The 72,089-nt window shown below is 41.5% G+C and overlaps 1 long non-coding RNA gene and 7 other non-coding genes across 8 annotated transcripts; 5 read left to right on the top strand and 3 right to left on the bottom strand.

Moving 5' to 3' along the window:
* Positions 1-12,833: 12,833 nt before the first annotated feature.
* On the top strand, positions 12,834-12,915 carry trnal-aag (transfer RNA leucine (anticodon AAG)). The gene has a single exon. It is a non-coding gene; the product is annotated as a tRNA-Leu (tRNA).
* Positions 12,916-18,647: 5,732 nt separating this feature from the next.
* On the bottom strand, positions 18,648-18,760 carry trnal-caa (transfer RNA leucine (anticodon CAA)). Its single transcript has 2 exons — positions 18,723-18,760; positions 18,648-18,693 (listed from the first exon to the last, which is right to left on the bottom strand). It is a non-coding gene; the product is annotated as a tRNA-Leu (tRNA).
* An 8,716-nt stretch (positions 18,761-27,476) lies between these two features.
* trnat-cgu (transfer RNA threonine (anticodon CGU)) lies at positions 27,477-27,548 on the bottom strand. Its single transcript has one exon. It is a non-coding gene; the product is annotated as a tRNA-Thr (tRNA).
* A 2,419-nt stretch (positions 27,549-29,967) lies between these two features.
* Positions 29,968-30,040, bottom strand: trnak-uuu (transfer RNA lysine (anticodon UUU)). Its single transcript has one exon. It is a non-coding gene; the product is annotated as a tRNA-Lys (tRNA).
* Positions 30,041-32,950: 2,910 nt separating this feature from the next.
* Positions 32,951-33,023, top strand: trnak-uuu (transfer RNA lysine (anticodon UUU)). Its single transcript has one exon. It is a non-coding gene; the product is annotated as a tRNA-Lys (tRNA).
* Positions 33,024-34,658: 1,635 nt separating this feature from the next.
* trnaa-ugc (transfer RNA alanine (anticodon UGC)) lies at positions 34,659-34,730 on the top strand. The gene has a single exon. It is a non-coding gene; the product is annotated as a tRNA-Ala (tRNA).
* Positions 34,731-36,019: 1,289 nt separating this feature from the next.
* On the top strand, positions 36,020-36,092 carry trnak-uuu (transfer RNA lysine (anticodon UUU)). Its single transcript has one exon. It is a non-coding gene; the product is annotated as a tRNA-Lys (tRNA).
* Positions 36,093-59,731: 23,639 nt separating this feature from the next.
* Positions 59,732-61,385, top strand: LOC138243123 (uncharacterized). The gene is made up of 6 exons (XR_011191987.1): positions 59,732-60,242; positions 60,514-60,540; positions 60,673-60,777; positions 60,885-60,956; positions 61,092-61,160; positions 61,328-61,385. It is a non-coding gene; the product is annotated as an uncharacterized lncRNA (long non-coding RNA).
* The last annotated feature ends 10,704 nt before the right edge of the window (positions 61,386-72,089 follow it).

The following is a 72,089-nucleotide window of genomic DNA, read 5'->3' as shown; positions in this document are numbered from 1 at the left end:
TCTATACAGCAATCACATATTTGGGTACCGTTTCATAAAACTTTCATGCTTAAAATGTTTAGGGAGAAATGGAAAACTGGTGTGTATTTTTTCTTTAAACTATCAAGACCAGCCATACACAGTACAGTTTATGTACATACAGTAATGTTTATGTTCCTAAATTAATATCGTTTATGACCTTCAGATGCATTATGCTCCTCTTCTTTTTATGCTCAGCTACTAAAATTTCCCTTTAGTGGTAAAATTCCATATAAATATTCAAAACTAAGCGGATTGAAACGTGCACAGTAAAGACATAAAATGATTAAATCTTTTCACTACCAACCAATGCACCACGAGTGCCCCTGTCGGTCATTTTGGCTAGCCAATCACTTACCGCGGTGCCCTACGTTGCCCTGCGGGTTGGTTACTGAACCGCGGGTTTTTAACGCTCATTTTGAATGGCTGCATCTGTATTTCACTTCAGCCTTTCACTCTTGCTTCCTTCCAATGAGGACGAAGCTGCGGGAGAAAGGGCGCTATAGACGATCGCTGTGGAGAGCTGCTGCTGTGCTTTGACATCTGAGCTCTGTGGAAAACGATCTCAATACAATTCTGAAAAACGCAACACCAGAACGCCAGCCGAACAAGTCTTGAAGTGGAAATCTAATAAGTAAATTGATTCTTAAAATGTAGAAAGCTTTGCAAAAAATATATTGGTGCTTTAAGATAATATATTTCAAGGATGTAAATGCTGTGCTACAGTACGTACAGAATTTTAGAAAACAGTGCATCAACAAAGTACACTGTTTAGGTTACTTTAGAAGACAAGGTACCAAAACAATATATGCTGTCTGGGTCGTTAGAATTAGCTGAAAGTAACTGATTAGCTTTGAATAACAAAATATAGTGCTTCTTCTCTCGCTTTTTGATGTAATCTGTTTTCTCTTAGGGAAAGGGGAACTTTTAGAAGGGACAAAGCGCTGAGCTTTTTTACAGCGCAACATCTTTTAAAAACCCTGTACTGCTTGTAACAAATTGAGTCTCTGGTTGCACTTTGCGAAGTGGCAGAAGGGCTTGCAATATTGAAATAAAGACCTTACTCAGGTGAGAACTCTCTCTTGTGACTTCCTTGATAGTTCCATGACAATTTGAGGGCTCGTCCGGGATCAGAAACCTGAACGCGAACGGCTGCTAAAACTCCATCCGGACCCTGACAATTTTAGCAAAATTGGACGAACCTCGGAGGATAAATTGTTTATCCTTCCAGAGACGCGTCTGGAGAATTGGCAGCTGTCTGACGCCATTAAATGATCCTTAAAAATTAATAGTTTGAGAAGCGAGCCACAGGGGTGTTCTCACGCGGGTTTGATGAGTCTGGGACTCATATAAAGAACTTATCTTAACACAGACGTGTGGTTTTTGCTCTGCGGAGTAGTTGATGTGATAAGGTTCTAAGTAAGGCACCGATCAGTAAAAATGGGAAATTAAAATTCAAAGATGAAAATGGGACCGAGCAGTCCAGCAAAAGTACATGTACGACAAATTCAGAGAAACAATTATAGCCTGGGTTAGAGTAAAAAAAAAAATGTTTTATGTTCATGAACTTTAAAGCTACGGTAATAGGTGTAAGGGAACTTGCACATAATTTATATATGATAATTAGGGGCCCATAACTATGAAGGATCTTTGTAAGCGAATCAGAATGGACAGAGGAAAGTTGAATTAGGAAAAAGAAGTTTCCTGAAGAAGGGGAAACTTAGAAGAGAAGGAGAAGAAAGGAAAGAAAGTGAATTGGAAAACTTATGTAATGGAAAGAGGAATCACAGAAATAATGGGAAGCTTCAAAAAAGACTAGTCTTGAAACTAAAGAACAGCAAGCTGCAGCTAAAGTCATGGCCATGCCTTCTAAAAAGAAAAAGTCTCCACCGAAACTAGAAAGCGGTCCGGAGCCAAAGCCTTTTCACTTGTTCGTGAAATGCTAATGTGCACTTTTACAGGTCCAGAAGGAACTCCAGCATATGTACATTGACATTGGTCTCCTAGTGAATTATTTGCATTAATTAAGTCTTTTCCTAAATTGCCTGATGACCGTAAAGAATTTCGAAGAAAGGCAAGCCTTGTTCTTGATTGTCTTAAGCCTAATTACAGTGACATAACCTTGTTGCTAGATTATATTGTTCCTAAAGGTTTACAACGTCGTCTAAAAAGGAGGAGGCAGATTGGCGGATACGTGACCCAAATGATGAAGAAGTATCCATCTAAATTAAACCACACGGACATGGAGAGGAAAAGTTAGGCGGCCGCTTCTAAAAAGAGGTAAGGACTCCTCTTTTCTAAAAAGTCCCTTGTCCTCTCCATGTTGCTGTGGTGCTGAAGCAAGTACAACAGAAAAATGAGTTAATGGTGTATGTGTTTTTAGATGCCTGTATTGTGAAGGTGGGGTAGAAAAAAAGAGATAGCTGAAGGAATAGCGTCTCGCCCTGCCCGTGCGAAACAATCCAGGTGTTGCATCCTGGTACACGACTGCAGTACGGCTGAAGGTAGTAACTAGAACTGTACTCGCAGAAGAGCCGAAAATGGTAACTCGATTCAACTGTGTGTTTAAAGCCAGGATTTGGAACCTGGTCCGTGTTCCCGAATTGTGATAGTTTGTCAGTTTGTCTCGACTGGGGGGTTCCGCGGGGCGCGTGGGAGACATGTAAATGGTTTGGTGTGAAGAAAAAAAAAAGTTTGATTAATCCAAAGTGAAACTTAAAAGAAATATGTCAGACGGAATTTAGGCTGAACAGGAATGTAGAAAAGTGTATGAACATTTGGATAAAAATAAACAATATTTAGAGGAATATTTGAGAATTCAACAGAATATCATAGATGAGACGCAAAAATCTCTGATGGAAAAGCTAAAAGCAATGGCTGAACGAAACGAAGTTATATATGCAGAAAAAGAAACAGCAAAAGAAGAAATAGAACGCCTTAAGAGAGAATCTAGGAGAAGGGTGGGAATTAGTGATGATGTTGCCAAGAATGTACAACTATGCTTTCCTGATATTACGGACAGCGGAGACAGATTTGATTTAATAACTCGCGAAGCATGCATGCAGAAGTGCGAGCGCTGCAAATGGGAGGTAAAAAGACTCCCAAAGAGGAGAAAAGGGTGCCGCCAGTTTGTCCAAATTATTGTGCGACTTTAATGTTATACCGAGATATAAAACCCCAAAGACAAAACTACTAATAAGCTAATAGTGCAGTTACTAAAAAAAAGGTGTTTTGGGGAGAAATTGTAAGAAAGAGGCTTGATTTCACAATTAAAGAACATGTCAGAAGCTGAAACGAGAGCCGTGCGTGAACTAACAGTTTTAATCTAGTAAACCCCTCTGTAGCCTTCCTGAATTTATCTCAGGATTTAAATAAAAGTGAAATAATCTTACAGTGTGCAGTAACTGGGGGACACAGGAGCACAGCTGTCCTGTTTTTAGACTAAAACAGCATAAAGATGTGATATAAAGTTTTCTAACGGGTAACAGGAGGCTACAGGAGAAGGGGTGCAAGGGTTGTGTTTAAAGCAAATATAAGCTGTCACAGTCTGCTTGGGAAAAGATGTACAGTTTCAACTACTGATGTGGGTGGGGGACACCCCAGACCTATTTTAGGCCCAGACCGCAGCATTTTATAAGGAATTACTGCATGAAATAGCATTTATGTAAACTAACTCAATAGAGTTATGTGATATTGTGATTGTTTTACCTAATTACGGAATCCATAAGGCCGGGCTACTCCAAGTATTGGATCTAAAGAGGAAAAAAAGGAGTATAAAACCAACTACATGATAAAGCCAGGGTGAATGCCTTCTCAGAACGAGCTTGTCCAGTGACGTATTGGTTTAAGGGGGGTAGTGCAGTCTAAAGACAAAATTGCCTTGACCCCTGCAGCACAAACTGTTTTTTATGTTTTGAAACAAGCTTTCTTGCAGACACTGGCCCTGGACTGTATTCCCTCAGACTGATCATCTGCATGTAATCTGTCTGTAAGTGAAAGAAATGGGTTGTGAGCCGTTGTGCTGGTGCAGGAGCATGGAGATAGGCATCGTCTGGTGGGTTATTATTATTCAGGACCCCTTGATGCGGTGGCCAAGGGGCCGTGTTTATGTGTTGTGCAGGCTACCTGCCTGGCTGTATAAACTGTGAATAATCTGGTGTAGAACTAGCAGACCGAATGAAAATATTTAATTGAAACTTGTAAATATGCTAAATGGAAAATTGTAGCAATTTATATAGACTGTATATATACATTTGGTGTATGCCACAATTTTGGATGGCAGTGAAGGAATAGGGATTTCCCCAACATGGAAGGGACTCCAATCAAGAATGCTGGGTTTGTCTCTGAACTGTTAGAAGCTTTGCAGCTACTGACTGAAGTAGCTGTGGTAAAGTATAAATCACATAATAAAGAAATGTTTCCAGTAACTCGAGGGAACAACTTTGCAGATGTAGCTGTCAGGTGCACAGTCCTGGTAGAACAGGAGTCTGAGACCCCTGTGAGACCTCTGTTGGTGAAAAGGGGACAGCTACAGGATATTCAGGCTGAGGCCTCTAAAGCAGAGAAAAGGACATGGTTAGAAAAGAGTGTGGTGCTGCCAGCACACTGGACGCTCTGCATGCCCTCACAGCCTAATGCCCTTTGTAGCTCGACTAATGCACTGTGTCGGACACCTGGGTGTGAGTCAAATGGTGTGCTGGTTACCCAAACCTGGGTGGGGACCGTGTTTGAAGCAGTAGCCACTTATGTGGCATCTCAATGTGATGCTTATCAAAGGAACTCAACTACAGTTCAGGTGCAGGTGCTACAGCTCAAAAGGCCTGCTCCTGAGAAACCTTTCATGCAGTACCAAATGTTTACAACCTTGGCTCTTATAATCTGTTTTCCCAGTGGGTTGCTGTCACTGCCTCTGTGTCTACCAAACACTTGATGATGGAGATAAGCCCTTGGTGGGCACTGCCCTACCGCATGTATTATGATCAAGGGACAGGCTGTGGCTGGATTATTCGGGGTGAGATGGACTGAGATCACCCTCAGTCTGCTAGAACAGTGGAATGAAGGAACAGAAAAGATTGACTAGACATCAGACTGAAGGAACACCATGGGATGCGGGCTGGATCAAACAGAACTGTGTAATAGAGCCTGTTTGATATCATCACAGGCCAATCAACGAAACTTCCTAGAGGGATGAATTTGGCTAATGGATTGTTGAATTTGCTAATTCTCTATTGTAGTTTTGTAGGTTGTTAAAAGCATGGGGCTGGTGAATAGGTGCTGGACGCTTGGAGACCTCCAGTAGAGGGAAGACACGACCTGATACCTGGCGAGTGGGTGTGGTGAGGAAGATATACCCTGCCAGATGTTGCAACCCTGCTGGGAAGGACCATATCAAGTGCAACTGACTACCGACTCTGCCATCTGAGTGACAGAATGAGATCGCTGGATCTACGCATTGCGCTGACACCGAACCACTGCACCAGAGACTGAGTGAACATTAATTATTATATTGTCACTGTTTCTGTGTTTGTTGAGCTTCCTGAGGGGGGGCGACAGTGTACCTGTTAAGTGTAAGGAGCTTTACTTTGATAAAATGGGGATATGGAATCAATACTTTATCAGTCAGCCACAAATAATAACCAGAGCTCATGTTGGGATTGTATTGCTATAAAAGATGCTCATGGGAGTAATCCCCTTTGATAGAGGTGATTATTTAGGTTTACTGGCATGGGTAAATAGCCCTGCTTTTAGTCTGAGTGTAACTCAGATGTATTAGAATGGAAATAACTGTATGCTCCTTGCTATAATCACAGTTTTAGGCCATTCTCTATTAGTGTGATAGACAGCTGTTTAGGTGAGCAAAGACTAAACAGTACTTGTATTCTAGACAATTATTAGCAAATTAATGACTTAGCAAAGCACATCTATGATGAAGAAAAATATATATCATAATTATAATCCAGATGATTGGGGCATTGGTGCATGGCTACAGTCTGTGCTAGGAACCTGGAGAGGGTCTCTGGTTTAATACATATTTGTGTGTCTGGTATTATTCATTATGATCATACTGTTAATATCCTGCTTGAAAAACATGTGGACTAAAGCTGCTGCTTCTGTGCTAATTGTACGCCCTGAAGGGATCATGAAGGTCAAAAAATGATTTCATGGGAAAGGTTCTCTTATCTAGTGGCAGAACCTGATGGGTAGAACAATATAGTTTTAAGGGGGGTTACCCTTGGGAGTGATTCCCCTAGATGCAAATTATTATTATGGTTCATAATAATATTGTTCATAATAAGATGTTTTGCAGGAACGGACCAAAGAGAAATTTTACAACTTCAGCTGGAATTGTTCTGCAAAACGGCACAGCTGAGGCAGTGGAACAATGTGTAGATTTTTCTAAGAGTTATTACCCAGCTGTTGACCAATCTTGTAAAAAAAAACCCTAAGAAAAATGCTGGGCTCCAGCGCACAGGGATTTACCTGTGCTGTAAGAACTAAAGCGTGAATAAGGAGACTGGATTCTGGTGAAAGACAGGAAAAAGAAGTGGTGTTCGCTCAGGTGGAGGGGAACGTACCAAGGCTGCTGATCACTGCGACTACTGTGAAAGTCACGGAAAGGGTGCCCTGAATTCATGCTTCCCACTGTAAAAAGGTCACAAACGAACTGAGCAAGGCACAGGAGTGATGTCTCCACAGGGATAGATGGGGATCACATGCTTGGGACTGATGTGCCCAGCCCTTTTCCTTTTTATGTGGAAGCCTGTCACCACCCAGAAAGAGGAAGAATCTAAACGCGAAGCCTCTTTGTATACAAACTGGCTGAATGAAACTGATAATGAGGGGGATATGAGTAATTTGTGGTATAAACTTATAAATCATACTGTAAAATTAAAGAAATGTAATGCATCTTGTTATGTATGTGCTTTAATGCCTCATTCTACAGCCTCACCCATTTCTCTCCTGGTTAGAATCACTGTTTGGGCCAGGGGGAATGTTTTTCTTTAAGTTACTAACACCGATTATAGTAGCTGTGATACTTGTCTTCCTGTTTTTGTGTTGCTGTACGACATATATTTTTCCAATGCTTTGAAATATGGTAATGAATATGTTTGCGCATCAGTATGTTCTGATAAGAACGCAAGAATCCGAAGTATGGGAGCCTCCTGGGAGTCCATATTGTAACACCCTCGCCTGGTGGTGAGGAGGAAGCGCCCCTAGGCGCTCGTAGTACAGCTGGGCATGCTGGGAGTGGTAGCCGGGGAGAGTCTGAGGGTCAGCACGATGACCAGCGGCTGACCCTACCTGTGTAAATAATGGCCTAGTAATTCTAGTGCCCTGTGTAGTCCTGTAAAAGTATAGTGTGTTGTTAGGTAATTACCACCCTAAATATGTGTACGTGTTCCATCAGTCTCGTCATGTGTGTGTAGATCCTGTGTTTGGTTTTGTGTGGTTGTAAACGAATAAAGTTAATGCTTGTTTGTTAATCGCGTCTCCACTCGTCCTTGTTCTGAAAAGAACCTGCAAACGCTACATTGGTGTCAGAAGCGGGCAGAATGGACAACTCGTGGCAGACACTACCCGATTCTGTTAAGCACCGGCTGACGCTGGAAGAAACAGAACCCATTGGCAGCGCACATAGGGAGCCTGAGCAACTCCTGGGTGCGATAGGTGGCCACAGCCCTTACCAGGGCTATTCAATAGTGGTTCTGCCGGTAGAATTGGGGCAACTGGCCGCTACTCCTGGTCAGCGGGCACCCCAGAGGATACTCTCCCTGCCGGAGCCGATCAGAGATTCCCACACCCATCAGCGCGGGTGCGACCAGGTCGCTACAATGGGGAAGCGCCCTGGGAAATCTACGAGGTGCAGTTCCAGCTCGCGGCCCGGACGAATGGCTGGAGCCGGGCGGAGATGGAAGGAGTGGCCTGCCAGGTGCTCCTGGACGTCCCGGAGGAGGACAGAGGCGAATACACGGCGCTGGCGGCGGCTCTCCAGCTGCGTTTCGGTGTAGAGGAGGCACCGGACTTGATGCGGGAGAGGCTGGCCCTGCGGCGGCGCCGACCAGGAGAGCGACTGGGCCCTGTTGCCGCTGATGTCGCGTTCCTCGCCCGCCGAGGATACCCAACTTTCCCCCGGGAGGCGCAGTGGGAGATGGCTTTCCAGGCTTTTCTCAAGGCCCTCTCACCCGAGGAGCTGTGGCGCCACGTGCAGCTGGCCGGGCCAACATCGCTGGAGCAGGCCTTGGCCCTTGCTACACGGGCTGAGGCCGTGTTCGGGTTGACTGGAAGTGCCAGCAGACGCAGTGCACCCTGCCGGATGACCGAGACGGCGACGGAGGAATCCAGCGAGGGGGAAGAGGAGCCAGCCCGGGCAGCGACCCCCGCAGAACAGCCCCGCACGCTGATTTGCAACCGCTGCGGGAAGAGAGGACACCGAGCCCGGTTCTGCCGGGCACCCGAACCTCGCACTCCCCGATCGGCGTAGGGAAACGGGAATGGGGCGACTCAGCGTGGGGAAGGCCGCCCCTCGAACACCTCAACCCCCGCTCCGGAGAGCGCTGTTAAGACCAGCGCCCCTCACGCCACCGTGGGGCGAGTCGGCTGTAGCCGGGGCCTGTACCTCCACTGCAAAATCGAGGACCAACCCTGCCTGGCCCTACTCGACACCGGTTCATCAGTAACCCTACTCCGGCCGGGCGTCCTCCCCGACACCGAGGGCACCAACCCCCCAGGATGGGAGGCCTCCAACCTGCGGCTAAGGACCGTGACGGGACAGCTCGCTGCAGTCCGGGGGAAACAGGTGCTTGCCTTCCGTCTAGGTGCAGCGATGGTGCGCCACCCCTGCTACCTCGCACCCATCCAGGAGGACTGCATTCTGGGGCTGGATGCACTGCAGCGAGTGGGGGCCAGTTTGGACTTGAGCCGGCAGGAGTTGGTGTGGCAGGGGGAGCGACTTCACCTGGTGGAGGGCAGGCCCGGCGAAGGCCGAGGGACGCGGGCTTGCCGGAGCCGGGAGAAAAAGAGGCAGTGGCGGCGGCAGCAATCGCCGGGGCAGACCAGGCCTGTGAGCCGGGGAGCGAGCGTGCTGGATCCTGCTCCCGAGTCAGCCGGGGGGCCAGACAAGGCGGCAGCGGCGGGAGCCGAGCGTTGCGTGGAAGCGAGGCGCGCCGTTGAGGATCTCTACCAGCGGAGCTGCGAGGGGCTCGATCAGGACCAGCGGCAGCGGCTCCAGGCGCTACTCGCCCAGAACGAGGATCTCTTTGCGGCGATAGATGAGGACTGCACCCGCACTGCCCTGGTCCAACACGAGATCAACACCGGCGACACTCGGCCCATCTGCATCCCACCGGGACGCATGGTTCACGCCAAGTGGACCGCTGCCGAGGAAAAGATCCAGGAGATGGCCGCAGCGGGGGTGATTGAGCCCTCCGCGAGCCCGTGGTCGGCGCCAGCTGTACTGGTCAAAAAAAAAGACGGCTCGTGGAGGTTCTGCGTCAACTACCGCAAGCTGAACGAGGTCACCCGAAAAGATTCCTACCCCCTGCCGAGGATAGATGACGCCCTAGACTACATCACCGGGTCGACCTGGTTCAGCTCCCTGGACCTCCGCTGCGGCTACTGGCAGGTACCGCTCGCTCATGATGCTCGACCAAAGACGGCCTTTTCCATCGGCCAGGGCCTCTGGCAGTTTACTGTCATGCCCTTTGGCCTGTGCAATGCCCCGGCAACTTTCGAGAGGCTGATGGAGAGGGTGCTGGCATCGGTCCCGCGGAACCAGTGTGTGCTGTACCTGGACGATCTGCTGGTTCATGCCCTGGGCTTCGACCAGGCCTTGACAAACCTCCAGGCGGTGCTGGCCTGCATCCGCCGTGCTGGCCTGAGGCTCAACCCCCGCAAGTGCGAGCTCCTGCTGCAGGAGGTGAGCTTCCTGGGACATGTTGTTGGACCGCGAGGGGTGGCTACGGACCCAGGTAAGGTCGCCGCAGTGAGGGGCTGGCCGACTCCACGCACCGTCGCGGAGCTCCGCAGCTTTCTGGGGTTGGCCTCGTACTACCCGGAGGTTCGTCCGGGACTTTGCCAGCATCGCTGCCCCGCTGCACCGCCTCACCGACAAGGGCCGCCGTTTTGACTGGGACTCGGGCTGTGAGACTGCCTTCGGCCGGTTAAGTGAAGCTCTGGTGGGGGCCCCCGTGCTGGCCTACCCCGACCCGCGGTTGCCGTATGTTCTCGACACCGACGCGAGTGACTCGGGGGTGGGTGCGGTGTTGGCGCAGGAGGGGCCGGATGGGGAGCGCGTAGTGGCCTACTATAGTCTCTGACTAGGCCTGAGCGGAACTACTGCGTGACCCGTCGCGAGCTGCTGGCGGTGATGGCGGCGGTCCACCACTTCAGGCCGTACCTGTTCGGGACCCGGTTCCGGTTGAGGACCGACCATGCGTCCCTCACCTGGCTGCTCCACTTTAAGGAGCCAGAGGGGCAGATGGCGCGATGGATAGAGATCCTGCAGGAGTACGACTTCACTGTCGTGCACCGTGCGGTGTCTCGCCATCTCAATGCCGACGCTCCCTCGCGGCGCCCCTGCGAGGCCGCGGACTGCCATCACTGCGCCCGGCGGGAGCAGCGTGAGGAGGCTGTCCGCACCGTGGCGGGGGTGAGCACCGCGGCCACGGCCCGGGAGGGGCCACTGGGGGTGGGTCTGCCAGACCTGGCGCAGCGTCAGGCAGCTGATCCTGACGTGGGGCCGGTACTCCGCTGGAGGGCAGCAGGAGTGCGGCCTACGTGAGAGGAGCTCGCCCCACACCCGAAGTCCGTCAAGGCCCTCTGCGCCCTGTGGGAGGCCTTGGAGGTAAAGGACGGGGTGCTGCGCCGGGGGTGGCGGGTACCCTCCAGTGGCGAGGTACGGTGGCAGCTGGTGGTGCCTCGGTCGCTCCGCGGCGCGGTGCTCCGAGCGGTGCACGGCCAGCCGGGTGTGGGGCACTTCGGCGGTAAAAAAACCCTGCAGGGGTCTTTGCCACCGGGACGTGGAGCGGTACTGCCGAACGTGTGCGGTGTGCATGGCGCAGAAGGGTCCCCCCGAGCGCTCTCGGGCCCCCCTCCAACAACACCAGGTGGGGGCTCCTATGGAGCGGGTGGGAGTGGACGTTTTGGGCCCGTTTCCGCGCACCGAGGCCAGAAACCACTATATCCTGGTAGCAATGGACTATTTCACGAAGTGGCCGGAGGCCTATGCCATCCCGGACCAGAGTGCCCCCACGGTGGCCGATGCACTACTGAAGGGGATGTTTGCCAGGCTGGGGGTGCCGGAGGAGTTACTCAGTGACCAGGGGCGTAACTTCAAGTCCCAGGTCTTCGCCAGAGTGTGCCAGCGCCTGGGGATCTCTAAGACTCAGACCACCCCGCTGCATCCCCAGAGCGACGGGTCTGTGGAGCGGTTTAATCGGATTCTCGCCACCCAGCGGGCCTCCCTGGTGTCCTGGCACCAACAGGACTGGGACCGCCACCTCCCCCTCGAGCTCTGGGCTTATCGGACCACAGTCCAGGAATCTACCCGGTGTACCCTGGCCTCACTCATGCTGGGCCGGGAAATGCGAACCCTGGTGGACCTGGTCTTCGGCCCGCCTCCCGGAGACGAGTCGGCACCACCAGCTGGACCGGACTACGAGTAGGACCTGCAGCAGCGGATGCGGCGGGTGCACAGCTTTACTCGGACCCATCTGACTCAGGCGGGAGTCCGGCAGAACTACGACCTGCGCTGCAGGGGGCCTGCCTTCCAGCCCTGGGACTTGGTTTGGGTGTACAGCCCGCACCGCCGCAAAGGCCTCAGCCCTAAGCTGGCGCCTTTGTGGGAGGGGGCCGCTGAGGTCCTCGGGGTGGTAGGCAAGGTCTGCCACCGGGGGAGAGTGATGGTTCTGCACCGAGACCGCCTGGCCCCCTACTGGGACCGGGAGGAGGAGCCCCGCGGGGAGGCTCCAGAGGGGCCGCCGGCCACCACCGCTTCGTAACAGCCGCTCACGCAGAGATCCACAGCTTTTAGCAGAGTATGAGTATAGCCTGAGTGGGGTGTTCGATGTCGGCGGGACGCCAGACGCTTCAGGTGGGGACAGTGTAACCCCCCTGGCCCGGTGGTGAGGAGGAAGCGCACCCAGGCACTCATGGTACCACGGAGCAGGCTGGGAGTTGTAGCCGGGGAGAGTTTGAGGGTCAGCTCGATGACCAGCAGCTAACCCTGCATATGTAAATAGTGTTATAGTAGATTTAATGTCCTGTGTAGCCTTATAAGTGTATAGCCTGTTGTTAAGTAATTACCACCCTAACGATGTGAACGTGTTCCATCAGTCTCCTCATGTGTCTGTATGTCCTGTGTTTGGTTTTGTGTGGTTTCGATAAAAGAATAAAGCTGTCTTTTGGTTTACTATCACGTCGCCACTTGACCTTTTCCTGAGGAAACCTGAAAACAGTACAATATTATAGCATGAACCCCTGACGATTTTCTTGATACGTTATATGTGCTCTTGTTTGTATTGTATGTAGTTTTGTTGTTCAAATAAAACGTAAAAGACACAACTTTCCGGATGCGTCTGCTGTAAAAATAAAATGACATCAAGGGTGCTGAACGCAGAGGTCTGAAACCTGCTCCACAGAAGATCTTTATCCAGAGGTGTTAAGGAAGTCGAGATCTCGCCATGAGAGGGGAAGCATCTCAGAAAAAGCAGGTGCAGTCGGTTCCACGGTCATAACGCCACTAAGTCGGGCGACAAGAGCAAAACCCACCCGGCTTCCTCCGGGCAAGTAATGAGACAAAGAAACAGTACACAGTGGGTAGCGTGGCCGAGTGGTCTAAGGCGCTGGATTAAGGCTCCAGTCTCTTTGGGGGCGTGGGTTCGAATCCCACCGCTGCTAGGTGCTTCTGTCGAGACCCCCTTTCAGCTGGCTTCAGACAAAAGGGAGGGAACTGCTTTTTGGCAGTCTCTCGAGAAACTAAGCAAAGTGTTTAAAGATACTTTCTCAGCTTGACATCAAGGCACAAAACAAAAACCTTCTTGCGTTCTCTCAACCCAAAAGCACTTTGCCACTTTTTGCGTTATGCAGGGAACGACGTCTGCCCAGATCACTTTTGTGTCAATGCAAATCGTAGTGTGCCCTCCGTTTTAATGTTGGCTGTGCTGGCGTGCTGCTTCTGTCTGTGAAACTTGAATGTTCTGCTTCTTCACACCGAATCGTCGCGGGGGTTGAGCTTGTTAAATCTTTGCGCATAGCGCTCCTTTGGAAGTACTTTGTCCAAGTTCAAAAGCGATCGTGGGATTTACTTCATGCGTTCAAAAAGCATGCCTCGCACGACAGATTTAAATGGGGAATGGAGCCTGCTTCTTGCTGATTTTCCTTTGGTTGCAGTTACAAAGTTGAAAAGTCATCTGTAGAGTGTTTTTTTCCATTCCCATGGCAGTCTTTTAAAGCTGGTAGTAATGGCGGCAAAGGTAATTTTTTATCCTCTTTAAAAGAATAAGGACGGGCTGGGGTGAGCTCCATTTACCACTCTTTCAGCTAACCGCCGAACTCGCGAACTGATTACACTGCAGAGCCACAGGCGCCTCGCTTTTCTCCATTCTATGAGTCAGGGTGAAAAAAAACTTTGCTGGTATTAGCTGGCCTGCTGGGAGCACCTCTTCTTCACTGATTTGTGTTTCATCTTTCGCAAGCTGTATAGATTTATTTCAAAACAAGTTGTTCCAGAAAGGAAACGAACACTTGCATTCACCTGAATTAAAAGGCATGGGATTTGCCCATAAGGATAAATTATGTACAGTAAGACAGGAAGAATGGCACCGCTGGGAATCGGACCCAGGATATCCTGTTTACTAGACAGGCGCTTTAGCCAACTCAGTCACGGCACCGGCAAAGTGTTGTCCTTTGACAGCCACTTGGACACGTCTCAACTGCTCTGAGACATCTGCGTTCGGTGTGCACCGAGCCTGCTCGCCTTGCAAGTTGCCTCATTTACATGCCATAGCTCCACCACTAAGAGAAAGGATGAGAAATGGCTTTTATCTGGCATTTTATCTGGATGCGTCTGCTGTAAAAATAAAATGACATCAAGGGTGCTGTATGCAGAGGTCTGAAACCTGCTCCACAGAAGATCTTTATCCAGAGGTGTTAAAGAAGTCGAGATCTCGCCATGAGAGGGGAAGCATCTCAGAAAAAGCAGGTGCAGTCGGTTCCACTGTCATAACGCCACTAATTCGGGCGACAAGAGCAAAACCCACCCGGCTTCCTCCGGGCAAGTAATGAGACAAAGAGACAGCACACAGCGGGTAGCGTGGCCGAGCGGTCTAAGGTGCTGGATTAAGGCTCCAGTCTCTTTTGGGGTGTGGGCTTGAATCCCACTGATGCTAAGAGTTTTTGTGTTACAACCACCAAATGGAGCAATGTGTTAAAAGCTACTTTATCAGCTTAACATCAAAGCAGGGAGAAAAAAGTGTTTCTTCTTCTCAACACAAATTATCGTTTCCACCTTCAGCAGGGAAGTTTGTCTACCAAGATCACTTTTGAGTCAGTGCAAATCACAGTGCGCCCTCAATTTTAATGTCGGTTGTGCTCCTTTTTTCTGTGAAACGTTAATGTTCTGCATTTTCAAGTCGAGTCATCCTCAGGGGTAGAGCTGATTATGTCTTTCCGCATAGCGCTCCATCAGAAATAACTTGTCTAAGTTCAAAAGAGATTGTGGGTTTCACTTCAAGCAATCACAAAGCATACCTCACATGTCAGATCTAAATGGGGAATTTGTTGGTTACGAAGCTGAACGTTTTTCCATGTTCTGCTAAAGTATCAACTGGCTTGCCTTTATAAGCAGTCTTGGAAAGATAAGCTGTGCTTCATCTCAGGAAAAATCATCAGTACTGTCATTTTATTCTGTGTGTATGGCCGTTATTTAAAGTATATAAAAATCACGAGTTCATAGACTTATCCAAATATCAACGGCACCTTGTAAACCTGTCATAAGAATTCCTTCAATCCAATAGTTTCACTCCAGGGAAAAGGCAGGGAAACATAGGGAGTTCTTATTTAAAGACAACATCCGTATTGGATTGCATGTAAGCAGGCACCACTCAAAATTCCTAATATGATTTTGAATTCAGTTTTGCAGTGCTTTAGTGCTTTACTACTTTCAGAGAGTCCTTTATTGACCTTGCTGAAGCAGAGAAGCGACATAATCACAATTGTGACCAGTTTTTCTGCATTTCTGGTTAATAATGATTATTATTTTGAATTTTGATTAGTATTTTTCGTAGCATTCCTCCTCAGCTTTTAAGATATTTGGTGAGCAAGAACCACTGAGAATGAGCCTGAATTAATCAAGAACACATATGGTACTATTAGATAGAATCTCTATTAGATAGAATCTCTATTCTATCTAATTGCATCTCTGACATAAAAATTTGGATGACTCAAAACTTCCTTCATCTTAACTGTGACAGACTGAAGTCATGCTTATTGGTACCCCCCATCAACTTCGTAAAGCCAGTCCTGTAACCCTGTCTGTAGATGGCTCTGTACTAGAGCTTCAATCAAAATTGAAAAACCTTGGGGTTATATTCGATTCTGGCTTAACATTCGACCCACATGTACAGCATACTGTCAAAACATCTTTTTTTCACCTTAGAAATATCGCAAGACTACGCCCTATGCTATCATTAACTGTGGCTGAATAGCTGATCAACATATTTGTATTCTCCCGAATTGACTACTGCAATGCTCTGCTCCCTGGTGTATCTAAATCTACTCTGAACAAGCTGCAGTATGTCCAAAATTCAGCAGCCAGAATCCTGACCAGGTCTAGTACAAGTGTTCACATTACTCCTATCCTGGAGTCCTTGCACTGGCTTCCGGTCAAATTCCGCGTAGACTTTAAAATCCTCATGCTCACCTACAAGGCTTTACATGGCTTGGCACCTCAATACCTGTCTGAACTTTTATCGCCCTACTCCCCACCTCGCAACCTCCGCTCTTCAAATTCTGCCCTCCTTACTGTCCCCCAAGCCCGTCTACATTGTATGGGCGACAGGGCCTTCTCCTGCTATGCCCCCAAGCTCTGGAACTCTTTGCCCAAGGATATTAGAGAGTCACCTTCTCTAAACTCCTTCAAATCCAGACTCAAAACCTTCTTCTTCAGAAAAGCCTTTACTTAACTGGTTCCATTCTTCACCCCTCTGCTCTTCTTAATACCATCTTCCACGGTCTCCTCTATTTTTATTGTTGTATTGTTGTAATTATAATTGTGTCCTCTTGTGAAATTGTCTTATTTATTGTTGTAGTCTTCTTATTTATTGTTATTGTCATCCTGTAAAGCGCTTTGAGAAGCCACCTTTAAAGGCGCTATATAAAATAAAGTTTATTATTATTATTATTATATTACTGCTGTCCTGTGTACAACTGCTTCGTCCTAATTGAGCTTTTCAGTGTTGAAGAAGACGTTTCCAATTTCGATTGCTTGTTTCAGAGGATGTGCTACAAGATCACAGATTCTATTGAAAAGATTTGGAGATGCATTGGCTGGGATTCAAACCTGGCTCAATTGCATGAAGGCACCTATACTCAGCAACGAGAGGAAAGGAGATGGGGCCAGAGGTAGTGTGGCTGAATGGTCTAATATGCTGGATTTTAGGCTCCACTCTCTCAGGGGTGTGGGTTTAAATCCCACTACTGCCCAATGTTTTAAGACCTTACTTCCTGTGATTTGTAATATGGTCAGTAAAAGCACTTTATGTAAGTATTTCTTTTGTCAGCGCTACAAGTCACTTACTGCTCCACAGGTCCGGGGTTCAATCCCTGGCATCTTCAGGTGTTTTATATTACTGTACTCACATCGCAATCTTCTGTTGAGTGAGAACTCTTTGATCGTGTTCATAGAGAGCCTTCTGAATCTCTTCCGGGATTTCCTGAGAGATCATTCAGCGAGCGAGTCCTCCCTCTGGACTCGGCACTGAGCTGAAAGCTGCATGAATTCCTCACTGTGTGTCCTGTACTGTTACAGGTGGTCCAGCGTAAATGTGCAGCACAGTGACATGAACACCTTGAACTTTTTCTGTATGTGAAGGAAAATGCAAAAGAATATGAAAAGTATTGATTGTATAAAATATCCATGGTATAACTCGAGAAAAAACTGAAGCCCAAAACAACGACTTTTGATGATTACAAGAAATTCAAGAAACACAACCGTCCGCAGATGGATTTGGACCCTGAACTCTTAAGTTAAAAGAACAAAAGCGAAGTAAACTCTCTTCATTGTCTTATAGTTTGTGAAATAAAACAATTTCTTACTTTCTTAATAATTTCTTACGATTTATATAATTTTAACAGAATCGCAATTACAAACATTTGGGGTTAAACTGTTATTCACATACTCTAACGAAGAGAAACGTTATTGTCTTCCAGTGTGTGAGCCCATTTCTCAAAAAATAAAAAAATAAGTTATATAAATTGAATTTTTCTATTTTTTAGGCTTGCATAGTCTTATTCATATTTCAGTTAAACCTTTTCTTCTGTAGTAATTTCATTTAATATTAAAATTAGTCCTGATTTACAATTTTTGGACATGGTTCATCTTAAAGAATTTTGTAATAAGTTTCAGTTTAGGAAAATCGTGCCCAGAAGCTACCAAAACTGGTAATGTTCACATAATGTGTAATGCAAAAGCAGCAGTTGGGGTGGGAAACAAAAGGCATTTCTTGGTATGAATCCTAAAACTTCATAGATGGCGTTCTAGGACTTCTCGCTTCAGATGAAGCTGTCAATACATCATAGATTTCTACTCAATCAATATCAGCAGTGTTATCACTACCGAATGCTAAATATAGATCCTGGCAATACTTCATGAGTTGTTCGTTAGAAAATTGTTTATATTTTTTTAACATATTTTCAATACCAGACAAAAAGTCGAAAGTTTCAATTTCATGCAACTGATGAAATCTCTCTTCGATGGAAGTTATAAGTACAGTACATCCAAAATACTGCGGAATCAATCAAATTTACATGTTTCTTGTGGATCCAGAAGATCATTTTGAGACTCAAAACATGCCTGTCTTTTCTTTTTTCGAGGACGAAGGAGTAGCAGCAGGAGTAGCAGTTATGGCAAGAACGTGTTTAGAGTTCAGGACTTCTCATTTCTAATGCAGAGCCATCGACTCGGAAAGCACCGCCCGCGATAAAAGAAATTGCAGAATTGGTCTGTTCATGCTGCCTACACGCTTTGAATTGCTGGCATTTTCTGCAAGCGTTCCTTTTTGAGGGTTCATGAAATTCCTCACATTTGAGCCAACACTAAAATATTTCATTCGGGGTCGCCTAATTCATAGTGCAAACCGAATCTACAGGGGAATGCTGTGGCACATGAAGCCGTTTGTTATTCTGTTGTGAGGTGTGAGGGGCGGAATGCAAATCGAGTTGGTGAATAGAAAATGAAACAGGAGTCACTTCTTGAGCTACGAATTCCAAAAAGTATGAAAACCTGTGCATTTTAACAGTGCAGAATACTCACAAATTGCACTGAGTTGCTTGCTTTCTTCTGCTGCTTTTATATTTCAGTCATTCACTGTCAGCTAGCACTGGAACAATTCAAGAGAGGTAAAAACAGACGCTGTCAGGAGTGGGATTTGAACCCACGCCTCCATTTGGAGACCAGAACACCCAAGCCAGCTGGAAAGACACATGTCTTTGAGTCTGGAGCCTTAGACCACTCGGCCACCCTGACAAGCGAAAGCAAGTGGTGTGCTGAATGCACCAGTAGTTGACTAAACTGAGGTTCTTCCCTGAAATTATTTGCTTGCGAAGACCCAAGTTGCCTTGAATGGATCTTGGAAATCAAATATACGGATGGATTGTTATTCGGTTGTGAGTTTTGAGGGGCGTATTATAAATTGAGTTGGTGAAAAGGCGCTTTTTGTTAGTCTGTCGGGAGGCTGCACAAGGTGTTTAGAGGGAGAACTTCTAAAAGGCAGGCTCTCTATGTTTAACATCAAGAAAGATTTTTTTTTTTCTCAATGGAAATGCTCTTTGGCGCTACGTTAAGTAGGGAACAACGTCTGCCGAGACCACTTTTGAGCCAGTGCAAATGGTAATGTGCCGCCAAGTACATTTAATATTGGCTATGGTAGCGAGCTGCTTTTGTTTGTGAAGCTTTTACTTCTTTATGCTGAATCATCGGCAGGAGTAGCTTATTAAATCTTTGCTCATTGCGCTCCATCAGAAATACCTTGTCCATGTTCAAAAGAGATCAGGGGATTAACTTCATGCTTTCACATGGCATACCTTACACGAAAGATTTAAATGGGGAATTGACTGTGCTTCTTGATGTTGTTCCTGTGGTTGCCTTGGTTACAATGGTGAACGTTCTTCCACGTTCTGCTAGAGTATCCACTGGGTGGGCTTTATCAATTGGCTCGGATAGGCCATCAGTGCTCCGTCTCCAGAAAAATAATCAGCACTGTCTTTTTTCTGTGCGCATGACCGTCTTTTAAAACATATAAAATCAAGAGTTCATTGATTTCTCCAAATAACAACAATACATTTTAACCCTTCAATCCAATAGTTTTACTCCAAGTAAAAAGCAGCGCAATATATAGAGAGATGATATTCAAAGATTTCAACGTTCTTATTGGATTGCCTGTATGCAGATATCGCTCAGAATTGCTAATATGATTTTAATTCAGTTTTTCTCTACTACTTTCAGAGTCTTTTATTGACCTTGCTGAAGCAGAGAAGTGACAATCACAAATGCGACCAGTTGTGCAGCTGTTTCTGGTTAATAATAATTAATGCAAAATAAAAAACAGCTCCTTGCATTAAGAGCAAGAGCAACCAACGCGCTCGCTTGTTGAGTTGGGTATTTTCCGAGCTACTCTTCCTTAGCTGTGTAGAGGTTTGATGGGTTTACTGAGACAATTATTAATTGTAGCAGTAATCACGAGGTGGTTCGTTGTGGCTTTTAGAAAATCAATCGTCAGAACAACTAACAACGCACACACACGGGTTCAATACACGAGATACAGTGATTAATATAAATTTTGCTCCAAAAATATACCAGTCTGCCTGGATACAAGCGGCAGACCTTACTGTGAGGGTTATCAATATACAAGGTATATAATCTCGAAGAGATGCAAACACAAAGAGATACACAACAGAGAATATATGTCAATATATATCGTTCAGTTACCAAATCGCTAATTAGTGTTATTACCCACTGTTACTCTAAACTCGGAAGTAAATGCAATACTCATGAATTAAATTGATAACAACTTGTGTTGAGGTACAATTGAATTCTCGAGACGCAATGTAGAACATGGAGTTTACTTATCCACTGTGTATAGATTTGGAATTTCCCGGCACGAACACCAAACCAGCTGACAGGCTCTGTTGCAGCCTCGGTTCCAGCGGTTGTCCAATGGGCGTTGTCCCAGCGTCCTCTGGCTACCGGCCAACCAGTCGAGGTGCAGCTCGGAGTTGGACGGACGGAGGAATCTAACCGCGGCGTGCAGGGCAGTTGTTGCTCCGAGGGGATCTACCAGCAGTCCGGCTGGCTAGTAGAAAGTATCTATGCACAGAGTGTGACCGCAAGTCCTCAGAAGTCACTCTTTTGCCCGGGAAGAAGCTGGTTCGTTCCCGGTCCAGCGCTGCTTCTGAATAAGCTATTCAGGTTGTCGACGAGGGTCCAACTGTGGGCTGCCGTTGATCAAGCGGAGCGTTCACGTTGGTAGAATTCTGAGTACGTACAGGATCCTCGGCCCCGCGCTTAGAACAAAGTCCAAGTCCCTTTGCAGACAACAGCCTTTGTCACGTGATTGTCTCTGAGGATGCGCGAAAATGGCCAAGGAGAGCCCTGATCTGAGCTTGCGCTCCCTTTTTGACCAAGACACAGATGTGTTCTGATTGGTTGAGAGTTTGGCGGGCATTGGAGACCAACATGGTATTACCTGACCCTGCCAGTCCCTGATTGGTTGATCAAGGTGAGATACGAGTCACATACTCCTGACACTTAGGAATGCAGTCCAGATGTCCATTTGGCACTCCCTAGACAGATAGGCGCCAATGGATGACCATTGATCATGATAGCCAGGCTTATCTAAGTGCATCCCCGTTTGGGAGCTGTCCCTTATCAAAAGAAAACATCTTAAATCAGCCTGCATGAATACTTTCTCTGTGGCTGAACCACAGAGATGGAGAGTGAGATGGGGCCTCATTAAGGAAAGCACAGCAACGCTTAATTCTGTCTTATTACCAAGCATTGCTGCTACAACTGCTTAAATTCAAACTAAACAGGACTATGGGAATGAGATTTGATTTCGAACTGGGTTTTAAATAAATAGGACCGCTGCACTACATTGTGCTTTATGTAAGACAAAAGGTGGGCTTCCTGTGTTTTCGATAACTCAGTTGTAAGAGCGGAGGAATATAGTGGAAACAGCTGGGAACTCTTTGTTCTCTGGTTTGAATTTGGCTGGAAGAAAGGTGTTTTTTATGTTCTTTAATCAAAAAGTGAAAATTTGTCGTTCACTTAGTTGTCTTATTTTCTAGGCTTGTAGACTCCTCACTCTTCCTAAAAGAAAGTGCTGCAGATAAAGATACAGTAGTTGTCGGAAGTTTGTTCAGTGGTAGAGCACATACAGGCTGTATGTGGTTGTTTTCAATCGCTGGCGTCTCCACTCTGGATTTCTTCCTGGGCGCAATATCTTTCCTTACTTGTGTGTGAATTTCAGCGCGACACATAAACCCTTTGTCTGTTTTATACAGATTATATTTTAAATCAGTTAAAACAAAAAAGTACCAATTACATACACGTAGAAAACACATGTATCTAATTTGAAAATTTGGGCAATGTATTACTAGTAGTGGAGCTGAGCTCACAGAAGAGCAGTTGAATTTGTTAAACCACGTATTATTTTTAAATGACGCTACTAAGCACTGGCACGGTGTTTGTGCAGTCCTACCCAAGCTTTCTATCGACTGGATGAGTCTCCTGTTCCATCTCCAATTCTTTCCGCACATTTCGCCTGTTTCACCACCATTATCATTAGACTATAGCCACTAATACGAGAATACTGTTCTGAAAGACTGTCTTAAATAATAATGTTGAAAAGGGTAATGATAAGAGTTTTTTTCATTAAGGTAACCATACATTTGCCTGTATAGTACAACTTATTATCTGTATCCGCAAATCCCCAATATTAATGCTGTCTCCTGAGAAACACAAGTGTAGAGTCAAATAATATTACAACAAATCTATTCAATTAACACCCCTATGTGACAGAACACATTTAAGACTTACACCCCTTTTAAATATGTATTTCCTTCACTTCAGTTCTCTCCCCGGGATACCTGAAAATTGATTATAGTATAATAAAGTCTGTGCATGCATTACCTGTAATACAGCTACTAATAAAGATAACATTAAAGTTGATTATTAAGATATTACACTTTTATTAATAAAATATGTATTGATAAAATTCCTTGTGAATAATTGTAGTGTCTGGAAAGCAATTGTTCATTACTTAATGACGATATTATTTCCACTACATTCAGGACAGTCCCAATGTAATCTTTTGTTCCACTTCGTCTGCTTAGTCTCCTACTTTAGAAACATCTAATGGGGAGCAGCTGTTATTTTAGGTTTGTTGCAATTGAGAACAGGTTTGCTACAGAGCTGCTGACAGATTTCAGCAGCCAGTTTGTTGCAACTGACCCATTGTAGCTACCAATCAGAAAAAAAAAACAAACGCAACAACTTCAAAAGAGAAAGAACATTAAAAACAAATCTGGGGAACAACATAAACACAGAATCTAATGCGAGAGCTTTATCAAATCTTCAGTGCTCCTCTCGTCTCAGTAGACCTCTCTCATATATTTGTGTACAGGTCAACTGGAGGTACATAGCTGATAGTAATTTAAGTAGGGAGCTGCATCACAGCATGCGTGGGCTGCAAATGGAAAAGTATAGGTTTATTCCATGCTGAAAATGGAAGTAAACACAACGTTTCAGCTGTGGAGCCTTCTTTGATTGTGAATCGAAATAAATCTTTACTTGTTCGTTTGATGTTAATTTATCTCCATCAAATACCTAACAGTATCTAAACTCGACAGTTGCTCTCAGTAGCTAAAGACACTGCTCCAGGTGAAGCACAAACTCACAGCCTCGGTATAACTCCGCTGTGCACTGTTGTATAAGTACCGCGTGCTGACCAATTGCACCACTGGAGCTGTGCAAGGTGTGAAGAAACATAGGGTGAAAACGGTTTCGGTTGTGGATCCATCTATACATGGGGAACACTAAAATAGCAAGGAAAATACAAGAAAAGAAACTGAAAGAATTGTGCTAACAGCAAAGGGGAACTGAGGGAGGTGGTCAGACAAGTAAATCAGCCTGGCAGATTATTTGTATTGACATTTTTTGAGTCAATCAGCAAACAGATTTCTCTTCATGTGCCTTAAACTGTGCAGTTTGTATCTTCGCTGTAGATAGGTTTCTTCAGAAGTCCAGTAAACTGACAATAATGGAGAACTAGCTGACGCACCCCGTCGTGAAGACCCTCTGTAAGGTGATTACACGTTTCAATTTCAAGTCGCCTCCTTTACACTCAATTGCAGCCCCGAAACTGAGAGAAAGCATGAGAAATGGCTTCAATTTCAATGTGAAAGTGCAGTACAGGCTCGATGGCTTCACATCTCCCATCAATCAAATAAAATTGCAGTAAAGCGATCTAAATATGACTCTTAAGTACTTGGAAAGATGATTATTTTGAGCGTGCCTCCAAGGGTCTGCTACGAGGCTTAAATTGGCTTCTTATTCGCCAGCTTCTTATGCGTGTTTTTCGTTCCACCTTAAATGGTGCTGCTGTGATGTTATGTCGCCTTTCGCCTGTAGATGGCTCTCTTCGATCAGTACTAATCCGGCTGGAATACTGTAGACATCTTCACTGAACGGGAATATCCAAATAAATAGCGACTGTCCAATTTATATTTTTGTATGGAATATATTTCAGAAAATCGCAAACCAATTTTAAAAACTCACCACAACAGGGACTTACACTGGGAAAAGGTAACTGCACTTTCTGCTTATTGCTACGGCCTTCCCCCCGATTATGAAAATGTCTCACAGTTCTGACGTGTGAAAGACAATGTAACAGACTATCAAAATCCTGAAGTACAAGAAATTTTAATGCACCAGTTTTTTAAATATGACCCTCTGATCCTGGCATGTCAGTATACATTTCGAAAAAGTATGGCACCAATCGCACGAATTGCAATGGCACAAATTGTTGAGAATATCACTGACCTTGCCGATATTTGCAGGGGATACGAATGTTTTGCACATGTTGAACTACAACACGTAAAAATTGAGCTTCTTAGTCAATATCATCGGGAATGTCCAATAATGACGAACATCAGTAGCTTCAAGGAAACTTTGACTCGCACATGGAGTTTTATCTTCAAATGGAGGGTGGGAGAATTTATTTGTACTCTCGTTGCTCATTAGCTAAACTATTTTAAAAATATGACACAGATTTGTTCGAGAAACTTGTAATCGCCTTAAAGAGAGTCTTCTTGAAGATGTGCACCAGCTAGCTCTCCACTATCAATTGACAGGACTTTAGGAGAAACTGTTCTCATACAACCAACATACAAATTACACATCTTAAGGAACATGAAGAGAAATCCGTGTACTAAATAACATAAAATTGTCGCTGCAAATTATCACCAAGCTGTTTCATGTGTCTGACCACCTCTTTCCTACTTTGCAGCGAGCACAAATCTTTCTGTTTCTTCATCGCAATTTTACTGTCTTTTTCCCCCATGTGGAGATGGATCCACAGCTGAAACTTTAGGTCAGTTCCTGTTACTCTGTCCGATTGAAAGAGCTGTATTAAAGGCACTCCCATCTCTGCAGGAAAGTTATTGCTGCTCTCAACACAATATACTGCAGCCAAATATAGCAATACTGTCACTGCCTGTGGGCCACGTGTTCCTGCTGGCAGTCTATTATGTCATGTTCATCCACAACCAGAAACATTACTTCATCCCTATTTTACTGTCCCCCATGTGGAGATGGATCCACAGCCGAAACTTTAGGTCAGTTCCTGTTACTCTGTCCGATTGAAAGAGTTGTATTAAAGGCACTCCCATCTCTGCAGGAAAGTTAATGCTGCTCTCAACACAATAGACTGCAGCCAAATATAGCGATACTGTCACTGCCTGTGGGCCACGTCTTCCTGCTGTCAGTCTATAATGTCATGTTCATCCACACCCAGAAACATTACTGCTGGAGCACAAGAGTTATATAGGCGCAGTCCATAGAGCAAGATCTCTTAATCTCAGAACTGTGGGTTCAGCCCCCACATTGGGTCCCTCTGTGTCAATTTGATCCCCCCAATCCTCCTAGCATGACCTGATGGCATAACAGTGATACCCAGTACCCAGCGTAATTCAGCTTTCTTTCCACTTGATTCAGATTTTGATCTGAAATCATCAGCCGAACAAGAGTTTGTCTAAAACGAGGGAGATCTGCTCACAAGCAAGTATTAAACACTTCAGCATTTTCTGTTCGAATACCACACTTTGTCAAAACACTGCCGTTTCTTAAGCTATAAGTAACGGTTTTTGAGCACGCATTGTATTGTTAATGCTTATATTAAAAAAGCATAGTGGAATTCACATAGTGGAATTTGGACTGAACAAAGTAGTCCAGCCCTTTTACAACATTACATACCCACTGATTAAAGCTTAAAACTACAGCAGCAGGAGTAACAATAATGGCAACAACATGTTTGGAGCTCGGCATTTCATTTATTCTGCGGAAACGTATCGGAATGAACTGCCCGAGATAAAAGAGTAATTGCGGCTTCAGATCGTTTTTACAGAGCATTGCGTTGTTCTGTTTATGCTGACTACACGCATTACATTTGTCATTTACTGCAAGCGTTGCTTTTCCAGGTTTTTCTGAAATTCCTCGCATTTGAGCCAGCACTAAAATATTTCATTCCCGTCGCTGAATACATCGTGGAAACGGTATTTGGAACGGAATGCTGTCACTCATGAAACCTCTTTGTTATTCGGTTCTGAAGTTTGAAAATGAAAATAAAACGGGGGTCACTTCATAGGCTTGAAAGAAGTCCAAGCAGCATAAAAACCCGCAAATTCTCACAAAGGCTGCACCTTTCTTCTGCTGCTGTTATAAATCAGCCTTAAACATTTGAATACATACCTTACTGCTGCTAATCACATTCACGTGTTTACGAAGCTTTTTTCTGTCCGTTATGTTTTTGCTAAGCAGTTTCTCCGTTTTCCTCGTACTGTGATTGTCAGCGAGCACAACAAGACTGAAACAGTGTAAAGGCAGGTAAAAAAGACAGGGTAAAACGCCTGATTGTCGGGAGTGGGATTTGAACCCGTGCCTCTATTTGGAGAGTGAAACACAAAACTTAAAAGACACGAAACTGTGAATTTACTGTTTTAAACCGCTCGACTATCCTGAAGAAATAGGTGCTGCCTGCACCAGTCGCATCCGATTTTCCGTAATTTTAGGACGATTGATACGACTGGACTAACAATTTGTGGCGTTTAGTCTGACATGGAAAACGGTACCGGAGCATTCGGGTCCGGACTACTAGACTCAGAAACAGTTTTTACCCCCGCACTATCAAACTATTAAACTCCCAGCCTCTCTCACTCTCTCCTCACCTCTCACCTATGATCTGAACCTCACAGTGCCTTCTTTCTTACCAAAAACCCAAACACACATTGAAAATCTGCCTCTACCATACATGTCAAAAGCTCACTCCCCATCATTTCTATCCCTTTATTTCATTCTTTTGATGCGTGTTTTTGCACATAACCTGTTACCTTTTTGTTGTTTTGCACGCTGCCTGTTGTTTTTTTTGACATCGGCTGTTGTCTCTGTCTTTCTTTTGTTATACAATTGTATTGTTGTTGTGTTTTTTTCTTTGTACTACTTATGTCCGAGAGCTAGCTAAATAGCATTTCGTTATACCATATACCTGTGTATGAGTATAATGACAATAAACTTGAACTTTAAACTTGAACTTGAACTTGACATAGTCTTGCAGGCAGTATATTATTTTATCGTTTACTCGTTTAAAAAAACATGGTCTTCTTGTTCCTAAGTCAGATTTTTAGTGCTTTCGAACGTTACTTCCAACCTGACTGACAGCTCACCCGATCTGTTTGTGATCAGACCATGGAGTCGGGGGCTGTACCAAGCGCACGTTCCTTCCCAATGCTGAGGCGATCATTCGGAAGATGGGTGTGAAGAGAAACAAGCTTTGTCGACTAAAAAAACAAGGCAGGATATGCAAGAATACTAATCACTGGCGACAGTTATGTTCTCTTACTATTGAGATGCCTACATTGCGAGTTTTTTTAAGACTTTGAAACTAAAGGAAAGCGATGACAAGTGAAACTGGCACGGGTGGGGCTTGAACCCACGCTCTTCGGTTTACGAGACCGACGCCTTACCACTTGGCCACCGCGCCTTCAAATAAGCATGGGAATAAGGTTGTTCAAATTATTTTTTTCTGAATCTGGTTTACATCGCCAAATGTAAACCGGAGGCAGCAACAGCAATAAAAGGGATACTTGTCCTTAAACTCGGACGTGATGTTCTGCAGACATGTGCACAATGTCCTGTTTTCTTGCAGTATAGACATTTTGCTGTTCACGCTCCGCATTCATCTGCTTTGTGCATTGTTAGTCCGCACCTGTAACATGTAATGTCAGCCGTCCCCTGTTCTTCTATTTCTCTAGCATGACTGCGTCCTGCTGCTCGGCTTTTGTTTGTAAAGTTTGAGCGAGCGCCCCGTTCAGTGTCACTTTGTCACTGTGGTCAGAAAGCATTCTTGATTCTGCTTGAGCTGCTTCATGAATTCTAGCGACTGTAAGAGCTCTTTCTAAAGTCAGCCCTTCCTCCTGCAGCAATTTATAGTCTCTTATGTGCACATTTTTCCACAAGTTGATCTCTTAACATGTCAGTTTCCAATACTCCAAAGTCACACGATTTAGCCAGTTCTCTTAGTTCAGTCACAAAAGCATCAACAGATTCGTCCTGAGACTAAGTTCTCTGGCTAAATTTATGCCGTTCCTAAACCACATTTCTCCGCGGTGTAAAGGAAGCGTCTAAAGCAGCTACAGTCTTTTTCTCCAGGGAGGTTGGCGAAAATCCGCTGCATGGGAGCCCCGATACAGTGCAGTAATGTAGCACGTCTCACGGCATCCTGAGCTTCTGTAGATCCACTGGCTATTTAAAAAAAATCTGTACGACTCCATCCATATCTTGTATTCCGTATACAAATCCGGGGCTCCGAGGTTCAGTAGAAGCGGTGGAAAAAGCTGGGCATAAGCAAAGCTTCTCGGCGCGGCTACCATATCTTCCATGGCGCAAGCTAAACGAAAAGTCCGAAAATTCAGAAGTTCGTTTCTACCAGCAAGAGAACTAAAATCTGCACTGCACTCGCTTTGAGTCCGTCAAGCACTCATCTCTCGTCGCCTTCAATGTTGTGTATCTTAATAAAGAGACGTTTTTATATTATTTTAACAACTACACAGATCACGTCCTTACACCATATATTCCTGCCTTCTACTCTCTCGTTCTGTTGTCTCGCGATGTCTACTCACTATACTACATTTAGCATGACTTCTTGTTGCAGTTGAGCTCAAAGCTGGAGATGATCTCCATATTCTACCGCACTATCTAGTCCGAAACGTCGTACACAGTACATACTTTTTTAAGTGAAGTCAGGTTGTTAAAAAATTAAACCAGCGCCCTGTCACAGAAACGTACCCCAGTCTCCCGCGCAACAAGCGGGGGTACTCAGCACTATACTAACGAGGAGCGCTTGTCTGCAGCTGAGCGTCAGTTCTGTTTACTGTCAGCAGTCATTGCCTCATTTCCAAAGACTTTTTCACCTGCTCTCAGCTTTTAAAGACAGTCATAAACGCTCAAGAAGTAATTCATGTCAGTTGGAAGTCTGTTTCTGTTGTCTCAGCTCTTGATAAAGAAAAGCCGTGCGTGGGAGACTCCCTCTCTGAAGAAGTTTGCCGTCACCCTGCGAGGGAGAAGAGCCATCAATCACCGAGGCAACCACTGAGACAGTTAACATTAAACACGTGAAATGCGAGATGTTGTGATTTTTTCCCCGCTTAAGGCTTCTATTGTTTCTACTCTAACGAGAAAGACCTCTTTATTAGAAGTGAGATTTTAACAAACGTCTCCAGGCTTAACTGCGACCTGAACGCAACGCCTTAGACCACCAGCCATCTTGCCTGTGGTACTTAGAGCAGCGCTCAATAAAAATGATCAGAAACCGAAAGCGCTTCTTATGCGGATCAGTATATTCCGATTCCACTGGTTCTGCAGAAGAAATAAGAAAAGCCGAACTCAAAGCACTGTGTTTCCATTACGGGTACTCTGCAGCTGCTTTAAGATCTACTCACACCGTGTTGCCAATAAGGCTACCTAGTTAAAAAAAAACGTATCGTCATCTTTTTGAACGTGATTATTAGACACCCGTTAAATCTCCACCGAGGTTTCTTGAGAGATCTTCAGCGAGCGAGTATTAAAAAACGACGTCGCTTCCAACCTCTGCTGTCACTGTAAACTCGGACGTGATGTTCTGCAGAGTTGCAGTGTGCCTTTCCTCTTGTCGTATTCAAGAGTACTCACTGTGTGAGCTCCTCACTGCGTGTTCTGTACTCTACTGTGATTTAATTTAGATGATTAGGTGGAGTAGAGTGACAAGATCTACTTGAACATTTTCGGTTTGTGAAATGAAACACTAAATACACTACTGTAAATACAAGTAATGGACATTTAAAATAACCACAGTACAGCTAGAAGAGTGAAAGATAAAAGACTATTTAGAATGACATTCACAATAGACTTAGGAACAGCACAACCACCCGTACAGGGACTTGAACCCTGGGCCCTCAGATTAAAAGTCTGATGCTCCACCGACTGAGCTATCCGGGCTCTGAAAGAAAGCTAACACTGTCGGGATCCTCGCAAGTCACGTGTCTCTTGTGCCGAAGAGCAGTCATACCTGACCCGTCTGGAATGACCACTGACAGACTTTATCCAGAAGCGACGGCACCACTCCCAGTAGAGTGAGAAATACAGCATGACATGGGTAGTTAAGGTGCTCCCATAATCCATCTTTCCTCACATTACTGATTTTTTTCACATTCAGATTTTTTTTCACATTTAATAAAATCTTTTAATCAACAACATTAAAAAGAAAACAAATGGAACATTTTTTGGAACAATAATTAAAACAATCTTTCAATGCCTTGGTTGTATACGTGTGCACACCCTTTATAAAGGGAGTTGCAACAGTGCTGAAATTTAAAGAGCATTTCTGTAGAGAAAACAGCCTTGATGTTAAGCTTAGGGAGCCTGAAATTCTATTTCTTAACACCTTGCACAGCCTCCCGAGAGACTAACAAATATTTTTTGGAGAAATTGGCTCACACACCGGAAGACACTAACGTTTATTTACGTTAGAGTAAGTGAATAACAGTTTAACCGAAAAAGTTTGTAATTGTGATTTTGTTAAAATTCAATAAATCGTCTATCAACAGTTAGAATTTATTAAGAAATTGTTTTATTTCATAAACTATAAGACAATTAAGAGAGTTTATAGGTCATATCCGTCGCTTATGTTCTTTTAACTCTATCGTTCAGGATCCAAACCCAGGTGCGGACGGTTGTGTTTCTTGAATCTGTTGTAATCATCAAAAGTCGATGTGTAGTCCTTCAGTACTTTCTCGAGTTGTGCCATGGATATTTTATACGTTCAATACTTGTCATGCTCTTTTGCATTTTCCTTAACAAACGGAAAAAGCTTAAAGTGTGTTTATGGCAGTGTTTCACATCTACAGATGTGAGAGCACTCGTAACAGTACAGGACACGCAGTGAGGAGTTCGTGAACCTTTCAGTTTAGTGCGGAGTTCAGAAGGAGGATTCGCTCGCTGAACGATCTCTCAAGAAATCCCGGGGGTGATTCAACAGGTGTTTTCTGCAACAGCCACGGCAAGTGTGAAGCAATCTCTGGATTTCCTGAATTTGAACTAATTATTAGTTCAAATAATTTAGGATTTAACAGAACTAAATGAGGTACATTTAAAACAGCAGCGCAATTCTGCAGCACGTCGAGTGTGCCTGCATTTAGTTGTGTAAACCTGGCTCTCTCTGAACACAAGCAATGAGTTCTCACTCAAAAGAAGATTGCGATGTGAGTACTGTAATATAAAACACCTGCAGATGCCAGGGACTGAAGCAGGGACCTCATACAGAGAAAGCATGCGCGCTACCACTGAGATACATCCCCGATGGAAACGGTAATGGAACAGACTTGTCCAGATGCTCACTGATCACAATCCACCACTCACGAAGAATGCCTGCAGTTTCCCACTTTCACGTTTCCTCTACTACAGAGTAAATTCATGGGAATGAAGAAATAAGGAAGGAAAAATAATCGCATTGAAGCTTCAAGAGACTGGACACAAATTAATCTATTATTTTTGTATCCAGTCACACGTGCGACGGTGGTTAATTCCCAGACGGGGGAGTGCTTTTTTTCTACCTTCTTACTCGACTGTCTTTCAATTTTGTTTTATTTTAAAGCTTTTTGCATCTTTTAAGTGGTCTTGATTAAACTATGCATAGAAAAACAGCACTACTGATGATTTTCATGGACCGATGCACACTTGTTCTGTACAACTCGAGTGATAAAGCCCTGTCTGCAAATATTGTAGAAGAAAATAAAAGGGTGAAACAACGCCCCAACCACAGGTTGGTAACAGGAAGGATCGTGTTCTTATTTGATAAGTCCTTTTGAGATGTCTTGTCAATGCACACAGGCGTTAGAGCTGAATAATTTACTTTTAGTGGTGTTTTTAAACAAAGATGGAACATGTTATTTCTATACCAGGAAGAAAGGAGCAGATTTTAACTTTAAGAGGCAAAAACGACACCTTATCAAAGCTAAAATTAATTAAAATGACATCACAACAAAAGAGTGGAGCCTTGAGTGAATAAGATTAGTTTTCATTGGACGTCTGTGTCTCCATAACTTTGTAGGTGAGAGAGAGGGTTGTGACAATTTGCAGGTGCTTCTCGGAAGTGCGTTGGTGGTACAGGCGCCATCCAAATAATTGAGTCGGGTTTGAATCCCAGCCAGTACAAACCCAAATCTTTTCAAGATAATTTGTGGTCCGCTAACACATCTTTTGAAACACTACAACAGGTAACTCCCCGTGTGAAACATCATGAACATCTGTTAAAGCCTGAGTTTTACATACTCTAACGTAAATAAACGTTAGTGTCTTCCGGTGTGTGAGCCAATTTCTCCAAAAAAATATTTGTTAGTCTGCCGGGAGGCTGTGCAAGGTGTTATAAAATAGAATTTCTAAAAGACAGGCTCCCTAAGCTTAACATCAAGGCAGAAAAAATGCTGTTTTCTCTACAGAAATGCTCTTTACATTTCAGCACTGTTGCAACTCCCTTTATAAAGGGTGTGCACACGTATACAACCAAGGCATTGAAAGTTTTTTTTTTTAATTATTGTTCAAAAAAATGTTCCATTTGTTTTCTTTTTAATGTTGTTGATTAAAAGATTTTATTAAATGTGAAAAAAATCTGAATGTGAAAAAAGGTCAAAATGCTATTGAAAAAAATCAGTAATGTGAGGAAAGATGGATTGTGGGAGCCCCTTAACTACCCATGTCATGCTGTATTTCTCACTCATTCTACTGGGAGTGGTGCCGTCGCTTCTGGATAAAGTCTGTCAGTGGTTATTCCAGACGGGTCAGGTATGACTGCTCTTCGGCACAAGAGACACGTGACTCGCGAGGATCCAGACAGTGTCGCCTTTCTTCAGAGCCCGGATAGCTCAGTCGGTAGAGCATCAGACTTTTAATCTGAGGGCCCAGGGTTCAAGTCCCTGTTCGGGCGGGTGTGCTGTTCTTAAGTCTGTTGTGAAAGTCATTCTAAATAGTCTTTTATCTTTCACTCTTCTAGCTGTACTGTGGTTATTTTAAATGTCCATTACTTGTATTTACAGTAGTGCATTTAGTGTTTCATTTCACAAACCGAAAATATTCAAGTAGATCTTGTCACTCTACTCCACGTGGTTTTATGAGGCGTGGAAACGACCGCAACTTCATTTCTGAGATGCTTTCTCTCACGTGGTGAAATCTCGACCTCTTTGGCATCTCTGGCTATAGTTCTTCTGTAGAGCACCTCTGCTTATAGTGCCCTTGAAGTCATTTTATTTTTACAGGAAGACGCATTCCCTAACAATCTCTCCTGTTTTAGAAATGCTTCATAAGGCGTGTTTGATTCAAGGGACAAACAGTATACTAATTGTACAATGCAGATCTATGCAGCATTCGTACTGGATTTGACTGGGATTCTGAAATACTTCTTGAAAAGGTATTCAGATTTTTTTGAACCTATAATAAAAACACAGACCTGAAACTCCCTAGCTTCCAATCTCTGATGTTGCTGTCCTTAAAATCGGACGTGATGTTCTGCAGACGTGCAGTGTGCCTTTACTCTCGTAGTTTTCAAAACGACCTCCGTTGTTGGGCGCAGTTAAAGTGGAACTGGCCTGACTGCACAGGAAAGTATGGAATGATAAAATGTTTCTATGGCTCAAAATGTCCCTTTAGACCCTCGGCATGTCTCTGCTAGGAACGGGCAGGTAGAGAGGTTTAACAGATGCTCATGATGTTTCACACGGGGTGTTACCTGTTGTAGTGTTTCAAAAGATGTGTTAGCGGACCACAGATTATCTTGAAAAGATTTGGGTTTGCACTGGCTGGGATTCAAACCTGACTCAATTATTTGGAAGGCGCCTGTACCACCAACGCACTTCCGAGAAGCACCTGCAAATTATCACACTCCTCTCTCTCACCTACAAAGTTATGGAGACACAGACGTCCAATGAAAGCTCAAGGCTCCACTCAAGGCTTTATTCACTCAAGGCTCCACTCTTTTGTTGTGATGTCATTTTAATAATATTAGCTTTGACAAGGTGTCATTTTTGCCTCTTAAAGTTAAAGTCTGCTCCTTTCTTCCTGGTATAGAAAGAAGTAAAAGTAAATTATTCAACTCTACCGCCTGTGTGCATTGACAAGACATCTCAAAAGGACATATTAAATAAGAACACGATCCTTCCTGTTACCATTCCTGTGGTTGGGGCGTTGTTTCACCCTTTTACGTTAAATCATCAGTACTGCTGTTTTTCTATGCATAGTTTAATCAAGAGCACTTAAAAGATGCAAATAGCTTTCAAATAAAATAGAACTGAAAGACAGTCGAGTAAGGAGGTAGAAAAAAAGCACTCCCCCGTCTGGGAATCAACCACCGTCGCCCATGTAACTGGATACAAAAATAACAGATTAATTTGTGCCCAGTCTCTTTAAGCTTCGATGCGATTATTTTTCCTTCCTTATTTCTTCATTCCTATGAATTTACTCTGTAGTAGAAGAAACGTGAAAGTGGGAAACTGCAGGCATTTTTCGTGAGTGGTGTGATCAGTGAGCATTTGCACATCTCTAAGTCTGTTCCATAGCCTTTTACATCGGGGATGTAGCTCAGTGGTAGAGCGCATGCTTTGCATGTATGAAGTCCCGGGTTCAATCCCTGGCATCTCCAGGTGCATTATATTACACTACTCACATCGCAGTCTTCTGTTGAGTGAGAACTCTTTGCTCGTGTTCAGAGAGAGCCAGGTTTTCACAATTAAATGCAGTTTACACAATTAAACTCGACGTGCTGCAGGGTTGCGCTGCTGTTCTAAATGTACCTCATTTAGTTCTGTTAAATCCTAAATTTCAGGAAATCCAGAGATTGCTTCACACTTGTCGTGGCTGTTGCAGAAAACACCTGTTGAATCTCACCCGGGATTTCCTGAGAGATTATTCAGCGAGCGAATCCTCCTTCTGAACTCCGCACTAAACTGAAAGCTTCACGAACTCCTCACTGCGTGTCCTGTACTGCTCTCGTGTAGATGTGAAGCACAGCCATAAACACACTTTAAACTTTTTCCGTTTGTTAATGAAAATGCAAAAGAGCATGACAAGTATTAATCGTATAAAATATCCATGGCACAACTCGAGAAAGTACTGAAGGACTACACATCGACTTTTGATGATTACAAGAGATTCAAGAAACACAATCGTCCGCAGCTGGGTTTGGATCCTGAACTCCAGAGTTAAAAGAACATAAGCGACGGATATGACCTATAAACTCTCTGAATTGTCTTATAGTTTATGAAATAAAACAATTTCTTAATAAATTCTAACTGTTGATAGACGATTTATTGAATTTTAACAAAATCACAATTACAAACTTTTTCGGTTAAAGTGTTATTCACATACTCTCACGTAAATAAACGTTAGTGTCTTCCGGTGTGTGAGCCAATTTCTCCAAAAAATATTTGTTAGTCTGTCGGGAGGCTGTGCAAGGTGTTAAGAAATAGAATTTCGAAAAGACAGGCTCCCTAAGCTAAACATCAAGGCTGTTTTCTCTACAGAAATGCTCTTTAAATTTCAGCACTGTTGCAACTCCCTTTATAAAGGATGTGCACACATATACAATCAAGGCATTGAAATATTTTTTTTAATCATTGTTCCAAAAAACATTCCATTTGTTTTCTTTTTAATGTTGTTGATTAAAAGATTTTATTAAATGAGAAAAACATCTGAATGTGAAAAAAGGTCAAAATGCTATTGAAAAAAAAGTAATGTGAGGAAAGATGGATTGTGGGAGCCCCTTAACTACCCATGTCATGCTGTATTTCTCACTCATTCTACTGGGAGTGGTGCCGTCGCTTCTGGATAAAGTCTGTCAGTGGTCATTCCAGACGGGTCAGGTATGACTGCTCTTCGGCACAAGAGACACGTGACTTGCGAGGATCCCGACAGTGTCGATCTTCTTTCAGAGCCCGGATAGCTCAGTCGGTAGAGCATCAGACTTTTAATCTGAGGGCCCAGGGTTCAAGTCCCTGTTCGGGCGGTTGTGCTGTTCTTTAGTCTATTGTGAATGTCATTCTAAATAGTCTTTTATCTTTCACTCTTCTAGCTGTACTGTGGTATTTTAAATGTCCATTACTTGTATTTACAGTAGTGTATTTAGTGTTTCATTTCACAAACCGAAAATGTTCAAGTAGATCTTGTCACTCTACTCCACGTAATCATCTAAATTAAATCACAGTAGAGTACAGCTCACACAGTGAGTACTCTTGAATACGACAAGAGGAAAGGCACACTGCACATCATCACGTCCGAGTTTACAGTGACAGCAGAGGTTGGAAGCGAAGTAGTTTTTTTATTACTCGCTCGCTGAACGATCTCTCAAGAAACCTCGGTTGAGATTTAATGGGTGTCTAATAATCACGTTCAAAAAGGTGACGATAAGTTTTTTTTTTTAACTAGGTAGCCTTAATGGCAACACGGTGTGAGTAGATCTCAAAGCAGCTGCAGACAGAGTACCCGTAATGGCAACACATTTCTGCTTTGAGTTCGGCTTTTCTTATTTCTTCTGCAGAACCAGTGGTATCGGAATATACTGATCCGCATAAGAAGCGCTTTCGGGTTCTGATCATTTTAGAGCGCTGCTCTAAATTTTACATTTGCTCGGGCTAGTTTTCCCCATGGAAAAAAAAGACATATCCCTAATTACATGATTTCACTTTTTTTCTTATCAACGAGTAGAAAGAAATAAAATATATACTTCATTATAAGTACCACAGGCAAGATGGCTGGTGGTCTAAGGCGTTGCGTTCAGATCGCAGTTAACCCTGGAGACGTTTGTTAAAATCTCACTTCTATTAAAGAGGTCTTTCTCGTTAGAGTAGAAACGATAGAAGCCTTAAGCGGGAAAAAAATCACAACATCTCGCATTTCACGTGTTTAATGTTAACCGTCTCAGTAGTTGCCTCGGTGATTGATGGCTCTTCTCCCTCGCAGGGTGACGGCAAACTTCTTCAGAGAGGGAGTCCCCTACGCACGGCTTTTCTTTATCAAGAGCTGAGACAACAGAAACAGACTTCAAACTGACATGAATTACTTTTTGAGCGTTTATGACCGTCTTTAAAAGCTGAGAGCAGGTGAAAAAGTCTTTGGAAATGAGGAAATGATTGCTGACAGTAAACAGAGCTGACGCTCAGCTGCAGACAAGCGCTCCTCGTTAGTATAGTGTTGAGTACCCCCGCTTGTTGCGCGGGAGACCGGGGTTTGTTTCTGTGACAGGGCGCTGGTTTAATTTTTTAACAACCTGACTTCACTTAAAAAGTGTGTACTATGTACTACGTTTCGGGCTAGTTACTGCGGTAGAATATGGGCGTGATCTGTGTAGTTAACAACATAGTTAAAATAATATAAAAACGTCTCTTTATTAAAATACACAACATTTATAGCGACGAGAGATGAGTGGTTGACGGACTCAAAGCGAGCAGAACACTGCAGATTTTAGTTCTCTTGCTGGTAGAAACGAACTTCTGAATTTTAGGACTTTTCGTTTTGCTTGCGCCATGGAAGATATGGCAGCCGCGCCGAGAAGCTTTGCTTATGCCCAGCTTTTTCCACCGCTTCTTCTGAACCTCGCAGCTCCGGATTTGTATACGGAATACAAGATATGGATGGAGTCGTACAGAGTTTATTAAATAGCCAGTGGATAGACAGAAGCTCAGGATGCCGTGAGACGGGCTACATTACTGCACTGTATCGGGGCTTCCGTGCAGCGGATTTTCGCCAACCTCCCTGGAGAAAAAGACTGTAGCTGCCTTAAACGCTTCCTTTACACCGCGGAGAAATGTGGTTTTGGAACGGCATAAATTTAGGCAGAGAACTTAGTCTCAGGACGAATCTGTTGATGCTTTTGTGAGCCGAGCAAAAAAAAAAAAAGCCGAGCAGTAGGACGCAGTCATGCTAGAGAAATAGAAAAACAGGGGACTGCTGACATTACATGTTACAGGTGCGGACTAACAACGCACAAAGCAGATGAATGCGGAGCGTGAACAGGAAAATGTCTATACTGCAAGAAAACAGGACATTGTGCACACGTCTGCAGAACATCACGTCCGAGTTTAAGGACAAGTATCCCTTTTATTGTTGTTGCTGCCTCCAGTTTACATTTGGCCAAGTGGTAAGGCGTCGGTCTCGTAAACCGAAGAGCGTGGGTTCAAGCCCCACCCGTGCCTGTTTCATTTGTCACCGCTTTCCTTCAGTTTCAAAGTCTTAAAAAAACTCGCAATGTAGGGATCTCAATAGTAAGAGAACATAACTGTCGCCATTGATTAGTATTCTTGCATATCCTGCCTTGTTTTTTAGTCGACAAAGCTTATCTCTCTACACACCCATCTTCCGAATGATCGCCTTAGCATTGGGAAGGAACGTGCGCTTGGTACAGCCCCCGACTCCATGGTCTAATCACAAACAGATCGGGTGAGCTGTCAGTCCAGGTTGGAAGTAACGTTCGAAAGCACTAAAAATCTGACTTAGGAACGAGAAGACCATGCTTTTTTATACGAGTAAACGATAAAATAATATACTGCCTGCAAGACTATGTCAAGTTCAAGTTCAAGTTTATTGTCATTATACTCATACACAGGTATATGGTATAACGAAATGCTATTTAGCTAGCTCTCGGACATAAGTAGTACAAAGAAAAAAACACAACAACAATACAATTTTATAACAAAAGAAAGACAGAGACAACAGCCGATGTGCAAAAAACAACAACAGGCAGTGTGCAAAACAACAAAAATGTAACAGGTTATGTGCAAAAACATGCATCAAAAGAATGAAATAAAGGGATAGAAATGATGGGGAGTGAGTTTTTGACATGTATGGTAGAGATAGATTTTCAATGTGTGTTTGGGTTTTTGGTAAGAAAGAAGGCACTGTGAGGTTCAGATCATAGGTGAGAGGTGAGGAGAGAGTGAGAGAGGCTGGGAGTTTAATAGTTTGATAGTGCGGGGGTAAAATTATTTTCGAGTCTGGTAGTCCGAACCCGAATGCTCCGGTACCGTTTTCCATGTCATGCTAAACGCCACAAATTGTGTTCGTCCAGTCGTATCTATCGCCCTAAAGTTACGGAAAATCGCATGCGACTGGTGCAATCAGCATCCATTTTTTCAGGATAGTCGAGCAGTTTAAAACAGCAAATTCACAATTTCTTATAAGCTTTGTGTTTCGCTCTCCGAATAGAGGCATGGGTTCAAATCCCACTCCCGACAGTCAGGCGTTTTACCCTGTCTTTTTTACCTGCCTTTACACTGTTTCAGTCTTGTTGTGCTCGCTGACAATCACAGTACGAGGAAAACTGAGAAACTGCTTAGCAAAAACATAACGGACAGAAAAAAGCTTCGTAAGCACGTGAATGTGATTAGCAGCAGTAAGGTACGCATTCAAATGTTTAAGGCTTATTTATAACAGCAGCAGAAGAAAGGTGCAGCCTTTGTGAGAATTCGCGGGTTTTTATGCTGCTTGGACTTCTTTCAAGCCTATGAGGTGACCCCCGTTTTATTTTCATTTTCAAACTTCAGAACCGAATAACAAAGAGGTTTCATGGGTGACAGCATTCCGTTCCAAATACCGTTTCCACGATGTATTCAGCGATGGGAATGAAATATTTTAGTGCTGGCTCAAATGCGAGGAATTTCAGAAAAACCTGGAAAAGCAACGCTTGCAGTAAACGACAAATTTAAAGCGTGGAGTCAGCATGAACAGAACAACGCAATGCTCTGTAAAAACGATCTGAAGCCGCAATTACTCTTTTATCTCGGGCAGTTCATTCCGATACGATGTTTCCGCAGAATAAATGAAATGCCGAACTCCAAACATGTTGTTGCCATTATTATTACTCCTGCTACTGTAGTTTTAAGCTTTAATCAGAGGGTATTTAATGTTGTAAAGGGGCTGGACTACTATGTTCAGTCCAAATTCCATTATGTGAATTTATGCTTCTTTAATATAAGCATTAACAATACAATGCGTGCTCAAAAATCGTTACTTATTAGCTTAAGAAGCGGCAGTGTTTTGACAAAGTGTGGTATTCGAACAGTAAATGCTGAAGTGTTTAATACTTGCTTGTGAGCAGATCTCCCTCGATTTAGACAAACTCTTGTTCGGCCGATGATTTCAGATCAAAATCTGAATCAAGTGGAAAGAAAGCTGAATTACGCTGGGTACTGGGTATCACTGTTACGCCATCAGGTCATGTTAGGAGGATTGGGGGGATGAAATTGACACAGAGGGACCCAATGTGGGGGCTGAACCCACAGTTCTGAGATTAAGAGATTCTTGCTCTATGGACTGCGCCTATATAACTCTTGTGCTACAGCAGTAATGTTTCTGGGTGTGGATGAACATGACATAATAGACTGACAGCAGGAACACGTGGCCCACAGGCAGTGACAGTATCGCTATATTTGGTTGCAGTATATTGTGTTGAGAGCAGCAATAACTTTCCTGCAGAGATGGGAGTGCCTTTAATACAGCTCTTTCAATCAGACAGAGTAACAGGAACTGACCTAAAGTTTCGGCTGTGGGTCCATCTCCACATGGGGGAAAGAGACAGTAAAATAGCGATGAAGAAACAGAAAGCTTTGTGCTTGCTGCAAAGTAGGAAAGAGGTGGTCAGACACATAAAACAGCTTGGTGATAATTTGCAGCGACAGTTTTATGTTATTTAGTACACGGATTTCTCTTCATGTTCCTTAAGATGTGTAATTTGTATGTTGGTTGTATGAGAACAGTTTCTTCTCAAGTCCTGTCAATTGATAGTGGAGAGCTAGCTGGTGCACATCTTCAAGAAGACTCTCTTTAAGGCAATTACAATTTTCTCGAACAAATCTGTGTCATATATTTTTTAAATAGTTTAGCTAATGAGCAACGAGAGTATAAATGAATTCTCCCAACCTCCATTCGAAGATAAAACTCCATGTGCGAGTCTAAGTTTCCTTGAAGCTACTGATGTTCGTCATTATTGGACATTCCCGGTGAAATTGACTAAGGAGCTCAATTTTGACGTGTCGTAGTTCAACATGTGCAAAACACTCGTATCCCCTGCAGATATCGGCAAGGTCAGTGGTATTCTCAACAATTTGTGCCATTGCAATTCGTGCAATTCGTGCCATACTTTTTCAAAATGTATTCTGACATGCCAGGATCAGAGCGTCATATTTAAAAAACTGGTGCATTAAAATGTCTTGTACTTCAGGATTTTGATAGTCTGTTACATTGTCTTTCACACGTCGGTGTTAGAACTGTGAGACATTTTCATAATCGGGGGGAAGGCCGTAGCAATAAGCAGAAAGTGCAATCACCTTTTCCCAGTGTAAGTCCGTGTTGTGGTGAGTTTTTAAAATTGGTTTGCGATTTTCTGAAATATATTCCATACAAAAATATAATTTGGACAGTCGCTATTTGGATATTCCCTTTCAGTGAAGATGTCTACAGTATTCCAGCCGGATTAGTACTGATTGAAGAGAGACGAAGAGAGACAAACCAGCGGACAAAGGAGGTGCTGTTGTGGTGTGGCGTAAAGATCTATATATCTTTGAAGCCTCTAGACAACTAACTGACACTTCTGCCTACCTCCCTCTCCAACAGGACCCTACCACTGACTACCAAAAGGAAGTGGTATCCACCATTTCCCTTCTTATCAGCAGCAATGAGCTCCCCCAGGAGGCGAACCGGCTCATCATGGAACACCCACAGGTATCTCAATTTTACCTCCTCCCCAAAATCCACAAACCGGACACCCCTGGACGCCCCATCGTATCAGCATGTAACTGTCCAACTACTTACATCTCAGCCTTTCTCGACAGCCTCATGAGACCGCTGGTTGAAGATCTTCCCTCATACATCAAAGACACCAACCACGCGCTCCAACTTTTCAATGATTTCCAATTTCAGGGTACCGAATGCCACATTTTTACCATGGACATCACATCTCTGTACACCGTCATTCCCCATAATGACGGCCTTACAGCCCTCAAGCACACGCTGGACAAACGCACAGTGCTTGATCCACCCACCCACACCCTGGTACGCCTTGCAGAATTGGTCCTCACACTGAACGCATTCTCTTTCAATAATCTTTTTTACCAACAGGTCAGTGGAGTTGCCATGGGCACCAGAATGGGACCCAGCTATGCCAACATTTTTGTCGGCTGGGTAGAAGAACGCTTCTTCACTTCCTACACTGGCTATGTCCCTGACCTCTACAAACGATATATTGATGACTGCGTCGGTGCCGCCACATGCTTCAACGATCAGCTTGAATTCTTCCTGCACCATTTCACCAACTTCCACCTGTCCCTCAAATATACGGTTAACATTTCTTCCACCACTCTTCCGTTTCTAGACATCCACTTGTCTATCAACTACCCCCGACTGTCCACTTCAGTTTATTACAAACCCACGGATTCACACAGCTACCTCCTGTACAGCTCATTTCACCCCAACCACACTAAAAACTCTCTTCCTTTTTCACAGTTCCTTAGGTTACGACGATTATGCAGCGACGACATCGACTTCGAAAACCAAGCCCTCGAAATGTACTCATTTTTTATCAACAGAGGATACCCCAGCAGTGTGATTGACAGGGCCCTTGCCCGAGCCAAAAACACCCCCCGGACCATCAACCCGATCAGGAACTCCCGCCGTAACAACCGCATTCCTTTGGTGCTTCCTTACCACCCTAACACACTTCCTATCCCCAGGACCATTAACCAGAACTTTTCCATCCTACAGGATGATCGATCCATTGGGGCCCTCTTTTCTGATCGCCCTATCATCTCATATCGCCGACCACCTAATCTGCGTAACCTCCTTGTCCACAGCTCCCTTGACCGCCCTCAGCAACCATCCACACCAGGCACTTTCCCTTGCAAAAGAGCTCGCTGTATCACCTGCAAGTACACAGCCACCACCACACTCATTCAAGGCCCCTCAGGACAATTCCGGATCACCCAGACAGCATCTTGTACCTCCAGCAACCTTATTTACTGTATCTCTTGCAGTAAATGCCCAGCCATCTACATTGGGGAAACAGGAAGGAGACTCGGAGACCGCTTCAGAGAACACGTCAGGGCTGTGAAGATTAAAGATCTCTCCAAGCCCATTGTTTCTCATTTCACCTCTGACGGCCACGACCACTCTAATCTCTCCGTCTGTGTTCTCAAAGACGGTTTTCTGAACTCATACATCAGAAAGACCACCGAAACTAAAATTATTCTGCAGCTAGGATCACACATTCTCCCTTCCCTTAACGACAGATTACTGTTCTTTTAAATTTTCTCCATTCATTGGAAGTTTCATTTCACACCTCTCTGCACCCATTCTGACTTCACACCTCTTGATTGGCCTCTCTTTCTGTCCCCTGCTCCCGCCTCTCACTCCTCCTCCCTCTCAACCTTTGTTCTCCCGCTACTTTACCTTTGCCTACTGCCCTGTCTCTCTCACACCTGAAGAAGGCTCCACGGCCGAAACGTTGTGTTCTCTTTCTTCTTTTTTTCAGCATGGAATAAACCTATTACTTGTTCCTGACTGAAGAGAGCCATCTACAGGCGAAAGGTGACATAACATCACAGCAGCACCATTTAAGGTGGTACGAAAAACACGCATAAGAAGCTGGTGAATTAGAAGCTACTGTAACTTCAGCCTCGTAGCAGACCCTGGGAGGCACGCTCAAAATAATCATCTTTCCCAGTACTTCAGAGTCATATTTAGATCGCTTTACTGCAATTTTATTTGATTGATGGGAGATGTGAAGCCATCGAGCCTGTACTGCGCTTTCACATTGAAAATGAAGCCATATCTCCTGCTTTCTCTCAGTGTCCGGGCTGCAATTGCGTGTAAAGGAGGCGACTTGAAAATGAAACGTGTAATCACCTTACAGAGGGTCTTCACGACGGGGTGCGTCAGCTAGTTCTCCATTATTGTCAGTTTACTGGACTTCTGAAGAAACCTATCTACAACGAAGATACAAACTGCACAGTTTAAGGCACATGAAGAGAAATCTGTTTGCTGATTGACTCAAAAAATGTCGATACAAATAATCTGCCAGGCTGATTTACTTGTCCGACCACCTCCCTCCGTCCCCCTTTGCTGTTAGCACAATTCTTTCAGTTTCTTTTCTTGTATTTTCCTTGCTATTTTAGTGTTCCCCATGTATAGATAGATCCACAACCGAAAACGGTTTCACCCTGTGTTTCTGCATACGTTGCACAGTTCCAGTGGCGCAATCGGTCAGCGTGCGGTACTTATACAGTAGTAGACAGCGGAGTCATGCCGAGGTTGTGAGGTCAAGCCTCACCTAGTGTCTTTAGCTACTGAAAGCAACTGTTAAGTTTAGATACTATCAGGTATCTGATGAAGATAAATTAACATCAAACGAAGAAGTAAAGGTTTACTTCGAGTCACAATCAAATAAGGCTCCGCAGCTGAAACATTGTGTTTCCTTCTCTTTTCAGCATGGAATAAACCTTGACTTTTTCCTTTGAAGCCCATGCATGCTGACGCAGCTCCCTACTTAAATTACCATCAGCTGTGTATCTCCAGCTGACCTGTACACAAATATATGAGAGAGGTCTACTGAGACGAGAGTAGCACTGAAGACTTGAAAAAGCTCTCGCATTAGACTCTGTGTTTTTGTTGTTCCCCAGATTTGTTTTTAATGTTCTTTTTCTTTTGATGTTGTTGCTTTTGGTTTTTTTTTTCGTAGTTGTTAGACAACTACCGGGATTTACCTAGGTTCCTGGAAGACTTCTTGTTTTGTGTTTGTTGTATTTTCGGGTTACAACAATTGTTTTTTTCTATTGATAGGACCCCACGCATTACTATGGGAGTAGTTAACATTAGTTCTTACATTGTACAGTACCTGAAATTACCACATAAACTACTACTCTGTTTCCTTTTTTTTGACAGGCACAAGTGAAGTTTGTTTTTCCTTGCTGCTGATTGGTAGCTACAATGGGTCAATTGCAATAAACTTATATTCAATAAACTCCGCTGAAATTTGTCAGCAACTCTGTACTAAACCTGTTCTCAATTGCAACAAACCTAAAATAACAGCTGCTGCCCGTTAGATGTTACTGCATTAGGAGTCTAGCTTAAACCACCTCTTCATAGGTTTTAAGCAACTCAGTAGCGGACTAAGCAGAACAATTGATCACATTAGAACTGTTTTGAATGTAATGGAAATAATGCACTCATTAAGTAACAAGGTTATGCACCACTTGCTTGAAAATTATTATTATATTTAACTAAAATTGCTTTCCAGACACCACAAATATTCACAATGAATGTTATCATTACACGTATTTATTAATAAAAGTGTTATTTATTAATAATTAACTTCCATGTATATCTTTATTAGTAGCTGTATTACAAGTAATGCATATACAGTCTTTATTATAGTTAGTTTTCAGTTATCCTGGGGAGGGAAGAGAATGGAAATTAAGGAAATAAAAATTTAAAGGGCTTTTAAGTCTTCAATGTGTACTGTCATAGCTGTGTGTTGTCATATCTGGGTGTTAATTTAGTATATTTGTTGTATTATTTATTGTGATTTGACACTAAACTTGTGTTTCTCAGGAGAAAGCAGTAATATTTTTTTTTTAGTTTTTTGAGGGTACAGAAAATTGTATTGTACGGCCAAATGTAAGGTTACATTAAGAAACCCTTATTGTTACCTTTTGCAACGTTATTTATTTAAGACGGTTCTTCAGAATAGTGTCCCTTACGTATCTGTGACTGTGGTCCAACAATAACGGTGCTGAAATAGCCGGAATGTGTGGGAAGAAGATGGAGATGGAACAGGAGGCTTATTCAGTCGATAGAAAGGTTGTGTAGGACTGAACACACTACGGTTATGGTATTGGGTTTAAGAGCATTACGATCCTACAGTCTCCTGATCCGTAATCAGATTCGTTATCCAATGCACCACTGGCCCTTGTACCGCATTCCTCAAGTGCACCACTATGAGCTTGCGCCGCTACAATAATAAATCGCCCCAGTCCAAATTTTCTCAATTAGGTGCACGCTTTCTATGTGTATTTAGTTAAACAGTCTTTAATTTTGTCTGTTTTAAAAATTGCATCTCTTTAAAACAGACAAACGAGTTTATGTGTCGCGCTGAAATTGGGAATGAGGGAATTCAAACGAAAGAAATCACAGAAAAGATATGGCGCTTAAAAAGAAATCCAGAGTGGAGATGCTGGTGATAGAAAACGATGCATGAGATGCTTTACCTCTGAACTAAACTCGGCTCTTTAATTGTGTTAGGAAGAGTGAATAGCCAACAGTGTACATTTTAAAAATCAAAGCAAGACAATGAGACACGCAGAGAATTCGGAACACGAGCCTCTCCTTCATTGTTTAATGAGCTTTTAATGAACGCCTAAGTGAAAGACAAATTTACTATTTTCACTTTGTGATTAAAAAACACTTGTATCACGTTAAGCACTCCTGATGGTGTCGAATAGTTCTCTTTTCTACCCTCATCATTTGAGGATCCCTAGCTAAAATATCTTTTTAAACTACAACAAAATTGCAATATTTTGAATACTATTTAAGTTTACATAGTCACATTCCCGTGATATTGACTTAGGCGCTCAACTATTAACTTCTTGTAGTTTGACTTGTGCCAAAAGTTTGAAATCTCTGCAACTATCAGGATGCTTAAGGACATCCAAAGAAACCCCATCACATTTAGGGGAGACGGTGTTGAGGTCGGATTAATTTGAAATGCGTCTTTGGGACTTTTGATTTACCAACGTTATGTTTAACTGAAGGATACGCTGACTGACTGTGCCATAGAAACTAACGCACATCACCTTTCTTCTACATTCACAGGTTTTTGGCTAAAGACAAAAAAATCTTTCTCGTTTCCTTGCCAGCTGGCAGTAATTCCTCTGCACTGACAAAACAGATGAGTATTTTATCTTTTGCAATTTGTATGGATTTTTTTAAAAACAAGTTGTTCCAAAAATTAAATGAACACTTCCATTAAATTTAATGTAGAAGCATGTTGCTGTCCATAATGATAAACTGTGTGGCAAGACAGGCACCACTGGGACTCAACCCCAGGATCTCCTGTTTACTAGGCAGGCGCTTTAACCAACTAAGCCACAGCATTCTCTTATCATAGTGTTAATCCCGCATCAGCAGGGTCAGCTTGTCGGCACGCCCGTTTCCATTTGGTGGTTTGAGCTGATGTTGCCATGACGTTGCCATTAAATGCGACCAAGAATACTCCAACCGGCGCGCCGCTACGCCTACTGTCGGAGAACTAAGCCATGGCACTGGCATCAAATATCCCTTTTACAGCCACTTGGACACATCTCAATTGCTCTGAGACACCTGCATTCAGTGTGCGCTGAGCCTGCTTGCTGAGCAAAGTGACGAGAAATGGCTTATGTCCAAGGAGCTCAATTTGCTTTTTATGTTCAACGGGGTGTCCACTACAGCCGGCACTGAAGCGCAGCACAGGCTCTGTGGTTTGACATCTCCCAAGGTAAATGTTGAAATTGTAGGTGGAAGAGGAAAATTACCCTCGAGCATGGGGAAAGAGCCAACTCATGTCCGGAAGGGGCTAAAGTGTGTATGGAGGTGGCCTAGTGGTTAAAGCAATAACTTCTTAATACATTATACTCTGCACAAGTAGGTTTGAACCCCATCCTCGTTGAGGAAGGGCTTTGACACATTTTGACCTTTTTAAACTTGGTGTGCTTTCATTTTGTTTGTTCACTCCTATACTGTAACAGTAATATTTCTAGATGTGCATGAACATGGTAGGCTGACAGCAGGAACATGTGGCCCACAAGCATTGACAATATCAGAGGTGTCTGCAGTGTGTTGGTTTGTGAGCAACAGTAAAATAACTTGACGTGGAAGCAGGTGTGCCTGCATTAACACAGCTCCATCGAGCGGAAAAAGCAACACAAGAACGGACTTAAATTCAACAGCGAGTTTCTGTAGCTGAAAACAGAAACTACTCCACGTGATGATTGAACTCACAACCTCGGCATAACTCCGCTTTAAAAGCACCCCAACCTGACCAATTGCGCTACGTTCTGAATTGTTAAGAAATCATTGTAAAACCAACAGAAAGTACAAACTTCTATAACTACAATCCTAGTTATATAACAATTGTAAGTATAAGGATAAACTACTTCAAGGCATTGGTCCAACTGAGCAAATAAGGTCGTAATAATGTTGTCACCCCAAAACATAGACACTATGTAACATGCTGTTCCTGGACGGATAGCCCTTCTGCACATCAAACATTTTCACAAAACGTCCTAGAGTTACAAAAACACTTACTTTGTGTATAAAGTGCTCACCTTCATTTTCCGAGATGTTTCCTATCACTTCTTTGTCAGCTTTGAATATAGTGCTTCTTTGGAGCAGGCTTCAGACCTTTTATTTTATTTATAAAGGAGGCCCATTCCAAAAGGTCTAATTCCAGTTTTAGAAATGCTTTGGGCAGTGTGTTTTATATAACGCACAAACAGTATTCTGATTGTATACTGTAGACCTGTGTAGCAATCATACTGGACGTGACTGGGATTCTGAAATGTTTCTTGAAAAGTTATTCAGGGCTGCTTGAATCTATAATAAAAAAGTGACCCGAAACTTCCTACCTTCCAATCACTGATGTGGCTCTCCCTAAACCTGTACGTGATGTTTTGCAGATGTGCAATGTGCCTTTACTCCTGTATTAAAAACGACCTCTGTTGTTGGGCGGAGTTGAAGGAGAACTAACTGCACAGAAAAAGTATGTAACGATAAAATATTTCTACACTTAAGAATGTCCCTTTAAATCCCTGCTCACACACGTCGGTGTGGGGAGTGGGCAGGTAGAGAGCTTTTACAGATGCTCATGATGTTTCTCATGGGGTGTTACCTGCAGTACAGGTCAGAACAGCTGGTCTGATTGTCTTAGAAAACAAAAAATTAAAATCAACAGGGAAATTGAACAATACAGAAATCAGTGCAGTATACAATAGGAAGCAATCAAACAAAATGCTCAGCAAAAATCGTAGTTGAGTAAATTGAAAAATAATATTTGTAAGCAAAGGAGAGCCCGCGCTGCGTGTGAAACACATCAATCGTTCAGCATTTCTGAAACGTTTAATTGAATTGACAAAGAAATCCTCTCCTTAAACTTCGAAAAGGATTATCTGTTGAGCCAGCAGGCGTAACACTGCAGTTGCCCGTTTCTCACAGGTGTTTGAAGTTGTGGATAACATTTAGCAGGTTTGGCACCGTGGCTTAGCTGGTTAAGAAGCCTCACTAAAACCCAGGAGACCCTGGGTGTGAATCCCACCGGTATCTATTCGTAGACAACAGGCCACTCATTGTCAATATTTATGGAGCTTAATTTAAAGACAACAGGAGAAGCATGAGTTACAGCTCTCTGTAGCTGTTTTGTATAGCTATGTATCGGTTGGCTTTGTGGTGCAATGGAGAGTGCATTGGATTTCTAAGCCTTGTTAGAATGAACTAATTCTGAGGTTGTGGGTTCAAGCCCTACCACAGTCATGTATCATTTTAATTCAACCTTTCAAAATCCTCTAGGGATTAGTGTTGATCAAGTCAAATAAAGAACTTCTTAAGAGTCCACAGTTGAAAATGAACCACCAGCCACAAGAAATAAATTAGCACTGGACTGTGATCACATCACTCCTGTCCTGGAGTCCTTGCACTGGCTTCCTGTCAACTTCAAAATCCTCATGCTCACCTATAAGGCTCTCCATGGCTTGGCACCTCAGTACCTGTCTGGGTTATCGCCCTATTCCCCACCTCACAACCTTCGCTCTTCTAATTGTGATTTCCTATCTGTCCCCCAGTCCAACTACACTCTATGGGTGACAGGGCCTTCTGCTGTTTTCCCCAAAGCTCTGGATCTTTATCCCCAAGGATATCAGAGAGTCACCTTCTCTAAACTCCTTCAAATCCAGACTCAAAACCCTCTTCTTTAGAAGAGCCTTTAATGAACTATTCTTTACCCCTCTGTTCCTACTGTATTTAATACCACCATCTATTGTCTCCTCTAACTGTGTATTCTCATCCTGCTTATCTTGTGTATTTTTTAACTTTATTGTTGTCATTCTGTAAAGCGCTTTGAAAAGCCACCTTTAAAGGTGCTATATAATGTAAAGATTATTATTATTATTATTATTAATAATGAACAGTGCATTTAACACTGAGCACATGCGGTCCTTCTTTGCAAAGGATTGCAAAGGTTGGGAATTAGCTTTTCACTCGTGTTGTTGAAGACCGTATCCTGGCTTTGTTGCAGGAAATGTCTGGATGCCATCACCGGATCAAGGAGAGGATCAGGGTTATGGGAAGTCTTTTTGATGCCTGACACTGTGTGTTTCCTGGTTGTAACGGGTGTCATTCTGGACCTAAACAACAGAGAACACCATTGAAATCGCTGAACTGCCTAGCGGACACTTTGTCGCCTTCTTCTGACCTGTATTTAATGCGGTTCTCTGAAAACTTGGCACGTTATATCTGTGTTACCTTTATGGAGGGCACACTCATAAGAATCATAGATTCGATCACAAGCATCTAAAAATGAGCATGAGAAAATGACATCACGCTATAAGGCTGAATGGCACAAATTCTCCTGTTACTTCTGCAGCAGATGTGTGTTTTTTGCTTCTTAACACTGAGATGGAGATATTTGGCAGCAGTGGGATTCCAACTCACACCCCCAAAGAGACTAGAGCTTAAATCCAGCTCTTAATTAAAAACTAGGTGACTAGTAAGGGTTGGTAGGAGAGGAAAGGAATAAATGCTTCTTTTTTGGACAAATTTATTTTTTTTGGACAGATTTAATAAAAAAAATAAATCTTGTTTTATTTTTTGGATAAAGTAGACTTTATCTACTAAAAGAAGGAAAGAAATATTTGATTATTATTTTTTCACCAGTTGTTTTGATCAAATTATTGTAACGCAGTGCCATATTAAGATATAATATGTACATGAACGTCATGTCTGAGTCGATGATGGCAGCTGAGTATCGCTGGAGGACAGTTTATCATGAGTGGGTAAGCCTGCATAATGAGGGAGAAGAGATCGGCCTCTCTGACGCAGTGTCCAGTGACACTAACCTTCTGTCCTACTGTTCGCTGCTAATGTAGAGGGTGAATGTAAGGTTTCATTCTTGTTTCCGAGCACTTTTTTTGTTGCTGAAAATTAATCTTTTAATTTTCATTTGAATGAATTCCGATATTGTCACCTAATTCTATACATTGTTTCATTAGACTAGAACATTTAGAGGAGCTCAATTGCATTTATGAATTGCATAGTGATATTATTTCTTTAAATACTTCAGTCAAAAATGTAAAGAAGGTGCTCCTGTTTTCACCATTATAAGAACTGTGATGCACCAGTAATATTTACTCTCACAAAAGTATTGTAATTGTATTGTTCTGTTCTGTAACAATCTTGAGTGACACAAACCTTCTGTTTTACTGCACTTCACTTCTCCAGAGGCCAGTTCAGCACACAAAGATCCTCAGTCAAACAAACACTGCAATCGCTTGATAAACGCCATTTCTCATCCTTTCTCTTAGTGTCGGTGCTACTATTGTATGCAAAGGAGGCGACTTGACAATGAAATCGAAAAGAGAGTCTTCATGAAGGTGTGCGTCGGCAAGCTCTCCATTGGCAATTGACAGGGCTTGTGAAGAAACCAATCTCATTCAACAACCATACAAATTTCACAGCTTAAGGCACATGAAGCGAAATCTGTGAGCTGATTGACACAAAACAATGTCACTTCACATTATCTGCAAAGTGGTTTTGCTTGTCTGACCACCTCTTCCTACTTTACAGTGAGCACATATATTTCAGTTTCTTTCCCCCATGTGGAGATGTATCCATTGCCAAAATTGCTGTCCGATTATTTAAATTATCTGTAAAACTGTTACATGACTTCATCTAATTGTAAATTTATAAGACGGTCTATGAGACATTTGTGAGAGTAGCTGAATCCCAGGGCTGGTATGGAATCACACACAGACGGGTCTTCTGTGAGATCTGAGTCCCACTGCTCAGAGCTACAGACTGGTCAAATGGTCACTATTGTAGACACGACCATCGGACCATCGGCTACAAATAATCAATATACTGATAATAGTGTCAATACTGGTATTTATTACATAAATACTCTATATAAATAATAAGATAATTACACACTGATATGTGTTATAAAACATTTATAAACATTTTGGGAGGCTGACATACAGTAAAGAAAGTAATACTGAAGGGCTGGAAGTCCTGCAAAGCATTAATAGAACCTTCTTGCGTTCGACCTGGAACAGAGCCCACAACTGCCAGATCAGTGACCCCTGAGCCCAGTTCACAGAGAGGAGAACCAGGAGCTCTTTTATGTCTCTAAGAGGGCTGGGAGGAAGGATAAAAGGGGGAAATGTGACATGAGTCCAGGCCGTTCTGTCTGATATTGTTCATGTAGCAGCACTGATTGTCTGAATATGTTCTGGTTCTGGATTGTGAGGATAGAGAGCACTATGGAGTTGAGATCCTGTCTGAGTGTAAGTCTGAGCTGTGAATCTGACTGAGAAGAGAATGATGATTTTTAATTCTGCCTCTGAGAATTTTTCTTCTTTTCCAAGTGGTGTTACATCCCCTTCAGATACTCTACACAGACTGCCAGAGAGAAGAGGAAAGAGAGATGGACAGATAAGAGCACACACAGCAAGAGACACATACGTCTTGATTTACTTTGAAGCAAGTGTTCATTTCCTTTCTGGAACAAGTTGTTTCTGAACTTCAAGAAATTCATACAACTTCTGAAAGATAAAATACAAATCTTGCTTCTCAGGACAGAAGAAATGCTGCAAAAAAATGCCAGTGATTTGTGAAAAGCAACGGGATTGTGTCCCTGTGCAGCTGTTAAACAAAGGGCTGCTGGGTCAAACGCACTCAGGGACGTGCTTCAGATTGTGATGATGTAAACATAATCTCCGCTAAAAATTGAAGGGATTTCTTCGCAAACCCTCTTGAATGTTGCAGGAGATCTTCGTGTTTTACTCATGTGCAACTACAACAAGTAAACAATTAAGTACCTAAGTCAATGTCCAAGAAAACCATCTTCACGTGTGGAATTTTTCTTTAACTGAATGTTGGGAGAATTCATTTATACACCCGTTGTATCCTTAGCAAAAATATTTTAAAATTAGAACACAGATTTGTTGGAGAACTTGACAATCCTTGACAATCATTATTAAATGAGCATTATACAAATGTGCGTTGATATTTTTAATATGTGCCTTAATTGTAATATATATATACACATAATTGCTTTGATATGGATGTTAATTTGAAGGAATTGAGGAAACTCTGAAGATACATTTGGGCATCTGCTATTGGTAAAGATGAAAGAGTACCTTAAGTGTGAAGCTTGTATACACACGAGAGAAAAAATCAGTTTAAATTCACTTCATTAAATTGATGGTGTGCTAAATCAATCATGCATACAGTGTACATAGCAGAGGATGGTTTCGATCCATCAACCTCTGGGTTATGGGCCCAGCACGCTCCCGCTGCGCCACTTTGTTAACAGTTGCCATATAGCGATTCAACACAACTGCTCTATCTTTGCTTTCTAAAAGCGCGCCCGAGATGAAAAGTCTAAACGGCAAACGCAGACGTCACTTTGAGCACTTGGTCTTTTATAGTACAAATCATCACCCGCTGCTCTACATGGACGTGTCTTCAATATCGTTGAGAACCAAACCTTCTGCTTTCTGAGGCAACTGATTCTTTTGTCATTAATTCCCAAATCTTCAATGAGAATCAGTGAAACAAAAATCAAACACATGTACACACTCGCGTCCTAACATGAAAGAAAAATCTACACCCACTTTATAATACTGAAAATGATTCAGGAAGTACAGCAAAGTTCTAAAACCAGCGAATGCATCTGCATACATAAAATGTCATTTTTTCAAAAGTAAAATCTTCAGCTTTGAAAGATTGACATCCATATATTTTTGTTTTTCTCTTTTTTTACATAACACGCTTTCGAGAAATAAACTGTCTTTTAATTAAGGCTTCATTAGAAAATGTGTATCTTGGTTTGCTAAGTTAAAATCGGCACATCCCAGTGGGCAAAAGATGTAGAATATACGACTATTAAACGCATACCTTAGACGTGTAAATGTGCTCCGTAACTGGTCTAGAATGAAATTCTAATATACGTATATCGTTATACGTCAATTAGACATCTATGATTATATGTTTATTATACATAATTGGTTGGAGTTCTATTATATGGATACATTTAGAAGACTATTATACATATATAGTTAAAGGTCAATTATGCATCAAAGAAAGATTTTTATAGGTGTAGAAACTAGTAAATAAAGCCAATGATTTATTTTAGAAATGTATTCTTAAAATATACAATTATTCACACCTGGAAAATATGTAGTTCAAATTATACATTATATACAATATTGTAATCAACAAATGTCTAATCATCATTAAAAAACACAACTAGTAAACTTACAAATTCTAGTAATATGGCGATATATATATAGTAATATATAGTAATGACAAACACAAACTAATTACTTGAACACGCTAATATTTAACTCAAAACCACATTTCGATTCAAATATAAATTTTAAAATTTACAACTTCTTTATTTCCACAAAAATATTATTAATGTAGCACAAATGCTACTTTCTAATGAAGACAGAAAGAAACTGTTTGTTTTGTGTCTCATGGTGATCCTCCTCTCGATACTAATGAAATGTTTAATATGATCCCTCGAGAAAAAAAAGGAGTCAATTTCCGCCTGGAATGATTGATGCCCCATCAAACATTTTGTAATATCCCAGTGGGCATTGATTCGTCGAATATACGTATATTTACGGCGAAATTACGTCTATACGTATATATACGTCGCCTCGACGTATAATCAACGTCGAATTGCAACCGTAAAATCGACGACATGAATAAACGCATATATAACGTCGAAAACACATCTAACACAGTGCCTGAGGCTTTTTACTGTATGTATCGTGTGTGCCGCAACTAGGAGTATACGGCACTCTGCACAGTGCACGAAGTAAATTATTTTGCAGTTATTAATTTACACGTGTATAATAAATATAGTAAATATAATAAATAAATTACTGCAAAATAATTTACTTCGTGCACTGTGCAGAGTGCCGTATACTCCTAGTTGCGGCACACACGATACATACAGTAAAAAGCCTCAGGCACTGTGTTAGATGTGTTTTCGATGTTATATATGGGTTTATTCATGTCGTCGATTTTACGGTTGCAATTCGACGTTGATTATACGTCGAGGCGACGTATATATACGTATGGACGTAATTTCGCCGTAAATATACGTATATTCGACGAATCAATGCCCACACCTTGGCATACAAGGGTTTTGCTGAGGGGGTCTTGCCACCTGCCTGAAAAAAAACAGTAAAATGTTTGAGTGCCTATAGAGTTTCTATTTTTATTTTCTTGACAAAAGTTGATACCATTTCCTGGATACCCTGTCCCCCATCAGTGCGCGGTGCCCGGGGAAAAAGCTGTAGGGGGGCGTCTGAAATTCTGAGGGGGGAGTGATATTTCGGTTGAAACGGAGCTGTACGGTGCAGCTACCCAAATGAAATCTCGCAGCTATGCCATTGATTAGTGCTTCATGATAGAAGATAACGACTAGCAATCTGGTATTTGTGATGAAGTTCAGTTTCACATTTTTCGTCACTCTCACGGTTTGTATTGCCTGGAGCGAAAAGTACCAGCGTTCATTTTTGCAGCTACATGGACGTTCTGAATCGTTAAGAAAAAAATGTTGTAAAACCAACAGAAAGCACAGACTGCTATAACTAGTCCTAGTTATATAACGATTTTAAGTATAATGATAAACTCCTGCAAGGAATCGGTCCACCTGAGCAAACAGGATCGTAATGTTGACACTCAATAACGACACTGATATGTGCAGTTCCTGGACGGATAGCCCTCCTGCCCATCAAACAGACTGAGTGACTGTTCGTGTCATTTAGTATTGTCTGACCATTGACAAAGTACAACTATTTTTTTATGGCGCAAATTAAGTTAAGTAAATCCTTTTGCCCAAAACTGAAGGGACGACACTCCTCCCCCCGTTACGCCAGGCCTGTTCCCAATCCTTTTCCATAATGTCATTATACTGTATATAATAACAGTGACTGATCCTTACTAACTGTATGCGTTAAAATTGCACATCAGCACATAGCAGGGGGCACATGTATTATCAATTTTAAATTTCAACCATAATATCGACAACATTAATAAACGCATACGTTGAGAAAATATCTAACCCAGTATAATTTCCGGTTATATACCACAATGCATTGCTAGTATTCGTTGGTCGCCATTTTGGCCACGTTTTTCAATCGTAGAAGAAGTCCGCGAATATCGCAGCGAAGTATAAATAATAATAATAATAATAATACTATCTGAATACATACAGATCTTACTTAATATTATTTTGATTAAAAAAGTATGTTAATAAGCAAAAAATGGCACATAAAAATAGTGTGAAGGGGAAGATTACACAAAATCGTTTTGCCGTTTCTCTAATTTGAGAATCAGAAAAAACAGCACATGTTCAGCAGGTCATTGAAAATAAGTATGTAACATGTACCTTTAACAACGTCAATGCTAAACAACCCTTAATGTTATAGTACCCCATAAATTTGTAAAGTATGTGATGATAATTTTCTCTGATTCTCCTAAAAATATATGGATATTCTTAGAAATTAGAATTGCCTCAGCAAGACAACTTTAAGGAATAACGATATGTTTTTATGGGAAAAAATAATCGTGGAGTTATACTCCTTTCTGTGTGATTTCTGAAATAATGTTATTGTTCTAAATTTAACTAGGCAATGATATACGGGAAATACCTGCGTAGTGTGACCTTTCTTACTCACCCTTTTGAAGTTAACAACATTTTTATCACAGTCATTTTGTTCTCTTAATCAAATTAGATTATATAAATGTAAACGGTAGAAAATCTCTGTTAAAATACCAAAAATAAAACTGATGACAGGAATGGCGGGAAATTACCGAGCATACGGTATGGTCTAAAACATGCAACAGTGCTGTATGTAATTTATTTACACAGGTTTGCATACAGGAGTTTCACGAGGGGGTCTTGCCACCTGCCTGAAAAAAAATGTAATTATATGTTGATTTCTTTGAATGACAATTTCTATTTATATTTTCTTAAGAAAAGTTGATACCATTTCCTTTTATATTACATCGTCCTTATAGTACCTGACATACAACAGTCACTGTTTATTTACTGTTTATTTGCATGTGTTACAATTATCTGTAGGTGCACATCAGCACGCAGGGGGCACACCAAATCAGACTTTATGTCAAAGCACTATTTATCCCGATGGAGGAAGCGACGTGCAGAGCTAAATGCTCTTGCAGAATCCAGCAGTGATGATCAAGATGACAGTTTTCACATAGATGACACCACGGACGAGAATGTGGAACAGTCCTCTGGTGATATGGGTGCTTGTGTCAGTGATGACATTACACACCAGGATTCAAATGACTATGGGTACACTGAAGAAGTTATTACTTCTGAAGAAGAAATCTTGAATGAGGTTGAAATTTCTGACTCTGATGAATCTGATGTAACTGACCCCAGTCCTGAATCTACTGACCTTGTAGATGAGGCACAGACTGACCCAGCAAGGCCAAATCTATCTACCGAACTTGTAGCTTGGTCTGCAAAGCATGGTTGTAAAAGACAGTGTTTCAATGATTTATTGGAGATATTGAGACGTCAGGGGCACAAGCTTCCAAAGGATTGCAGGACTCTCCTTCAAACACCTAATAAAGTGCAAATCAGTGATAAATGCGGCGGTCAGTACATTTACTTTGGATTAAAGAAAGGAATCCTGAAAAACATATCTTCTTCTAAAACATTCCAAGAAGGCATGCATTCTGTAGACCTGTGTATCAATGTTGATGGAGTTCCTCTCTTCAAATCTACATCTGTGCAATTTTGGCCTATTTTGTGCTCTTTTCATCAATTCCAGCCTTTCATTGTAGCATTATTTTGTGGAGGGTCCAAGCCTGAATCAGTTGATGATTATGTGAGTGACTTTTTAGAGGAGTTAAAGTTACTCACCAATAATGGCATTCACTTTGAAGATAGAGTATTTAATGTTACTGTGAAGGCTTTTATATGTGATGCCCCTGCACGCTCATATCTGAAATGCTGCAAAGGACACAATTCGTACTTTGGCTGCGAAAGATGCAAAATTAAAGGGAGCTGGGAGGGAAGAGTTGTTTTCACAGGGGACGAGGCATGTAATGATCATACAGATGAACAATTCAAGAACTTTGAGTACAAGGAACACCAACAAAGACTTTCTCCCTTAGCTGCTGCTGGAATTGGGTGCATAAGCCAATTCTCCCTTGACTACATGCATCTAGGTCTTGGTGTTGGCAAGAGAATTCTTATTTTCTTAAAGCAAGGACCACCTAAATGTCGACTGTCTGTCAGGCAGAGGAAAGAAATTTCTGATAATTTGGAAATTCTTAGCGGAAAGATGCCTGGGGAATTTGCTAGACAGCCAAGATCCCTCTCAGAGCTTGACAGATGGAAGGCTACAGAGTTCCGCCAGTTCCTTTTGTATACAGGCCCCATTGTGCTTCGTAATGTTGTATCAAAGGAACTATACACCCATTTTCTGATGCTAACAGTTGCTCTTTCCATTATGTTGGACTCGGACGAAAGAAAGAGAAATGCCTATCTCAACTATGCCCAAAAACTGCTTGATACCTTTGTTGACAATGCTCAGCATTTGTATGGACCAACATTTGTTGTATATAATGTGCACAGTTTGAGACATCTACATCAGGATGTGGTACAATTTAATTGTTCCTTAAATTATGTATCTGCATTCCCATTTGAAAACTTTTTACAGTCCTTGAAGAAACTAGTGCGGAACAGTCATAACCCTATAGCTCAAGTAGTAAAGAGAATGAAGGAGAAGGAAAGAGTTCAGAGCAACTGTGAAGCATCTGGTTCACGGATGTATATTTCGTCAAGACAAAAAGACTGTTGTTTCCTGTTGGATAATGAGGACTTTGCATTTGTGAAGGAGAAAAGAGCAGACAGAAGTCTTCTATGTGATGTTGTACGACAAACTCAGACTTGTAACTTCTTCACTGAACCATGTGAGTCAAAACTGCTTAATATTGTATATGTTAATAGTCTGGAGGTGCATGCAAGGGAGAAATTCCTCTCTGTAAAAGAGTTGCACAGAAAAGTAGTGTGTCTCCCATATGGTGCTGGTTATGTCCTTTTCCCTCTTCTTCATGGCATAGAACATAATCCTGTTCCATGAAGAAGTTGCAACTTTGATTCACACAGGATGCTTCAGTCTGCTCTTTTCTCATGGTGAAGTTTAAATTTTAAAGTTTGTGAGGAATTGCATGTAGTGAATACCATCTAACTACAAATGTATAAATAAAGCAGAATGTTTATTATTGAATTATGTGTTTTTATTGAGTATAATCATTATAAGCGAACATACGTTTAGTAATCAGCACCACAATCTGAATTAAGACTCAAAATTAAAATGTGTATGTCTGTTTCAGGTGATGTGGACACGTGCAGTTTGGATAGAGCAGGAGGGGGAGGTTGAGGGAGTCTTGCCCTCAAACTGGGTGGATGCCCGAAGAGAGTATGTGTGGTGGCCGAATGATCCAAAGCAGGCCACAAAACTATACAAAGAGAAGGCCAACCCTAATAAAGATACTTGGGTTACCTTCAAGCTCATTAAAGTTAAACATATATCAGGTATAGCTTTCTTTGAAAATAAGAGCAAATTCCTGTTAATTATTATAAATTCCGATTGAATATTTACAGTAACTGTCTATGTACATGTATTAGTGCAACAATACCCTTTTCATATTTGATCATATGTAATGTAAATATAATTATTTGTAGACAAGAAATCAGAGTGTGATCACTTTGATTTAACCACCTCTGTTACGGATGCTGAAGACGAGGATGAGACACCCAATCCAAAACGCAAAAGTAAGAAGCGGGTGTTCTCCGATTACGTTGATGGTATGTAAAAGTAACAATCTCAATCTCAATAGCTATATTTTTAAACAGTTCTTAATATCAACTGATGCCTCATTTAGCTTGTACCTTGTTATTGATTTTTTTTACAACTCTTTAAAATAAGTCATTTTGAAAGGTGTTCTGTATGAAAATGTTAAAAATCTTATCAGATTTGTTGATAATTGAAATTGCTTAAAATTTTGGTTAGCTTATTCTATATTAAACTAATTTTCAGTATTATATTGAAATATGAAAATTTTCTATTATATTACAGACTTTGATTCTGATGCTGCTACTCCAAGTAAGTCAGTTTCTCTCCCTTCAAAGTTCACAAAATAAAGGAAATAAATTCATTGTAAAAAGTTACAGATAAAGTTGATTAAATAATTTAATTTGATATGAAATATTTTACTGCCATATTTTTTCTGTTTAGAAAAGAAGAAGCCACCGAAGCTGCCAGTGCCACCCCCCAAACTGAGATTCTCTCCTAGGAAGAGTGTCTCCCAGAGCTCACTCAGCTGTTCAAGTACGTTTAAAGGTAGGTTATTGGAATTAAAGTTAAAATGTTTTCTGAATGTACTCAGAAGATAACCATCATCAATCATATTTTAAGACAAGTTAACACCATTTTTTATGTTATTGAAGCCCAACCATCAAAGGTGAGAACCTCCCCAAGGAAAAAAACGGTGCCGAGTTCTGGCTTCAACATTCCTGAAGGTATTACTACATTTTTTGCCTACATCTAATTACTCTATGAAATTGAGATGAAGTTCTATGACAAACTAAATGACTAAATTGAAATATTAAGTTATGTGATAAAGTAAATGTTTTCCATAACTGAATTCTTTTCAGAGTCTCCCAGGCAGAAGACCATGTCCAGACCAGAAGAGAAAAGAGAGAAATATCCTCTTTCAGAAGGAAGTAAGTACAGTTAAAATGAACTACAGATGTGGGAATTTTTTATTTTTAAGATTATAAATTGCATGTAGCACATTAGCAACACTACAGTAATGCTAATGTGACAAAAGTGTAAGAAAATCCTAACCCAATTCCTTTTAAATGCTGACATAAAATGTAAATTATTTCAGAGTTTCAGAAGCGGGTATTGGGCCTCCTGATAGAGATGAGGGATGAATTGAGGCGTTTGGGTAGGTCCACGGAACCGGTGGACTCCCAATTCCACATCAGGACCACAATGGAAGAGTTCTGTGCATATGAGCAAGCACTTGACAGCATGGACAATCAAAACCTGCTGGTATGATATTATATTCTCACTGTGGTGTAGAAAATATTCACTACCAATATTCTAGGTTTCAGATGGGTCATAATTTTATAGCCTACATTTGATTAATATGATCCATCTCTGGCATAAGTTCATATTTTTAGTTTATAATGTATAATCTTGCTTATCCTTTAATGGCAAAATAACGTGTTTTCATGTTCTAAAAAGTTACTACAATTTTTTTTTACTTTGAAAAATGGTCACTTTGTATTTTTAGACTGAGATAATACTGCAAAAAAGTGCAGTTAATACGTGAAAATGTGTTTGTTCCATGAATGTGTAAATGGGTATGTCTGATTAGTTGATTAATGAAGATCTAGTAGTAAAAATAGCTTCTAATATTATTTCTAATATAATATTATTTCCAGATAAACCAACTTCAGAGAGTAGGTGGCAGTAATGTCAGAGAGAGTGTTTTCACAGTCTTGTCAAGGTATTGCTTATTGATTTTTTTAAAATGTTTTTACATTAAATTTTTACTTCGATCAAATTAACATATCCACAGAATTGAGCTTATAGATACCTATGTGTTAACCACTGAATGTGCAAGGTGTAAAACTGCAAAATTGTCTTTTAAAATATAAGGATTACAGTACTACATTTGATCCTAAATATTTGAGTAAATAAATGTTGAGTGGAAACTCACTTGAAAAAATGTCTAAACTCAGTGAAAATTTGGTTTTCAGACTTATGACAAATGAACTGATGACAGAATTCAACTTCGCTGGCACAAACCGAAAAGATAAACAACAAAAGAGAGGCCTGGGAGACACTTTTATAGAAAGTCTTTATAGAGTAATTAAAGGTACTCCTATTCTATGTTGTACTTTCAAACTTTGGGTACTCTTTAATTAGGACAGACTTTATTGCTCAATTGCTGTGATGCAAGCCACATTTTATCCGTTTATTTCCGCTTTGAGCTTAGTAAACCTTAATGGTTCATTTTTGAGATTATACTCAAGAAGATATTAACCATCATTTATTCAAGTAGTAATATTATATAATTTTCTCCTAGCTGCGGTGCTGAAGTCCCACCCTACATCGAAAGAAAAAGATATAAAGGAGCACGCAATGCGTTACTTGAAGAATGCATATGCAAGGCAGGGGGCCAGGAGATCTGGACACTGAAAAGAATTTGGATAAATAAATAAAGTTGTACATTTTAAAATTTATATTTGAATCAAAATGTGGTTTTGAGTTAGATAGTGTGTTAATGTTATTAGTTTGTGTTTGTCATTACTATACTTTATATTGATGTTACCAGAATTTGTAGCTGAAGTTTAAGACTAGTTGTGTTTTTTTATGATTATTGCCCATATGTTGATTGTTGATTGATTGCATACAATGTATAATTTAATTTTTCAGGTGTGAATGTGTATTTTCAGAATACATTTCTAAACCAAATCATTGGCTTGGTTTACTTGTTTCTACACTTATAAAACCCATCTTTGACGTATAATAGACCTCTACCCATATACGTATAATAGACCTCTAAAGTTATCCGTATAATAGACCTCTAACCATATACGTATAATAGACGTCTAAAGTTATCCGTATAATAGACCTCTAACCATATACGTATAATAGACATCTAAAGTTATCCGTATAATAGATGTCTAAAGTTATCCGTATAATAGACGTCTAAAGTTATCCGTATAACAGACCTCAAAACATATACGTATAATAGTCCTCTAAAGTTATCCGGAACTCCAACCATATATGTATAATAGTCCTCGAAATGTATCCGTATAATAGAACTCCAACCATTTATGTATAATGAACGTCTAAACATAGACGTATAATTGACGTATAACTTTAGACGTATGTTAGAATTTCATTCTAGACGAATTGTAGACCACATTTAGACGTCTAAGTTATGCGTTTAATAGACGTATATTATACGTCTTTTGCCCACTGGGATCCCTGGAAGTGTATAGAGTAGAATCCTGGTTCGTGGCTTAAATTCAAGGTAAACAAGACTAAGGAAATGAGTTGGAAACTTGATGTCGAAGTGGGATTTAAATCACCCGGAACATTTCACTACATCAGGCAGTATGTGCAAGAGAGCCTGCCGACATACCTTCGATAGCTCGGTTAGTCGAGCGTAGGAGTGTAGTGTAATCAGCAAGGCGTCCTTAGGTTGCTGGTTTGATTCCGGTTTGAAGGAAGGTGCTTTTTGTGTACTTTAATCAAAGAGTTAAAAAAGCGAATCTGTTTCATTCAGACATTGATCAAAAGCTCAATAAACGACGAAGTAGAGGTTCCTGTTCCGAATTCAGCCCACGTCTGATTGTCTTGTTTTGGCCAAGATCTGATCTTTGAATTAAGGGACTACTCTGTCTGCTTTGTAATTCAAAAATACATACAGATGCAGCCATTCAAAGTGAGCGGTACAGACACGTACCGCAGGTAAGATGACACGTGATACCGCGGTGCGTGATTGGTTGACCGACAGGGGCACTCGTGGTCCGTTGGTCTGTCGTAGAAAGACTTACTGTAAACGTCTTTACTGTGCCCGTTGTAGATATTGAATTTTACCACTGAAGGGAAATCTTAGTAGCTGAGCATAAAAAGAATAGGAGCATACTGTAATGCGTGTGAAGGCCATAAACGATATTAATTTTGGAACGTAAACATACAGTATATAGCTGGTCTTGGTACTTTAAAGAAAAAAATACACACCAGTATTCCATTTCTCCCTAAACATTGTAAGCTTCGAAGTCTTTAACTAACGTGATACCGGAGTCAACAAGCATACTTTTAGAATTTGATTAAAAGGGAATATAATATGGAATCGCGTATCTAAAGAATTTAATAACAGTATGATTATATCCGTGTACTGAGGCAGAGCTATGTAGGGCTGTTTCGCCTGGCTGATCATGCGAGCTGTCTTGTAGCCTACTGGTCTAGGTGCGTGACTATTGTGTGTTCGAATCCAGCTGGTGCTGGACTTTTCATTTTTATTTATTTATTTTTTAATTGCGTAACATAAACATATTACCGTATGCAAACTGTACTGTATACAGTATGTATATGTATATTTAATGTCTTAACTGTGCCCGTTTAATTGAATTAAAAAAAAATATTTAACACGAACATTAAGCTGTTTACATCTTCCGCCTGAGAACAGTCACCCGTTGCTACCCAACGCAGAATGGTGATTGGCTGACACCATCTGACACCCCTCTGATTGGAGAAAAAAGACATGCTGGTTTGCTATACCAGGAAGAGGATTTCTTTCTATTCAAAACGTGTATTTTAAAAGTTTAAGAAGTAAAAACTTTACAGCGTACACAGATTTCTAAACTGATCAGGATCGTTATCTTTGTCTTATGCATAATAATGTTCACCGGTCTGTCCAGCAAATTAATAATAAACTTTATTTTATATAGCTTTTTAAACGAATAAGTAATTAGATTGCTCATAAACCTAATCACTTGCTTTTTCTTTTTATTAAGGCTCAGATTTCAACTATAGATCGTATTATTAATAACCATAATAACAACCAACCAACAAAAACAACCATATAAACATAATACCAACCAAAAACATAGATAACAACCACAATACAAAATCAAATAATCAAACCATTTTACACTCGCAAAGTCCTCCAATTATCATAATCCCGCCCCTTATGCAAAACCAAACCTTCCTCCCATCCCAGTTTATCCTGTTTATCATAAACAAAATCCACCTCAATTTTCAACATAAAGCATTACACAAAATCAATACCTCAACACTCCATACTCAACAACGATAATTCACAAACAGCCAGAACATGTAACTACACATTCCCAAACATACCTACTTTCCATAGCCCCGCCCCTTATGCAAAACCAACATCCCTCCCCTGTTCTCTCTCTCCCCTGGCGGTTGTAATTGTTTTTATTTTCAAATAAATTTTAGCAAAGTCATGTACTTTAAAAATCTTAAGATTTTTCTATTTATCTCTTTATTTAGTGGTTTCATTAGTGACAAAGGCTAAACTTTCTTGGAAAAATGTCTTTTATGTAAACCATGTTTGCTATTAATTCATTCAGGGCTAAAATATGTTCATTGTCTTCTAATGAAAGAAGGGTTCCTTTCGCCGTAGTCGGGAGCCTAGCCTTTAACTAGTAGGTACTGTATTTACTGGGTTTTTGAGGGGGGGGTGTCTTTCGCTGGAAATCTCGCCTCCTACTTTGAAAATACCCGTGAAACCGGTTCAATTCGTCACAGCCAGCACTCCTGCAGAGAGTTGGGTTGTACAGTACTTGCAGTGTATACAGTACACGCGTTATGCTCTTCGTTAATGTCTGTGAAGTTTTATTTAATCTCAGAGCCATACTGATTCTTCTGGAAGCCAGTTTCCGCCAGGGAGTAAAAAAAAAACACACTATGGTATTCTCTCCAATGCAGTGCAGTTAAAAACATACCTCTGATGCTGCTCCTAAATGAATATCGTTTATGACCATCAGAAGCTTTATGCTCCTTTTCTTTTTTCCAGTGGATTGAACAGGGAGAGGCATTTCATGATGTACTTTTCACTGATGAAACAACAGTGGCTCTGGAACAGTTTTCAACCAAGTGGTTTTATAAAAAGGGGAGATATGTACACGTTACTGAAGCTAAAAGTTTAGCTTTTGTCACTAATGTAAACACTAAATAAAGACATATAGAAATCCCTACGTTACAGACTGTATATGGCTGGTATTGGTAGTTTAAAGAAAAAATACACACCAGTATTCCACTTTCTCCCTAAACATTTTTAGGATCAGAGTCTTACATGTGGTTATTTCGAAAACGTTTGTACGTGCTCCTTCTTACCATGTTACTGTTTACCGTTACTGACCATATTAAGTTTAAGTGCCTGTGGGCACTTTTCCTGTCCGTGGGGGGTGGACCGTCTTTCATTAGAAGGTTAGTCTGTTCTACTCTGAGAATGTAGAGGGGGTGGGAAGTGCCCGCGGTCATTTAATTAGTATTAAAATCTTAGTTATCTTTCTAGTTCACAGGTTTGCATGCATAATTTAATTTTGAAAGCCACTGAGACATCAGGTACTACTGTTGTATTTATGAAAAAGAAACAAAACAAAAAACATACTAACAACTGTGCCATCCTACTCCTTAGTTAATACATTTTATAATTCATAAACAGTTAACATTGTTAGCAAAATATTTTGAATTATATTTAACCCTATTTTTTCTTTAGTTTTGTATTTAATTTATTATATGATAGTCAGACTTAATGTATATTAATATATATTTGAACAATGAAAATATATTTTTACAAGATTTTACATTAAGCACTTAAAATTAATATGGTTAATAATAGTAAACTGTAACATGCTGTAACAAGATCGGTTAAACTTCGAAGAAAATCCTTTCAGAGAAAATGTTTCAGGTGTGAAGAACAAACCTGTTCCCACACACCCTGCCCCCACTACCATTAGAATATACACAAACATTTTAGCGTTTCATTCTGAGCAGAAGACCCTCACACCTGAAGAGTGCTGGCTGTGACGAATTAAACCAGTTTTACAGGTTTCAATCACAGATTGGGACTCAGTAAAGTAACACACAGCGCCACTGGATTTGATAATACTGTACCTAACCAAAATCCGCAATATGGAAACAGAACCTGTGTAATTGTTGATAGATGATGTACTCGTAACATTTTTTCAAGACGAACTACAACATTTAAAAAATGACTTGTATGTACTTGATATCTCTAATCAATCCACGGGTTCCAGCACAAAACGAAACTAAAACCATACCGTTTAGCGCTTCTTATTAGTTGCTCAAAAGTAATTTGACTGTATGAAATGCATAATATAAACATATACGTGAGCAGTACTTAAGCACTGTAGTATCGGTGTTAAGACATACCTCTCAAATACTGTAAATCAAGTTAAAAATATCTCAAGACCGATTCTGGTCGTAATGAAACCATGTTTCGTGTATGTTTTCTTTTTCATCTTGAAATAACTCATTTCTAAATACCTTTTTCACTGTTAACATCTTGTAGCAACTTTGCGACAAAATATACACTCTGACAGTTCATCCTGCTACCAACATTAAATAAAACAAATCTTACGATTTCTATATTTATGTCTTTATTTAGTGGTTTCATTCGAAGCTTACAATGTTTAGGGAGAAATGGAATACTGGTGTGTATTTTTTTCTTTAAAGTACCGAGACCAGCCATATACTGTATGTTTATGTTAAGATTTCCCTTCAGTGGTAAAATTAGATATGAATATTCAATACTTAAACGGGCACAGTTAAGACATTAAATATACATATACATACTGTATACAGTACAGTTTGCATACGGTAATATGTTTATGTTACGCGATTAAAAAATAAATAAATAAAAATGAAAAGTCCAGCACCAGCTGGATTTGAATACACAACCTGCCAGTTGGTAGTCACGCACCTAGACCAGTAGGCTACAAGACAGCTCGCATGATCAGGTAGGCGAAACAGCCCTACACAGTTCTGCCGCAGTACACGGATATAATCATACCGTTATTAAATTCTTGAGATACGCGATTCCATATTATATTCCCTTTTAATCAAATTCTAAAAGTATGCTTGTTGACGTATCCGGTATCACGTTAGTTAAAGACTTCGAAGCATACAATGTTTAGGGAGAAATGGAATACCGGTGTGTATTTTTCCTTGTGATATTTTAAGCTCTAGTTGAATGATAGGTGTCGCATTTTAAATCATTCTCGTAGCTAGAAATTATGAAACGCCCTGTTAAAAGCAAGGACGTTTTTATGCCCCGTTGAAGTAAAACAAAATGCCTGACAAAGTATGGCTTGGACAGATTCCAAGTGCTTGTACAAATGTGCTAAAGAAATTATACTTTGAGTATACAGCTTGTCCAAAGTCATCCATTATTAATACTATTAGTAATATCTTCAGTAAAGGCTTTGATGCATAAATATTTCTGATAAAGGTAGGTTGTGTACTTTTGTCCAACTGAGCAATCTTGCTTTCATAAAATATACCAACATTTGAATGACTGATGATTAACATGCTGTAATACACAGTTCAAAATTAAAGGCTCGAATGCTGTACATGAGAGGTTAAGCTCCCCCTGGCGGTTTTACAAGGCGACGCTGGATAGCTAGTCACGTGACACACGTGATACCGCGTGATACCCCGGTGGGCGTGTTGCGGTATGCCGTGAAATACCTCACCCATTTTGAATGGCTGCATGTGTACAAATGTCAATTTTTTTGTAGATTTAAAGGTGTTCTCTGTTTTCAAAGGATAGGTTCTTAATTGGCATAATGATTTGGTATTGATTTTGTATCGTTGTATTATAAAGTTTGTGCTTTCTGTGTTTTTATCGTATTGTGAACTTATTTTTTAAACAAATGCTTACAAAGGCAAACACGGCACACATCTGTTTATACCAGTGGTGAATTGTACATTTTTATTAAGTACAAGCTACTGTGCACTTCTGGGAGTATAACAGGTTCGATATAAAGTGGCAAAAATATAAAAGGGGAAAATACCCCAGACTACGTGTAAAGCCCTCGTTGTGACTTTTTTAGATTAAAATGGTGTACTGTGCACGAAATGTTGCAGAAACACAATCTGATATTTTGATAATTATTATTTTAATAATTTGATCAAATTGAGGCCCAGGATCCAAATCTTCAGTTCTGATTTTTTTAAGTGATATCTTTCCTTCCTGTCGTGGAAGTCACACGATGTGAGCAATTGTTTTTTTTACGTTGCGATCCAAAGAGCCTCAGACGCACTGTAACCAAACCAGGATGGATTCTGCTGGGAGCCGGACTGAGCTCATTCTCACTCCCTGTGCTAAAAACAGAATAAGCTCTTCCCCGAACATCGTCTACAGTTGCTGGATGGTGCTCTGCGTCTTACTGCTCCGGCAATTACTTTGACGAAAGACAGATCACTTGTGCGCTTTTAACCTTCTTGCAGCTACGGGCGAGACTGACGCTCACGAGATGAAGGCACCCGCTGGAACACATTCTCTAACTTTCACAATCGCGACAGACTTCGCTGTGTCAGTGTTCTGTGTAAAATGTCGGTTTGAACATCATGGGAGCTGTTTTTAATAAGCTGCTGAGAAAAGAATATTTTAATCTTCCTGCTGTCAGTAGTATTGTGAATATAGTTGACCCTTACCTGAATGAAAACAGGATGTAAAGGAAGGGTTTCAGAAATCAAACAAAGCTTTATTCCCGTGCTTACAGTCTGGGTAATGGGAGACTGCGCTGTTCTGCTTCCTATGGTCATATACGGGTTTTTCGCATGAAGCCGTATTGAACAGTATTTCTCGCGTTGTGAACGTGTGCACACAGCGGTCCCCCGGGTTCCAGTTCGTGCGTAATTACGCATCGATGAAAAACCGGAGGTTTAAAAAAAGATAATTAGCTCACTGATAGTTTGATGTAAAGGGTGTGGAAATATCCACAAGTCGTGGTCTTTAAAATGCATTTGGTTTGACGGCGTTCTGTGCTTCCATTGCGAAGATATGGACAAAAGAATATTCGTGCTTGGTCAAAAAAATGTCATAAAACCGAAAAAGTAAAGGCTGAGAAATCATCCACAATGTATTTTATACACAAAGCAAGTGTTTTTGTATCTCTAAGAGGTTTCGTGAAAGCGCTACAGGCGTGCCAAAATCGTTTTCGAACTTCGAGCTAACTTTACCCCGGTATTGAGAAGAGGATCATGGTGACACTCAAATCACCTGTCTTTGCTTCTTTCGAGGACTAATGGCTTATTGAGGTGCAAACATCGGTTCAAATCAAGACTCTCTGATACTGCAGTTGCTTCTTTGAGAGTTTCTTCAAATCTTTCAACTGAACGTCGATATCGAGGGATATTAACGGTAAAATCTTACTGATTTTGGTTTTCTTTTGATCGAAATTGTATTAAAATTTGAGCCTCTTTCACAGTTGTATAATATTTTCCCCTGCATCCTCAGATAAAAATTCTAAATACCACAAAGTTACAATATATGGAATAGCATTTATTTTTAATTGTATTTTAACATTTGCATTTATTTAGAGCTACATTTAGTGCTAGATAAAGATAACATTACTAATATTGATGGAGTAGAAATGTAAGATGAATTTTTTAGCTAAAAGTCCTAAAACGCCTCCTGTAACAGCTAAGGACTCATAGCAAGATTATTTTTTTTTCAAACCCAAACTTTGCTATTGCATTGCGCGTTATGTAAACACGACCAGTTCCGGTTTCTGGTGAGCGCATTTTTTTCAAACTGAAATTCACAAGAACATTTTTCAAGATGCGCCATGTCCCAAAACCGTTTATCAGGACTACTATTAATATCAGGTGAAAGCAGTACAAAACATAAATTTAGCCGAAATATTAAGAGACTATTGTCTGTCAGCTACTAAGCCATGTTCAGCCAACGCTAGAAATATTGCTGCTCTCCTACAGTAGCAAAAGACCGCCAACCCGACTTAGAAACAGAACACAAAGGCACAAACCGACGGGATTGGGATTCGAACACACGCGTGCAGAGCCCAATAGATTAGCATTGCAAATCCGTGCCAAAACTATTGAGATACATCAGAATCGTACGTGAATGTGGCTTGACTTCTTTGGATTTTAGGAAATTTATTTCAGCGTGTTTATTTTTTCTGCCTGTGATCTCGGAAAGAAAGACCCACTACCTGTTCACCGAAATATTCCTGGAGTTTGCTGTGGTTTAAGAGGAGTGTATGAAGGTAATAAAGGAGGGAGGACACGCAAATTGTATAACCGCTGAACTCGGACATACAGCGTCCCCAGCCTTTGCTGGAGATGAACAGTTCAGAAAACGGCTGTCTCGAGCAGAAACTGATCTCCCTGCTTCAGTTAAGGTTATTGGAATCAAAGGTTACTGTGGGGTTTAGCGCTTATATCTCTCTTCTCTGGCTAAACAGAGAAGTTTAAGTTTTCTACTGTAAAGTATAGAAATAGACAAAAAAGCTAAAATACTTCAGGAAGGCCTAGAAGATGGGAAAGTTAATAAAATGTTCTGTAAATCAATTTCCCTCGATTTCCGAACTCTCTGTTCGAGCTCTGATATAATCTCTCTGCTCCTGCCGCTGTCACCGGGAGAGTGACTGCATTCCGTAGAGCTACAGGTTGATTTCACAATGCCACGTTTATTTAAATAAAGGAGAAACCGCAGGGACAACAGATATGTTTTAATAAATCTTCTTCTGGTTTTATATTTCGGTCTTTCACATTTGAATACATACTTTGCAGTAAATCTTTCCTCGATTACAGGCAACCCAAACTTAAGGCAGAATCAAAGCCTATTTGACTTTCTGCTAATCACATTGAAGTGTTCACGAAGCATTTCCCTGCCCATCATGTGCCAGCAAACTGGTTTATCCGTTTTTCTCTCCTGTCATTGTCAGCGAGCACAACAAGACGGGAAAATGAAAGACAGAGAAAAGCTATTAGCTGTCAGGAGTGGGATTTGAAAACACACCTCTATTCAGAGACCAGAACACCCAAGCGACAGGGAGTATGAGTCTTTGCATGTGGTGCCTTAGACCACTCGGCCATCCTGACAA

Source organism: Lepisosteus oculatus, chromosome 14 (assembly GCF_040954835.1).
Source record: "Lepisosteus oculatus isolate fLepOcu1 chromosome 14, fLepOcu1.hap2, whole genome shotgun sequence".
NCBI lineage: Eukaryota > Metazoa > Chordata > Actinopteri > Semionotiformes > Lepisosteidae > Lepisosteus > Lepisosteus oculatus.
Note: the sequence above shows the minus strand (reverse complement) of the source record. Positions and strands in the feature narration are given on the sequence as shown.